Source organism: Lycium ferocissimum, chromosome 6 (assembly GCF_029784015.1).
Source record: "Lycium ferocissimum isolate CSIRO_LF1 chromosome 6, AGI_CSIRO_Lferr_CH_V1, whole genome shotgun sequence".
Lineage (NCBI taxonomy): Eukaryota > Viridiplantae > Streptophyta > Magnoliopsida > Solanales > Solanaceae > Lycium > Lycium ferocissimum.
The window spans coordinates 38,806,033-38,878,121 of NC_081347.1; the positions used below are offsets into that span (position 1 = coordinate 38,806,033).

The window sequence follows — 72,089 nt, forward strand, 5'->3', positions numbered from 1 at the left end:
TCGCCGACGGTGTTCGGGTGAGATACCTTAAGATTGAGGTCGTGAAGATTTGTCAGGCTCCACAACTCCTACGAGGTTCGTAGTTTTACGGGCTTAGCAAAGGTTATTACGGAGGTTCGTAGAAGGATTTTCTTCTATTTCGCACCACTCACGAAATTAACCCGGTAACCGCCCAAATTTCAACGGACAAATGTTTGTGAGCGTGGTTTCCAAGAGCTAAAGGATAGATTAACTTCTGCCCCAGTCCTGACACTTCCAGAAGGATCGAAAGGTTATGTTGTGTATTGTGACGCTTCGGGCATTAGGCTAGGTTGTGTGTTGATGCAACATGGTAAGGTGATTGCGTATGCTTCAAGACAGTTATGGAAACATGAAAGGAATTATCCAACCCATGACCTTGAATTGTCGCAAAGTGATTCATGCACTAAAGATGTGGAGACATTATTTGTAATGGGTGTCCATGTGGATATTTATACAGATCATAAGAGCCTTTCGAGATCTTCGTACGTAAAGAATTGAATTTGCGACAATGGTGGTGGTTGAATTATTGAAAGACTACGATGTTGACATCCCGTATCATCCCTAAAAGCAAATGTCGTGCCGATGCTCTTAGCCGTAGATCTATGGGAAGTTTATGCGATGTGCATCCAGAGAAAAGGGAATTGGCTCGTGAGCTCCAGTAGTTAGCTAGCCTAGGAGTTCGAGTAGTGGACTCAGGTAGTACGGGAGCTACCCTTCAGAATTCAGCGGTTTTGTCGTTAGTAGTGGGAGTGAAAGAGCGACAATACGAAGATCCCATGCTAATTCATTACTAGGACACACTCCCTCAGAAGGAGAAGTCGTCATTTGAGATTTCTGGAGATGGAGTTCTCTGATGCCGAGGCAGGTTGTATGTTCCCGATGTTGCAGGGCTACGCCGCCAAATATTGGAAGAGTATCATTAAGGCCTAACCATGGCATGAATCCTTCTAAATGTAGATTGTTCAAGCTTCAACGGTGAACGTTAGATGGTTGAGAAGACAAGGAGGTATGTAAGGCTAACCCTTCTTTCAATAAGGCATGGTTTCTTGGCTATATATATATATATCCTTTTATGAGTTCCATAATATCCTCCAAATGATTCTATCTCCAAAGCTACTAAAGCTTATGATCCTCGACACTTTCATGATTCCATTGCATCCTTTATACGATAGTTGATCCTCCAAGGATAGACGTAACAAAAACGATGATGGTAATGATGTTGATGATACTTATGGACCCTTATGTATACGTGTCTAAGTATGTATGACTATTACGTGACACTGAGCTTATATAGCCGGGTATGATACCTAATGCGCGCACACCACCGCACTTGGGTACGGATACCACCGAGCCTTGGCAGGCCGGGTGTATGATCACCGACCCTTGTTACGGCTTCTGCATGTGAAACACCGAACCTTCATAGTCGGGTATGGTATGGATATGAACATAATACGAACACGAATGTATATGTATGTACACGAGCACGCTTTAGAAATGGAAGGTCCCTATGAAAGATAAGTAAGTAAGTAATGATGATGATGGCTTTACTATCTCCCGATTCTCCCATCTTATGCTGCTTCTTATGTTATCTCTTGCTCCTATTATGATGTTGATTATGCTTTACATACTCGCACAATATTCGCACCGACGTCCTTTTGTTTGTGGACGCCGCGTCATGCCCGCCGTGTGGCCGAGACAGGCTTGATCCATAGCTTTCTTATTCGTGGATCGCTTAGAGGAGCCCCATTTCATCCGAGCTGCGCCTTTTGTTATTATTATTTTGTGTACATACACCGGGCACGGCGGGTCCCGTCCCGCCTATATGATGCTACCTACTCTTCTTAGAGGCTCGTAGATAGTTGTATATGGTTAGATGTCTTGAAGCCTTGTCGGCTTATATTTTAATCGGACCAATTTGGGCCAGGGTCACATTGTACGTCCAACACATCTCCAAAATAACCGGGTCAGTTGCAAGGACGAGCTTGAGCGTAAATGGATAGGTGTAAACATACAAGAAGCCTTCTCTATGATCGATAGATTCGTCGGCCCGGGCGAACACTCGCACCGGACGGTTATCCCGCTAGGGGCCGACCCGACCGGTCAAGTTTGTCCTCGGTAATAGGCACGGGTATCGCCTTACATCGAAACCCCTACCCGCGACCGAGGGGCTTCTCGACCTCAAATTCTTTGTTGTAGTTGGGTTTGGACGGCACTATGTCCAAAGCAGTAGGTTCAACGAAGGATTTTCCCTTGGGTTGTGAGGTTGGTTCGGCTCCCTGAGAAGAAATCGAGGGAACATCCTGGGAGGTAGTTTCGGTGTTGGCACACATTTGGAGAACGTGAAAGAGAAAATTTGAACGAGATGGGAGTCAAAATGCAGAAAAGAAAACAATAGAGGAAATGTAGGAAAAGATTGAAAAGGCAACAAGAATTCGAAATGACGAGTGAAAGAGGAAACAAAGGAGTACTTTCGATCAAAGAATGGCAAATGGGGAAGTTGGCAAAGTTGGCTTTCTTACGATCAAAACAAGAAAGAAATCAAGGGGTGAAAACGATCAAAACAAGCACGAAATCAAGGGGTGAAAACGATCAGAGCAAGCAAGAAAAGGAGAGATGAAAAACGATCAGGAGTAAATGAAGTAAAAGAAGTGAAGAAGTGAAAGTAGAAAAATGAAAAGGTTGAGGGCCTTATATAGGCATGGGAACTGTAGCGGTTACAGAAGGCGGCTAATCGGGTGGCGCCACGAGTCCCATAATTAATGAGACGTGATACGAGGCGACGTGCGTTACGGCGGTTCCCGAGGTCGGCCATTCGGGACGAGACACGTAGCCGTTGTCAGAGGGACGTGACATTACTGTTCCCGCCAAAATTAAAAGATAAGAACGAGCTTATGAAACCACCGCGTTTGTGACTTATCCACTTCCCGTGACTCCGGTAAAACTACAGTCCGGAAAGTGTGGGGACTATCTGTATACGGTAAAAACCGAATATATGTAAGACCGGTGAGACCGGGGGCCGAAGGTATGACCAAATGAGCACGAGTATGATCGGTCTTTCTTTCAGATCGGGGGGATCCACAAGATATGACTGATCCGAGAAAAGAGAAGTAAATCTGTTGGTCCGGTTATTCCGGACCAAACTCTGCGTTGCCGTTAGTCCATTTTCTCTAAGTCAAGTTCTCGTGGTCATTAGTCCGGTTTCTCCATGTCCGAATTGATCGTGCCTATTGGTCCGGTTAACCAGTTGCGAAATCGCCACGCGTCAAGACTGTTCTGCCATTTTGTACTGACAACCGTACAGGTGTCCGACCGTACGGTCCTACCTTATCCTTTTAGGGTTTCTTTATTCTAAAAAGGCTTTGTGTTGTATGTAAGGCCCATGAGACAAAACTATAAATAGAGGACATCTCCCTACTTTTAGGGGATTGATTTTTTGAGATCTAGAACATTATAATAGAAAATATATATTTAAGCTCACTCTCTCTCTCTATCTCTCTCTCTCTCTCTCTCTCTCTCTCTTTTAGTCTGAATCTGTGGTGTTCTTAGCTTTGCCTATTCATTCAATACAACTTAGCTTAATCGTCAACATCAACATATTTATTCAAGGCATTAACACATATACACATATATATTATAGCATACGAATCCACATATATTCCACATTCACCCAAAATAAATTAAAGTTTATTCACATATTCTATAACTCACTTATAAATTCAATTGTTACCTAAATTCGGTGTAAACAGTAGTAACTATCTCTTTTAACCATTCCCCGTTAACTTAATCAAAAGAAGAAAAAAGGAAAAGGGTACAAAATCCATTGGTGCATTTATTAGTTTTGTCAAGGTCTTGAATAACATTCATTGTAAATAATCAATAGAGATAAGGGCATACTTGTACATGCAAAAATGGACACAAAGTAAAAAGTACTAAACCAAGGTGGTAGACATACAGAACCGCGAATAGTTGATTAATTTCGATTTCCCAAGTTGTTTTTTTTTTTTAAAAAAAAGGAAATGAAATAATAAATGCGCGCATGTAGTTAGTAAAATAAAATAAATTCTAGTAGCAATAAAAATAAATAATAAATATATAAATATAATAATGAAATATGAGCGGATGCAAAAGACGAATGAAATGTGGCATAATAAGTGGGTTGAGATCCGCATACGTTCCGCTCTCTATCTCTCTCTCTCTTATCTCATCAAAAATCAAAAATCAAAAGAGATTGAAAAAATAAAAAGGAAATAAATTAAAAATCCTATTCTTGTTTCCCTCTCTTCTCTCTCTTGGTTGCCTCTTTTTTCTTTTGTCCCTTATCATCAACAACACAAACACACTCTCTCTTCCCCCTTTTCGTTTGTTTTTCTCTCTGATTCTCCGTTGAAGAATCCATCACGCAGAAGCAGAATAATAAGAACACAGCAAGAATCAAGGAAGAAGAAACCAATAGTAGTATTAGTTTTTCTTTTATTGATTTTTATTTTTGGGAAACCCTAACCCTAGTTTTTTTTTTTTTTTTTTTGGTGGTTGTGCCAAGGGGTTTGGTGCAGTTGTGGGTAATTTTAGGATCCAACAAATTTTTTGTTTTTGTGGGGTTTGGTTAGATTTTGGTCGGGGTTGTGTGATGCTTTATAGTGATAAAAGAGAAGGTAGAATAGATGCCGCCAGAGCCATTGCCGTGGGATCGGAAGGAGAGGAAGCAGCAGCAGGATCGGACAGAAGTGTTGAGTGGGCCCAGGTGGAGGGAGCCTACACCTCACCACCACTACGCATCTTCTCGCTGGCTTCCTGATTATCGCTCTAGAGCCGCCCCGACCACTGGTATGTTTTATATCTCCTTTTTTCTGCTTCCCTTTATTTAGGGTTTTCAGTATTTTCACGCCCCCCCTTTTTTTGGGTATCTTGACACCCCTTTTCGGGTATCTTGACACCCTTGTTTTGGCTATTCCAAAAATGGTCAATTTATCGTTTTTGTAACAAATTGCTCGATCTAGAAACTCGTGGGTCTTATGGTTTTTGGGGCTGAAAGTAGGTAACTAAATAACAATTTTATGGGTTCGTTGTTAGCTTCTTCATTGTTGGATCTATATTAACTTCCTCTTAAAAAGTTCTTGGGTTTCTAGGGTATATGACTTGGGGTGGGTGGGGAGGTCAGAGCTTGTATCTAGGGCTGATCTGGTGCCTAAAGCTTACTTTTGGGGGTTGATTTTTCTCTTTATACCTCTCTAGATCTGTGATTTTCTTGTTTTTATCTATCTGTCACTCTATAGTTTTTTAGAGTTTAAAAATTCATTAGAATCCGTTTTTTCTTCTAAATTCCGTTTTTATTTTATTTCTATCTGTTGGTATTTTTTGCTGCTTTTTTGGTCATCTTATTTTTTTGGGGGGTTTGAATTTTTTCTGCTGAAGGTCATGGTAAGCAGGGTAATTGGCACATGTATCCTGAAGAACCTGGACATGGGGGTTTCATGCCTTCTCGTTCGAATGAAGATGAGAGTTGTCGGCAGTCTCGTGGAGATGGTGGAAAGTACGGCAGGAATAATAGCAGCGGCAAGGAAAATAGGTCTTTTGGTCAGAGGGATTGGAGAGGCGGCGGTCACTCTTGGGAAGCTGCTGCATCCCCCAGTGCTTCTGCAAGACAGAATGATGCTACAAATGATGTTACTATGGTCCCTAACACATGTGATCAATCTCACTCTAGAGACCAGAACAATAAGAGTGCTAGTTTTAATGGAACGGCAAGCACCGGACAAAGATTTGAGAGGGAGACCTCGCTGGGGTCGATGGAATGGAGGCCACTGAAATGGGCTCGCTCTGGAAGTTTATCGTCAAGGGGATCGTTAAGTCATTCTGGTAGCTCGAAAAGCATGGGAGTGGATTCTAATGAGACAACAAAGCCCGAATTGCAGCAACTTGGAAAGTCGAAAGCTGTGCAAATAGTGGATGCAACGGCTTGTGTAACTTCTGCTGCCCCTTCTCAAGAGACAACTTCCAGGAAGAAGCCGCGCCTGGGTTGGGGAGAAGGACTGGCCAAGTATGAGAAGAAGAAAGTTGAACCTGGTCCTGAGGATAGTGGTGTTGTTAAGGGGGGAGCTTCTATCTCTGGTGATAGTGTGGAACCTGGTCATTCTCAGCCCTTGATGAACCTGCTGGATAAAAGCCCAAGACTTGCTGTTTTTCCGGATTGCCCCTCTCCTGCCACACCTTCGTCAGTTGCTTGTAGTTCTTCACCAGGTATTATTCTCAAGTTATTTTGCTGGAAATTATGCTTTATCCAAAGTAGTTGTTTGTGTTAAAGAGTCTGAACTGTCAGGAGCTGTACTTGGCATTTTCTTTGGTCTGTATGTCTTCTAGCAACTGGGGCAGTTTTTGGACTGAATTTGAATGATAAAAAATTTTGGTTATGGAAAATGCTTATGTAGTTCAATGCAAGTGTAATATCCCTATTTTCAAATTTTAATTAGCTTGGGTGAAGATCATGGATTTCTGATTTGAATCGTCGAACTTTAGCGATTGCAGGCATTATATGTAACACACTTACCTTTAGGATTCATTAAATAGCAAGTTTCACAAAATTCGCCAGTAACTGAAAAATCATATATTTATTTTACTTGATGTGATCCTATTCAACAAATTCCAGTATCTAGTGATCGACACTCTTAAGCTCTTTCTGTTCTTTTTGGCTTCTTTGCTGACCCAATACATGAAGTGGCTCAGTAACTTATATACTCCCCCCCCCCCCCCTTGTTCCATTGTATATGAGGGTGTTTGACTGGGCAGAAAGTTTAAGAAATTAAGTAAGACTTGAAATTTGTGTGGCTAGAAACCCTTTCATTAAGGGTAAAAAGGTAAACTTAATGTTGAATTGTTACTAAATATAGAAAGGTGTCATTCTTTTGGGGTCTGACAAAAAAGTAAACAATGTCATTTAAATTGGGACGGAGGGAGTAACATCTTTTTGGTGTGGGAGCATATATTTTGTATCATAGCTGCTGCATATCCCTGTCTTGAAAGTTTTGATGCTCTCTTTGTGGAGTTTTCGTAGTACTTCCAATTGTTCAAGAAAGAGATAGAGCTCTTATTGCTCCATCCTTTGGTTTGCTGAAGGAACAAGACATGTATTTGATTATCTATGTTTCCTATTTGTATTGTGGTTTTGTAGCAGAATCCTAGGAATATCTTTCCATTGACGGCATTGAGCAGAGAAAAATATTCTTCATCTTGTCAATAGACATATCGTTGCTTTTTATTTCTCGCTGTCCCTGTCTTTTCTTTTTAAGTGGGTTGGTCTGAAATTATGGGTTTGCAGTTTTAACACCCGGATAGTTAGACAATTCAACCCTTTTAGGTATAAGAGATTAAGAAAAAAAAAATCATTCACACTTTGTTTGTGCTTGGCTCAGAGGAGTAGCATCTAATTCACGTTTTTTGTCCATGCTATGTTAATAACAGGTCTTGAGGATAAACAACTAGTCAAGGCAACAAACATTGATCAGGATGTTGGTAATTTATGTGGCTCACCCAGTGTTGTCTCCCAGTATTACTCTGAGGGATCAGGTTTTAACTTAGAGAATTGGGATCTTGCTAAAATCTCCCATTTGAACTCTTCAATCAATGAATTGCTACAATCAGAGGACCCAAATTCTGTGGACTCTGGTTTTATGAGATCAACTGCAGCTAACAAGTTGCTAGTGTGGAAGAGTGATATTACTAAGGCCCTAGAAAAAACTGAAGCTGAGATTGATTCACTTGAGAATGAACTGAAGACATTGAACTCTGGACCTGAAAATACTCAGCTTGTTCCATCTGCTTCGTGTTCTCCACCAAAGGATTGCAACGCTAATTCTCATGAAGATCAAGGCACTACTTCTAATATAGCTTCTAGACCTGCTCCTTTGCTAGTTGATATACCTGACGATTTTATTGGAGAGGAAGGGGCTAATATACATGAAAATGAGCAGACTGAGGTGAAAGTTGAGGACATTGATAGCCCTGGTAGTGCAACTTCAAAGTTTGTTGAATTGCCCTCAGAGAAAGATGTGGCACCTGTTGATGCCATGATACATGGTGGAATGTTGATTTCAGATGACAGTAAGTCTAGAAGATTGAATGTCAAGATATGCAGTTTCACTGAGGAAAAAGCTAAGTCTAGAATTTCAGATGTAAGACTGTGCAGCTTCAACGAGGAAAAAGCAAGGGACACACTTGCTTGCGGGGAGACCTCCCAGCCAACTGCCAGTTATTCTCACGCCGCTTCTGATGGCAGTTTGAGTTGTGGAGAAGATGCTTTATATAATTTGATATTAGCTGCCAACAAAGATTCTGCACAGAGAGCATTTGAAGTATTTAACAACCTACTGCCTGCCAGCAAATGTAGTTTTGATTTTTCAAGAGCAATCAGGGGCTCTTCGTTGCAAGTTGATCCTGCGGTTAAGGAAAGATTTGCTAAGAGGAAGCAGTTTCAACACTTCAAAGAGAAGATAATTGCCCTAAAGTTTAGGGTACATCAGTACCTTTGGAAGGAAGATATTCGCATGCTTTCTGCACGGAAGTTACGTGCAAAAACTCAGAAAAAGTTTGACTTGAGCCTGCGGCCTGTGCATATAGGACATCAAAAACACCGTTCTACAGTTCGTTCACGGATTTCTACTGGTTAGTTATTTCCTTTATCTTCTCTGTACCATTAACCTTCGTGCTCTTTTTCCCTTCTCTTAACATAGCTCACAATTAGCTTAGTTGCTATTTTATGAGTGTGTATTGTTTGGTGTGACACTATCCTTTTATAGATTTAAATTGTGAAATACCAAAATGGAAGAAGTTTCAAGATCTGGATATTTTGGTCCTGTTCTGCAGCTTTACACTCTTCTTACCTCAAGTTGGTTCCACTATATATTGAGCTGAATTTTGTGTTTGTGATACTTCTGTTAAAGCTTTGGGTACAGTATTTAACATTGTGATCCAAAGTTTGTGAATCACAGGTGAGCGGTATATTGGTTCTGGCCCTGATGATTTGGAACGACGTGAACTCAGTTTGTTGTTCATAGCCTGTGGAGTAGTCATAGTTATAGCTCATACTAACGAGGGGGTGGGGGAGAGACTTTCGTGCCATGTCTCTGGGTTTTTTAATGTCATGGCATTGGTCCTCATGAGTTAAACTCTATTTTTATAATATAGATTGAGTTTCTGCTTCAATTTTCAGTCTCCTATATTCTGTGCATGTACCAGTTGTTGGAATTTTGTGTAGAATTTCTGACTAACATTTACTACAATTTCGTTCTTTGATTTGGAAGGTTTATTTGTCAATTGGTAATGGGGAATTTGATTTTTTTTAATATGCTTTTTTTTTTTTTTTTTTTTAATTATCTCTTTACATTTTGGAGGTCTGAACCAACCCCCCCCCCCCCCCCCTTTCAAAAACACACCACCACAAAAAACAAACACAAACACAAAAAATGTTTACTGGTTTTATTGGTAAGTCAGAGATCTTGTTTAATCCTTGGGGCTTCAATCTTCTTGGGGGTGGTTAGAGAGATTAAGTAGGCGTTTGGCCATAGATACCAAAAACAAATACACTTTTGTTGGAATTTTTGAAGTTGGAGTTGTGTTTGGCCATAGTTTTTGAAATTGTAGTTTTTGGTGAAATGTGTTGTAAAAAAGTGAAAAAAATTTGAAAAACAAGTTTTTCTTGTTTTTGGTATTCTGGAATCCAACTTCAAGTTGCATTCCGAATATTTATGGCCAAACGCCCAAAAGTAAAAAAAGTGAAAAAAATTTCCGGAAAAAAGTGAATAATTTTTATGGCCAAACGGCACCTAAATCTGGAGGGACTGGGAATTTCATCTTAATGAAATATTCTTTTGCCATGATGATTTACTTGTATATGTGATTTACAATTAAGCTTACAGAAACTTGGTCAAATTTCATCTGACAATAATTTCAGCATGTCATAGAGTCACTATATGTAAATCTAAAGCAGTCTGAACCGAGTGTACCACATTGTAGCAAGAATTAGGGTTCAATTTGTAGTTTTTTGTGCATCAAATTTAATTCTTCTTGTTCTGACATTCTTAAAACTTCAGAATTACGTAAGGGCTGTTTTATACTAAATATGGTTCGTGTAGTCTAGCTTCAATTAAAAACTAGCTTTACTTTTGCTGTAAGCCCTCTCTACTGAGAGGGAAGTTCAGCCTTGGGAGACCTTTGTTTTGTTACTCCTGGCAGTTTGCTTTTCAACGGCTTATTGAGTCCGGTCTCAGTTTGCTGACTGCTGCATGACTAATTTATACTTACTAGGGTAGAGGATGGCACATGATCACCTATGGTGTCCAAGTTGGATGGTGTCGGGTGCAACTTCCTTTGATTTGAATATACCTGTGAATTCTGTTAAATCAGAAATATCCTACTTTTAATCATGTCTAATATAAGCGAGGTACTTCTTCAATTTGATGGAGACGCTTGCAATAGATTTCGTGAAGGATGAGTTTGGAATGCATATTAATAGTGCATTTTTTCGGAATTTAGATGTCTGCAATACCCCTTTCTGGAATTTTTTTTGTTTCTTACGTTGTAGGAAGGTCAGTAGTACTAAAGAGAAGGAATGTAAGATGGTTATTTGTGTTCGTGATTATTTGTAAGTTGTTTGTTTCTAATTAAACTAGCTCTTTAATATTGGTCCCAAAGGGATGACTGGGGTAGGCTGACTGGTTGGGGTGTAGTAGTGGCAACAGGCATAGAAGTAACAACCTGAAGAATCCAGTTTTAAATCCCAACTATACACAGTGTCAGAGATCCCATATGCACCGGCTTGGATACCCTTCATTTAAAATAGTTGGTACTTCCTTGATATCTGCATCCTAACTCTGTAAATATGTGTGCTGCTGTTTTGATCCTTTTCTTCTTTGGCTTTAGCATCCCTAGTGTCTTCATTTGCCTTAATGTCGTCGTCTTTGCAATACTGATTTGGAAAAATGTTCTTTGCCAATGCAGTTGGAAACTTAAGTCTGGTACCCTCATCAGAACTATTGAACTTTGCAAGCAGGCTGCTCTCGGAACTTGGGGCAAAGGTCTACAGGAACACATTAAGGATGCCTGCTTTAATTTTAGATCAGAAGGAGAGGACGATGTCAAGGTTCATTTCAAAGAATAGTCTCGTGGAAGATCCCTGTGCCGCCGAGAAAGAAAGGAGTCTGATCAATCCATGGACATCTAAGGAGAGAGAAATTTTTATTGACAAGCTTGCTACCTTTGGGAAAGACTTCAGGAAGATAGCTTCTTTTTTTGATCATAAGACAATTGCTGATTGCATAGAGTTCTATTACAAGAATCACAAATCAGATTGTTTTGAGAGAACAAGGAGCAAACCAGATTATTCTAAACAAGCAAAAGTTTGTTCTGCAAATACTTACCTTGTTGCTTCTTCTGGGAAAAGATGGAACCGCGAGGCTAATTCTGTTTCTCTCGATATCTTAGGTGCTGCATCAGCAATTGCAGCTAATGTGGAGGATAGTATTGAAATTCAGCAAAAGGGTACGTCAAAGTACACTGTTCGAATGGTCACTGAGTATAGGACGTCCAGACTTAATGAGTTGGAGAGGTCAAACAGTCTTGATGTATGTCATAGTGAAAGAGAAACAGTGGCTGCTGATGTTTTGGCTGGTATCTGTGGTTCCTTATCATCAGAAGCTATGAGTTCTTGCATTACAAGTTCAGTTGATCCCGGAGAAGGAAACCAGGAATGGAAGCACCAGAAAGTGGGTTTGTCGACCAGATTGCCTCTGACTCCAGAGGTTATCCAGAGTGTTGATGATGAAACCTGTTCAGATGAGAGCTGCGGGGAGATGGATCCTACTGATTGGACAGATGAAGAGAAATCAACTTTCATCCAGGCTGTGTCAGCTTATGGCAAAGATTTTGTTATGGTCTCAAGACGTGTTGGAACGAGATCCCGTGATCAGTGCAAGATCTTCTTTAGCAAGGCTAGGAAGTGTCTTGGATTAGATAAGATTCTTCCTGGACCTGGCAATTTGGTGAGGCAGGATGTTAATGGTGGAAGTGATCCTGATGCTTGCGTTATGGAGACTAAGCTGTTGTGTAATGAAAAATCAAGTTTGATGTTGGAAGAGGTATCTGATTTATGTATGAAGGGGGAGATCTCAAAGCCCGATTTTACCAGCTCTGATGACAAAGATGGAGCTGGAGAACTGGATTCTGTTGATACTGAACTTATGTCAAAGAATTCAGTTCAGGTAAACTGTCCTGTAGATAATCAAGAGGTGGAAGTCATTAGGGACTGTGAGATGCAGTTTGGTGCTTGTATTGGAAATGGTCATGGGGATGAGAATATGGTTCCAGTTCCTCGGGAAGGTGTTGGCCTGTCTGACATGCCATGTCCCAGTGAAGTTTCTGCCAAGCATTTAAGGGAAGAAATCAAGGGAGTAGTCTCTTCGCCTGAACAGGATTTGAAAGATAGAAAAACAGAAATAGCTGAAGTAAGTAGGTCAAACTGCTCTTTGGAAGATAGAAAGCCCGATATGGTGTTGTCTGGGAGTAATTCTCGTCTTGCTGCTGCTAGGGAAGGGGGATTGTGTCCTCTGAATGGATCCCAGAATATGACTCTTTTGGAATCTGACTCTGAGTGTAAGCCAGGTGTCAATTACTTGGAAAGCAATATCTCAGTTCAGAGGAAACAGATGCCTCAAGCTTCTACTGCTGATAGATTATCAGAACTGGAACTTGAGAATGTTAGTGATAAGCAGTGTGAGAATGCTACTCAGTCAGCTGAACAGCCCTTGCCGAGCACTTCACGGTTAGCCCAGGTCTGCCAGATTCTTGACAGTTATTCATTGGGGGAGTCAGCTCTCACGAAGAGTGGGGATCCTGGCTGCAGAACATCAGCTGCCTTGCAAGAATTCCAGAAGGTGGTGGGTAGGAATCTACAATTAGATAAGTTTTCTGCAACTGGTTGCTTTCTCCAGAAGTGCAATGGTACAAATCGTGGTGGTGGTTCTGTTTCTGATCCTCTGATTCCTAACCGAGAACAGACAGGAGGTAGTTCATCAAATGTGAAGAAACCTTGTAGGAATGGTGATGTGAAATTGTTCGGACAGATTCTCAGTAAACCATGCCCTCAAGCAAATCCCAGTTCCAATGCACAGCAGAGTGATGGTAGCAATCAGCAGTTGAAAGTTGGTAGCAATTCCTTTAGTGCAAGTCATAGTTTAGATGGGAATTCAGCCACTTCCAAATTTGAACGAAATAACTTCCTGGGTTCAGAGAATCATCCAGTGAGAAGTTTTGGTTTTTGGGACGGGAATAGAATACAGACAGGGTTTTCTGCGTTGCCCGACTCTGCTATCCTGTTGGCAAAATATCCTGCTGCATTTGGTAATTATGCAATACCTTCCACCAAAATAGAGCAGCCTACTTTGCATGGGGTTGTGAAGAGCGCCGAACGGAGTTTGAACGGTGTCCCTGTGTTTCCAACAAGAGATGTAAGTAATGGAGTAGCAGCAGCAGATTATCAAGTGTACAGAAATCGAGATGTGCAGCCTTTTACTATAGAGATGAAACAGAGGCAAGAGGCGTTCTCTGAGATGCAAAGAAGAAATGGGTTCGATGTGGTGGCTGGTATGCCGCAACAAGCGAGGGGGGTGGTTGTTGGAAGAGGAGGGGTTCTGCAGTGTACTGGTGTCTCAGATCCGGTGGCTGCCATCAAAATGCATTATGCGAAAGCTGAACAATTTAGTGGGCAGGCGGCAAGCATCATCAGAGAGGATGATTCTTGGAGAAGTAAAGGGGACGTCAGCAGGTAGTTGATCGCAAGGGAGGCCACAGTGGATGGCCTCCTTGGCAATTCTCTTTTTGCCACCATGTACAATAGTTTTTGTAAGTTTAATCCAGGAAACCATAGGGCAGTAGATGGTTACAGTTGTTACCGTCTTTTTGGTTACAGGATTCTAGGTGTCTGTAATATTTATTTGCCAGTAGCTTTGTATTTGTTGTATTTGATGGAAAATGCAGCAATAATTTATCAAGAGTTTGGGAGGTGGAAGAAGTTCATTACCATTTCGCATTTTGATCTTTTCCATGTTTCTGCCCCCTTGTTTTTCTTTGCAGTTTCTTCTGATTTTTTCATATTATTAGTGCTTGTTAATTTTGTTATGTGGCTCGTTTGGTGTGGTTATATTTCTAAATGCAAGGAGTTACAAGGTAGGATTTGGTCTGGATATCTGTTTGATAAGCATACGTAGTGGACCCTTTTCACTTCCAATGATCATGTGCATTTGGATAGATATCAGTTATTGACAGCTGGCCTCTTTAACAATTGATTAGAATAAAATACGGGGGCCCAGGTCCCACCTCACCTCTAACTTCTAAAGTGACTTTTATTTCTGGGTTGGCCCGTAATGACTGATGTGATGGTCATAATCGTTCTCACAGGCCGCCCATAAAATATCTGCCCCAGGATATGCCGTAAAGATTGCCACTAAGTTTTTTCTGTTCCTGTTTATATATTAAAATCACCATCTCTTCTTTTTTCCAGAATTTTTTGACCAAGAAAAAGAAAACGAGCTTATAAGTTACATAATACCAACAAAGAAAGTTGAGACAATGTACCATAACTTGAATCATTAAATAATGCTTCTACTTCGTCGGAAATCAGCCGTCCCGGAAGTAGTATGAGCTTGACTACCTAGCTGACGGCACAAGCTGAGGCATTGAATATTCTTCTTCTAGCTGGAGTTTGGCTGGTTTGCCTTGCGTTCTTCTTGTGTTTGAAGGAAAGCAGGAAGAGGTGCTGTAATTTTGATAAGCTGCAAGATGAAGAGCTACTGTCAACAAGTTTACTTTGAATTGAGATGTCTAGGAAAGCAGCCTTGTTTTAATGTTTAAAAAAACAATGCAATTGTCAGAGATGATCCTCTTTGTCTATTAGCCAAAACTGAAGATGTCCCAGCCCAAATCTGAAGCATTGAAAGCCCGGCTTTTTCAACCCAATATTCAATCAATCTAGTTCCACAGTCAGACCAAAGGAATTGATGAGTACATGCTTAAGGTTTGTGGAGTTAAGACCCATCCAGCCTTAAACATCACACTCAAGGTAGTAAGATCCCATTTGGCAAAGTCAGTGCTGCTACCTGATAAAAGTATGGAGTCATAATAGCGATAAAGTAATCTAACAGTTTACACTGTTGGCAAGACTGTTCCATCAAAACAAGCATCTCAGTTAAATATTCCTCTTGATTCAGCGATGTAAAACGCAAATGATTAAAGATAGAATTGCTTGGCATGTAAAATATGCAAATGTAGCGTTGAAATTACTGATTTTTCTTTGATCGGTAACATCAAAATTACTGGCTTCTAAAACAATATTAGAAAAACAACTAACCTCGTTTATGATGGGGTGAATAAGAACTATTTGATGCGCATGCAAGTTATATCCACAGTCCCCAGGAACCGGATTCTCAGGTCTTTGATAGCCGCTAATAAGAAAGTAAAGCCAACTAAAATCAGATCATGCTATTGGCAGCAGAAAAAGCTAATTGTTCTTGTTTAAAGTGATTAGATAGAATAAACATTCAGCTACTTTCTGTTTCAATTTTAAGCGATATGAATATCTTCGCAATTAACATGAAGGATAAGCTTTATTTAGTCCAAGATAGGCAGCATGTATAAACAATTAAGGAATCTGTGAACTTGTTGCCTATAATTGTCATGAAAGAGGTACCAAAGCTGTCGAAGCAGGTTAATCTAGATAGCAAACTAACCAGTTACTATGGAAACAAAAGATGTCTGGCCGAGGGGCCATCTAATTAAAACGAATACCAGGCAAATAAAAGTCCAGTTTCATACCCATCTTTCTCAAAACTTTCACCCATTAATTCAGGATGAAAGCACTTTGGTTGCCCGCCAGATACATAAAGAGGATCACCTGGTAAGATATACAATTTCTTATAAATCATAAAAGGAACTAACAGAAGAGCTGCTGGGCAATAGAAGTCTGTAATACTACATAACAAAAATTAATCAATTGTGGTTGCTTAGTTTGATAAGGTATACACATCATATCCAGAACCAATCTCTTTCAACAGACCCTGCAGGTCTATTGAAGGCCAGTAGGATTGTTACCTAGAAGTTCAGCTTGAACAAATTAACTCAGGGATAACAATTCTTAGCCTTGGATTGATCACATAGTACAGGGGAGCATACTCGGTAACAAAACCTGAACACTAGATGTTTGGTGAGGAAATTACATAATGGATGATACAGTAAGGAAAACTAACTGCTCCTTTTTCTACTTGCAAGTGTTTGTCAATGGAACAAGTGTCTAAACCTGCATTTAGATATCAATATTTGATAACTAAAATCATTTTTGATTGGCTATAACCTAGAGGAGGCAACACATTCCAATGCTCCACAGTTCCAATAACATATTTATGTCGTAGAGGGCCTCATATCGACTTCATCGGAGAGGTCATTGACGTTTCTGTAACAAAGCAGATGCATAGTCCACAGGCTCAGACTCAGGCACTTAGGTAGATACTTACTGATATGGTTTCATAGAAGTAAGAACGACAAATGTTTGCAATGCACCATCCAATGTCGATGTGCTGTTCAATATATGGCTGGTCGTCTGAAGTTGATGAACTTCGTGTTTCTTTTTTCTTTCGTGAGTGTTTCTTTTAGAAGACCCAAACTGATATGTCTACTTCTATGCTTAAATTTGTTCTTTTATAAGGGGGGAGGATGGATTATAAAATTTCATATTTACCAATTAGCGGATGTCCAATGAAAGAGAGGTGGATGCGGATTTGGTGTGGCCTTCCAGATTGAATTTCAACCTGTTAACAATTTACAAAATTAAGGAAAGAAAATACAGGTTCCTTCTCCTGCTTAAGGGTAGGGCAAGGAAGGTGTCTATAACATTAAATTTCTTATGTCTTTGACATCAAATACCTGAACCAATGTGCAGTTGTTCTCCAAATCTCTATCAAGAACGCGAACGCTGCTCAGAGCTGGCTTCCCTATAAAAAAGGATCAGATAATTAAGCCAACAATAGTGTCCTTTGAAGCACTGCATGAATGAAAACAACTGAAGGAATCTTTTAAAAAAATTAATCCAGGAAATGTTTGCCTAAAATAAATAATTTGAAAACCTGAAGGAGAAGCAACATACAGCCCTTTAGCAACTCCAGGGTATTTAATTGTACCAATTGGTTGCTTGATGACAACCTATCAGTCAAAGTTACTTTTAAATTCCAGTAACCTGATGGATTGACTGCCGTAGAATACACTCCAACAGAAAAGTTGAAACCAAACAGAGGTGGGAACATGCATAGGAGGAAAAAGGGGGGACAATGAGAGGGAGAATAATGCTATGATATTACCTCATCCATAGCCATCACACCACTTACTAGCGCTCGATATATCTTGCAAATCTTCCTCATTGTATTGCACTCTGAGTTGGTGTATCTATACAAGTAAAGTTCAACCATCGTTAACAAAATGATCCACATGAATTTTTTACAAGACAAAATATGTGTTATAGCAGAAAAGTACAGGAAGGGGCACAACTTTCAAGAAGTAAGTGATGTTTCTGAATTTTCCTCAAGGCTTTAGTAGGAGTTCCACAAGTGCCATTCCAAAAAAGTGTTAAAATAGAGTTCACCCTCTTCAGATTAGGATTTCGTTTTTCTTTAATAACTGCATTTCTTCAGAAGATTAAAATATCAAAAGTTAAGAAGCTATTGTACAGGATGAATGCAACAGAACGTGAAGTTTGGACCTAACGCCTGACTTTTTGTCTTTTACTAACCAACCATCAGCTATCTTCATTGTATGACATAATAAGTCAATAAGCATGTAAATGTAAAGGTGAACTGCAAGTGGGATATAGGAAAAAGAAAGTCTTCCTACATTGGTAAAACAAATAAAGTCCTTCATACTGGTCTCACTGCTCTTAATCTGTAAGAACTTGGTTTTCCCTCCTTTTGGGGGTTTATAAATGGACCGGGCATGATTTAGTAAGGATGGGAAACTGCGTAATCATAGAACTTAATGTTTAGATTGTAGTGAATTTGACTTCAGAATTTCAAGCTTCCATAAGTGGATACCATGTAACTTGTAAGGGGACATACTAGCACCCAACTTGATTGCATTCTAGAAAGTATCAAGAAAAACTAAAATAGAGAGGAAGATATTTAAGGGGACCAGATGACCTATAATATCCTATGCATTGAACAAGTTCATACTTTTCAGAGACTTCTCTAATAGCCTCAACAGTGTGTTCTATGAAGTGATGTTGATGGGTAAGAGAGTTACCAGGATAAAATAGAGAATACTTAGTCAAAACGTAAGAGTTGAAGATTCGATCGAAACCCAAAATCATTTGTTTCTATCACCTTTACAAAGTCTGGTAAAGGTTGAAAGACAATCTTGTTCTCACCTGACAGCAAATCAAGTCTACTAAAAAGGTTCAAATTTTCATTTGGAAGGAAAGAAATGACAGAATTTTTAAAGGCAGAGAAAGTTCATTGCAGAAGATCCAATGGAAGGTCTTTACTTCATTAAGTTTTTGGTGTAAAGAACAATATGTAGAAGAGGAAGTTCAGTTAGTGGACTTTTTAGGATTACTGTAAGTATTTCTCTTTCAGTAAAATGTAAATTTTTGGAGGTGGCCAGCATACCCTTAATGCTGAGGAATACAAAATTACCAGTTTCAAAAAAAAAAAGGTTCAAATTTCAGAGAACGGATATATTGTTGTAAACAGAACAAACTGAAGAGCTTAACTGACTTTGAGGTGAGAGCTCTCCAACCATTGGTGTGATTGGGACTGATTGAGTGGGTAACATAAGTTGCTGCTTGTGAGAACTAAGTCTGGAATATTTTATACCCACATATTTATGTAGAAAGTTTGGATGTTTAAATTACCAACTTCCTATTTAAATTTTACATATGGAAGGATGTATGGATGAATGAAGCTAGTAAGAGTTCCAAACAAATAAAGAACGCATTGTAATCTGCATCAGGAAGGAATATAGTAATCTTACTTCAACGAGGCATCTTTCTATTTATTAATATATCTTTTCTTACTCCATCACTTACAACTGCTCTCAAAGACCTGAGTTACCTTCTTAAATACTCCGTCCATCCCAATTTAAGTGTCTCACTTTCCTTTTTGGTCTGTTCCAAAAAGAGTGCCTCTTTCTATCTATATTTAATAAATTGACAATTCAAACATCCTACATGACAAGTTTATAACCACAAGATTCAAAGGACACTTTAGTACATTATACACATCTTTAATATAGGACCACAAGATTCAAAAGCCTCTATTTATTTCTTAAACTCCGTGCCTAGTCAAACTAAGACACTTATATTGGGAAGGAGGGAGTAGTAGATATTGAGCTAATCATCCCCAAAGAAAGAAAAAAAGGAAACGAAACAGCATAATCATAGCTAGAGTAAATTGGGAAAGGAAAAAAAGAAGAAGATATTTTATCATTATCTACTGCAGAAATGCTTAATTAATATAGAAACCTTTCAGTTGTAAAAATTTAGTGCAGAAAATTCTCAAAAACTTCTTTTTTGAATTTTGGATATCGTTCTCATTGTGTTCTTTATTCATATAACACAATCTTTACATCTAGAAGTTTTAATTGACAAATCTCTTTACACATCGCTAGAATAGTCAAACTGAAATTTAAAGCAAAAAGCATTTTGGCCTACACAATATTGTCCAAATAAAAGAAAATAAAGAAACAAATTAACCTCAGTATGTTGGAAACAATTAATGGAAGTATAAGGTTGATAAGTGAATGGTACTGATAAGAAACAGTGAATGGTAGAACTAAAACACCAAGATACTCAAACACTTAATCACTAAACAATTGACCCTTGTATTAGTATAGAGTAAGCTGAGTTTTCTCTCTAGAACTCCAATTAGGGAGACAATTCCCGAACTGCTATAGGCCTTTAAACAAGGGCTTGTCTCTGAAGCCTAATGACAAACCGAAGAATTTGGACAATCGGATGTTTAGCAATGTTGCAGCATGTCCGAATTTAACTTCTGATAAAGAAATGGACTGTGGACCCATGAACAAAGTGTTCCGCTTGACCAAACAAAGCTGCAAATGTTGTAATGAAGAATGCAACTGATAGAGGTGCCAGAGAAGATGAAGTCAATGGAAACTAGCTGATTGAGGAAGCTTGAAAAGATGATGTCGGGTTTACCATCCTAGACAATGTTTTAGTATTCGCCCAGTTAAAGCCTCAAATGTCTGTAATGCACGAGGCTAACGGAAAGACGGTGGAGATGGTAGAGAAGACATCCTACACTAGCCAGTCAAGGAAGATTGAAAATGTTGCTTTTGATGTCGAATCTTGAGGAAATCATAACTAGCGGGGTTGAATAGGAGAGAAAACAAGGGGTGTCATATATATGTGTGTTCATGTATATGTATACATGAATGTATGTGTGTATATAGATATAGGGTTTTGCTAATCTACTACATGAAGGTAGTTGGTCAGCAATCTCCCCATTTTTTTTTTTGAGAAGGTAACAGTTGTATGTATAGACTAAACCAGCACATGGGTTGTCCTGAAAACCATATTTACATCAGGCAAAAGAAAACAACTGATCCAACATTCTAACAAGATCCTAGAATATCTACAATGGACTCAGTATCCTCTGGATATATCTGCTTACACCAAAAACAAAAAAGTCTAATGCAGTTCAGTTTGATCTTTTGTGCTTCATTACTGATGTCCTCAAAACACCTTGAATTCCTCTCTTTCCAAATTGTCCACCATAGCCACCAATTTCCCCATTTTTTTATTTCTTTAAATACTCTTACTTGTGGGATTACACTGGGTATGTTGTTGCTGTTGTTTAAATACCCATACTATTTCTTATCAACACATTAAATACAGGGACTGTTTTGTCATTTGACCAAAAAGCCCTCATTCATTTTCCTCTTCCTAGTATCACCCAAAGTTTCCTTCACTGGTACCTGCAGGAAAAGAGATCAAGCAGGCAGCCAGTTCTTCTCCAGCATTCCATGTTTTTTGTTCGTATTTTTTCTCTTTTTCTAATATTGACTATTTTAGTATCTATCATTATCAAATTTACAGTGTAGATTTCAACCTTTTTATGTACAGAAAAAACATTTTCTCCCTTTTGGCATGCTCAGTCGTTGCTATGTGTCCTTGGTTGAATACGAAGAACTTAAGCTTCAACGTTGAAAATGGTAATGCTATTTGCTTTGTTTATATGCATTATTAATTCATAAGTGCTATTGGTATGTCGAGTCAAGTGGTTTGTTATATTTTGCTCTGTTCATATACATGATTAGTATTGGAAATCAAGAGAGAGAATGAGAAGTGGGGATAGATTGAAGCTCCAATTGTTAAGGAGGGTGTGTGTGTGTGTGTGTGTGTATATATAAAAGTGTAACAAAACTAGTTTTTAGGCCAAGTTTTTCCCTTTGTAAAACTAATTATATTAACAAATTATATTACTCACTTTATGAGGATGAAGTTTAGAATAGTGGGAAGATGGAGGTTGCTAAAGAAGGAAGACGACAGTAGCAGTTGCTTAGCTATGCCAACAACTATGGGCTACAGTGAGCAAAACCCAAAATCCTTTGTATAAGGACAAATAGGCAATGGTGTTGCTACCGCATGATCAATGCAACAACATTAGGGGAACCATAACTCAATTAAGGAACGTTGTTCGGGGAAAAGGAGAAATGTATCAGCCATGAGGGAGAGGAGGGGATAGGGGATACTTTGAGACTTCGGAGACAAAAGTAAGTGAAAAGAGGGAGTTAGATGAGTGGTAAAGGAGGACAAGAATGAGTGGGAGGGAAACAATTATTAGAGTTCTACAAAACTTCGCAGGTATCACAAGGGTTTAAAGGGAGGCAATACATTTATTTAATGATATCGACCAAGAATGGAGGATGCAAGCAACAAGAAGAGGAGTAGGTTCAGAAGGTCGAATGCAAAAAATGTGACGAGATAAAAGACCCTCAAAAGCTCTTTAATTCACACCTGAAGAAGAAAAAAGAGTAGGGGGAGGAGGGTGTATTTCACATGGAGATCAAGATCACTCATAGAATATGAGAGGATGAGTATTCCAGGTTAAAGGGACATCACTAAGATGGGCTTGATTATGGCTAGGCGGAAGGCTGTGATTTTAATACAATGAGAAGAGAGAACGTTAGAAATTCAAGGCGTGAAAAAGAGGAATTTTTCTATTACCACAACATTTAATAGCAGGGGAAGCGTTTAACGCTGAGGGGGCCTCTGTGGAGGTGTTAACATCCAGTTGGGGATAGGTCAAAGAAGAAGTTGCAGAAGGATCTTTCCGGGATGATGTTAGATTATTGCATGTTATTTGTACATATGCATCTTTTTCTATGACGATTTTCTGCCTTTTGGCATACATACATCTTATATGCAGGAACTTTCAATGCCAAACAAAAATTATATTACTTCTTAAAAGTTTTAGTAGACTACAATGCACAATTTACAACTCCTAAATCTTTCATCACCTTTTTGTTTTTTGATAAGTCTAAATCTTTCATCACCTAAAAGAGCCAAAACTTGCAGGACCTAGGTAGACTAGGATTTTATGTCATAATTCAACAGATAGTAAGTTTTTCAGTATAGCTAAGATTGTCCATAACCTTTGAGATTCTATACTTTGCATCTCGAAGGTTAGTAAGTTTTTCAGTAAAGCCGGGATTGTCCATACTCTTCGAGATTCTATTCTTTGCATCTCGAAGGTTTTATGCAAAGGAAATCATCGGTCTCGTTGATAAAATACAAACAAAATGACTTACTACCCATAGTATATTTTGACACAACCTACATTCTCAAAGAAAAAGAACTTATGACATCCCATCATACTTCTACATAATGACTAACAAGTGTTTTAGAAGTTGGGGTGCGTTACCTTTTAAATATCCACTCCTCATCTATGGAAAAAAAAAACATACTATCATCTTGAGATTGGAAAGTGTTACATGTAGATAGCATATAATTCCACAATTTTCTCCAATCAAGAGAGAATTTTACACACCTTCCCGCTCCTCAAAAAGAGAGGATTTTGCACACTAAATTAGCAAACCTTTTTCAGAAAATTAATATCATTAACAAGATGACGCATCAGTGTCTGACACTCGAACACAGCCAGTAAGCTGCTAATATTGTATTATCATAGTGATGCTCTTAATGATTTCTGGAAAGATAAACAGTTGGAAGGCTCCATTATGTTAGATTTTCCTAGCCTCTATCAGACAGCCCAAAATCAAGACTCCACTATCTCTCAGTATTGGCAAGACACTAGCTGGCTCATTCTATTCAGGAGGCACATGCAGGACTGGGAGTTTCCAGAGCTTCTAACTCTACTTGCCAAATTACAACGCTTCTCTGTAATGGAAAATATAGCTGACAGTATAAGGTGGGGAAACTCCAAAAATGGTCTCTATTCTGTAAAAGCAGCTTATACTCATCTTCTTTTGGTATACGGCTTGTATACGGGGATGTCCCCATTTGTTAATAAAATACTTACCTTATCAAAAGAAAAAAAACTCATCTATGCTCAACAAATGAAATCATTGACAGATGGCCTTGGAAAGTTATATAGAAGACTAAACTGCCTACAAAGGTTTCCTGTTTCAGTTGCATAGCCCTGAATGAACCATGCTTAACCCAAGAAAAGCTCAATAGAAGAAAGTTTCAGCTGGCCAACAGATGTTATATGTGTCTACTATATTCTGAATCTAAACAAGCACCTTTTTCTTCAATGCCCCATTGCAACAGACATTTGGTGTAGGTTTTTTGCTATCTTTGGTCTAAGTTGGGTCATGCCACACAGCATCAAGGATGCTTTTTAAAGCTGGTCTCTTTGGCAAGTTGACAGCCCATCAGTAAAGTCTGGCAAATGATCCCCTCATGCATGAGGAATCCAAGATGTTTTGATGGGCTATCAACTCCTACTTCTATCCTCAAAGCTAGATGTCTTTTTTCGTTATATAGTTGGCCGAATTTAGCACCTATCAACTGCCCTGTAAATCTTTTGGACTTCGTCAGCTCTTTAATTTTAGCCAACTTTTTGTTTAGTTTGTATAGCTGACTTTTGTCCTCTGAGCTCACTCTTTTCTACATCTGCATCTTCTTGATGCTTTTAATGAAATCATCTTACTTCATAAAAAAAAAAAATAGCAACATAAGTATGTACTGAAAATTATGGCATGTCTAAGTGGTGAAGCAAATTCAACATACTTGTCTTCAACAACTGACGTCCCCTCAGCAAAATATGCTGCAAGGCGAGATTTACCAGGCTTTGTTTTTGCACAGAGCAGTATTCCTGGAACATTCCACAAAAGATTCAAGAATGTTCTTTATTGCTTGATTTCAGAAGAACAAAAAAAGGAACAAAAGACTGTTACAAGAATGTTTTTAGTGTTACAAAGTGTCAATAGTTCAAATAAAAATTCTGTTGCATGACGACTCGACTTTGTACGGTTACTAGATCTCGGAAATAACATCATGATTAGACTACTGTCAGATCCTAATAAGAAAAGGGATGATAAAATTCACATTTATTGAAAAGTAAAATGGTGAAACAGATTTTTGCTGATTACGACTGGTGAAACAGATTTTTGCTGATTACGACTAAAACTAGGCAAGAATAATGGGTTTCCCTGACAGCACGATTAAAGCTCCACCTGTTGGGAATTTATATGCAGAATACCATGAAAAGTTTTTTCTAAGATGGACTGGAATACTAATTTTCAGATATGTAAAAATAGAAGAGTGCAGTTGATAATTCAACAATCATGAAACAAATTGTCACATTGAACGAACATTTAAGGAAAAAAAAAAAAAACAATTACACAAACCTACCGGCATTCTCTTGTTGCTGGAAATCAATATATTCATACTTATTCATCAAAATATTACAATAACCATATCATTATCACTTCAATTCAATGTTGTCCAGGATTGGTTGTGTTTCTGTTTTCTTTGCAGGATGGAGGTGAAAGATAGCTGCAGTTTTAAATTTTATTATACTTACATGTAGTAATTTTGTTTACTAATTCAAATTAAAAAATCTCTACTACAATTTATGACAGGTTTATGTAATTCTGTTCTTTCTAAATAAAGGACATGACATTAAATGAAAGATTACCCATCTTTCATATTGTACTCAGAGCACAAATTCATTCCTTGTTCTATCAGTGTACTTGGAGCAAAAACTCATGTACAGACGTGCCCTTGATAACTCACCTGATGTACCCCTTCCTAGACGATGAACTGGGACTGGATGTGCTTTTTGACAACCTGATGAAGTGGTTGTCAGCTTGCACGCATGCCACTGGAGTTGTGTCAAGACGGTCCGCTGCTGGTACGACCCTCCAGGAAGAACTTGCAAACCGGAAGGTTTATTTACGACAATCTGAAAAGTGAGAATACATAATATGAATGTACCTTTGGCCCATATAGGATAGTGTGAAAAATTCTCTACTAGCTATGCTACATTATGCTCTTTCTTTCACTTGTATATATATATATATATATATATATAGATGCATACATATAAACACTCCATTCTCTTTATGTATCCACTCATAAGGTTTCCAACTGCATGGCTTCTTTATTTTAACTTCTTAAAATTTTCATTCAATATCAGAATTGGGCCTGTAGAAAGATCTATGAGTTTACGACAACTATGCCTCAATTCCTAACAAGTAGTGTCACTGTATAGATCCTTTATATCCATTCCATTCATTTGGGCCTATTTTATTCCCCTACTGGAATTTGTCTATAGAGAAATTAGGAACACTCAACCTACAGATTCTCTAAATCTCACATTTATCTTTACACTGACACACAAATCTCTAACCAAACTAAAAGGATTCCAGGTGAACACTGATCTTAATGTAAGTGTAACAACGACGACTAAGCCTTTATTTCCAAACAGTTTGTATTTCATATGGGTACTTTGCTTCCATTTTGTTGTTTTTCCTTGTTAAGTCCAAATGGATGTGAAGGGATTGTAGGTCTATTAAGAGAATGTCCCTCTGTTTGATTTTAGGTCTACCTTGTTTCATTTTAACACTTTTGGTCGTCTTAGTGTATAGTATATGAACTTATATATTTGGAGGTCTACGTAGGATATATAACCAAAGGCTTGAGCTACTTGCACCTTCTGTTGGACATAATTATTTGTAATTTTTTCTAATGCTGTATGATCGCGTATCCATCTTAACATTTGCATTTCTACGATACTCATCTTATGGATATGTTAGACTTGAGACACCCCACATTCACTCCCATATAACACTGTTGTCTCACGGTCGTCCTATAGCTTACATTCCCCTAAAAGGCTAAACCTAGACTTCTGAATTGTTTGCATGTAGACGCCGTAATCCCATCTAATTTCAGATAAACTTCATTCTTCTTATACCAAAAACCTAGAGGTGCATATATTCTAACTTCTACTTATCCTAAAACTCTTGCTATCTAGAATGTTTCTCCATAAATCATAATTCAAACTTTTGATTGACCCTTTCATTCGTTTCAAATATTGTTTGTGAATAGTGAGCACTACAGACATCCATCTTATATACCATTGGTTAGCTTATCTATAACTAGGATAAACAAGTTTAGACGCAAAGTAGATCACCGGTGTAAACATAAGGTTATGATAACATCTTGACTAGTTTTATGCTAGTCGACCACCTACCTATGAGTTTATAACTTCTCCCAAAGAAGCAAAGTAAGGTAATGTGAGACATAAACTTCCAAAGCTCAGTGATAAATTCCCCTTTAGTCAAGTGATCACATCACTTAACAAGATTTTGCAGAAGATAAAAAGAATAGCAATAAAGTTTGAGAACCACAGAATCTACCAATGTGGTTTCTTTAAGTTTTGCCTGTTAAACCAAGTTTTCTTAGAAAACCTCTTGACAATATGGTTAGCTAGCAGGTATTTTATCACAAATACAAGGAAACTGGCTTTATCTTATCTTATTTATTATTATTTATTTATTTATTTATTTTGGGAAGGATGGAGCTAGTACAGAGATTTCAATCTTTTACTTTTGGGTATAAATGTCATCATTTTTGCACCCAAGGGTGTGGCTTAGTGGTCAATGAAGTGGATTGAGAACCACCAGGTCTGAGGACCAAACCCAACAAAGACAAAAACATTAGGTCATTTCTTCCCATTTGTCTGGCCTTGGTGGACATAATTACCAGATACCTGTTGCTGGTGGGAGGTGGCAGGTATCCTGTGGATCTAGTCGAGGTGCGCACAAGCTAGCCCGGACACCATGCGGTGTCAAAAAAAAAAAGTCATCATTTCTTTTTCATGTAGGCATTTGAATTGCTCAAGCCCAATATCCATCTAGGTATCTTTAATTTTTCCATTGATCGATCACCTGTGTACGCAAGTCTAGTCCTCTCTAAGACATCATCAAGATGTGTAGACATTGATTTTTCCTCTTTAATTTCCCAGTTTTCCTCTATCACATTAATAAGTCATACAACAAAAGATAACTTCCAATTTAATTTACCAAGTGGTCATCTTCAAATAGTACTTGTAACAAGTAAGGTGCATCAGGTTCTCTCCAAGGAAGGCGATGGTATACTAATTCAGCACCTGCCCTGCACATCCAAAAACTACACTTCACATATTGAATCACACAACATTTGCAGGCTAAATCTTGCAAAAACAAAAAAATTACAAAATTGACCTGAGTTCAGTATCTGGTAAGGTAACAACTTTACCATCAACTGTTATCTGCAACAATTAAACATGACCAAGCTTCATAATCTCAAAATACTCCCATGTGCATTAAACCATTTCCTGGATGAAGTAACCTGCTTATTTTGAATTCTCTGCAACCAACTGCTCAACAGTTAATTAATATCTGAATCTTCAAAAAAAAAAAAAAAAAAAAAAAAAAAAGATTTGCACAAAAGTTGATAAGCTTACCCTAGTAAAGGAGCTGAATTTTTGTACTTTCTAAAGTAGAATTTTATCAGTGTAAGACCTATAAATTTTTCAAAAAGTCTACAATTAACAAAAAAAAAAAGAGTGTGTGGAGAAAAATGAGTTTAATTTATGTAAATAGAGACCAGCATCGGTGGGTCGGACAATATCATGGTAGGTTAATCCGTCATTAAGTGTTGGCCATGGCACTCCAAAATAGGCCGCAACTTCTGCTTTTTTCGACATTCCTAACCGGGGTTAATTTCCCCAAACACCGATTGTTAACAAATTATCATATCGTTAACAAATTAACAAATTACCCGTTTGGCCCGTGCTTAATATTAAAAATTAAATTTGCAATTGCTTTTAAAAAGTATTCAATACTTGTCATATTGTTTTTGTTGCATCATGTTATTCAAAAGCAGTTTAATGTTTTCTAAAGACTTCTAACATGTTATATGTACAAAAGTACTTGAAAGTTAAAAAAAAAACATTTTCTTATTATAGACTTTCTTTTTATTTTCAAATGTATATATAGCATAAAAGCTCTCGCTGTTTTCATTTTACAGAAAGTTTTTGAGAATATCATGTTTCAATAGCCAAATTTATATGTACACACTTCATATGAGGCTTATACCTATTAAACGATCTAATATCATTTAATGCGTATTTATTAAATTTCTTATGAATAACCTATAAGAAAAATATATCACGTGAACTTCACACGCTGTGGTATGACTAAACAATGAATGATGACATGTTTAATCTAACCGTTTTGTCCTAAACTTATTTAAGATGTAGAGTAACATATTACATGCACAAATACTTCAATCTTTCAAAAAAAAAGTTGAAAAATTCACTTCCCTTTACACTTTGTTCAGTGTTTTACTATTCACATAGTTAAATTGTATTATCTTTTAACTGCAATGTTTTCCAAATAATGTTAACTATAAAAATTGTAAGGCTTTGTGGCTCTGCTTCTAATATCGTCTTTTAATAGGTAAATTTATGTAAGAATATCAAGAAATTCATATTTGAATTCACACCAAAATTATGATAAAGTACATCAAATGAAAATTCAGACTTTATTTAAACTTTTAAGGGTTTTTAAAGGTAGCTTTAGTTCTTTTCATACCATTAAGAAAAATAAAAATACAAAATATAATTTACTGAGTTATCCTTATTTATTAGATATTTTTTGAGAATTGAGCAATTTTAAAACGAATTACTTTTTTTTTTTTTTTAATTTTAATAATATGATTGACAACAATTATCAACTTTAATCTTGAATTCCTAAATTACAATTATTTTGAGACAATTCGGAGGGAAAAATTGATATCACAGCACTTATACCTCTTTGGGTATTTTAAAACTAAAAAGTCCTCAAATTGGCACTGCACTCAACTACTTCTCTTGCTGTCTCTATAAACCTATATTTGTCACATAAATGTCTCTTCCCTTGGCATTTATTTTGCTGAATTGGAATTCTGTGTCACCACTCCTATCAGAAAGAAGAACAAGGAGGGGGTGGGGGGTGGGGGGGGGGGTCATGATTCAAGCTGGGAATTAAGAAGAAGAAGAAGCAGCAGCAGCATATCTGAGGATGGGGAATGGGGTTGGGGCATTATTTTTCCTTTTCTTTTCATTGTTATTTCTTCCCTTTAATTTCAATATGTTTTTAATTAAAATTATCGTCTTCACTCGCTTCTAAATGAGTGTAATCACGCATTGCATCTGATTCATCAAAATAAATGCCACATATGCTTGGTCAACTGTCAGAGGGGTTTAAAATACCTGATTTGAACATGTTTAGGGGTTTGGATGAAACATCGTGAAGTACAAACACCGGCCTGACAAAACTGGACAAGTACAGGGGCCTACCAAGCTATTCCACCAATATTTTACTATGTAACTTTATATATTGAAAATAAAAAAGAATACGTTTGTAATTTTCTATTTGATTAGAATTTGCATTTACTTAAGTGTCCCCACAACACTTCCCACACCCAAGATGCATGATTTACTGGGGAGTGGGGGAGGAGGACAGTTGGTAGGGCTGTCAATTGTACGGTTCAGACGGTTATTTTATAAAATTTAGACCATATTAGTTTTTTGGTTTCTTTATTTTTCATAACCAAAATTAGACTTTTTAAAACAGTCCCATCATCTCGTTTCTTTTCGGTATCGGTACGATTTGGTTAATTTTTGGTATTTTTTTAAAATGTCATGTAAAAGCACAAGAAAAAGTTAGGAAACGATATCATGCATACTTCTATAGGACTTCGACAAAAATTCTTTAGACATCGTTATCATTTAAAGGGTGATGAATCAAGAGAACATGAAAGACGACATGAATAAATATCCGTCCTACAATTTTACAGTAGTGTAAATCAATCAACATGGAACTCAAGAACTAAGTCTGCTAAGATTAAGTATCTAATAAGAGAAATTTAAAGCATACAAGAGAAAAGATATCTAATACCTTGTGACTCGCTACTTAAGATTGCTGAAATACCTTGTAGTTTACCAGTTACTATTCGAGATGCTAGAATTAATTTAGTATCAATACAAAAAAGAAAAAAAGGCTTCGGAGTTGAGACTTTGGGTGTTAATTGACTTGAAGTTGTTTCCGTCACCCCAGGCCCAAGGTGGAAATCTGAATCTTTCATTATTTTAAAACTTAATATAAAACATATTTTACACATAAATTTATTCGTATGGTTCGGTATTTTTTTGGTTTGTTTTTATAAAATTAAAAACCTACCTAATTATTCGCTACGGTTATAAATTTATATAAAAATCTTCGGTTTTATTAAAAGAAACCTAAAATCCGTTCGGGTACGGTCAGTAATGTCGGTTTTCAAAAAAACATTGACACCCCTAACAGTTGGGAAAATCCTTACTATTTAAGGTATATTCAAAGTTTATAAATTTACATAAGCTTTTTTCACTTTAGAAGCAATTTCAGATATATTACACAATTTCAAAATTAATTTCAGACATATGCGATTGAAGCATAAAAAGTCCGCATATGAAGTTATAGTTTTTATTTGAATTTGATATATTACTTGTGCAAACAAACTTCAAGCATAAATGTTTGAACGTCAGAGAGATGTGCTACTGAAGTTTGGATCGCTAAAGCCAACATAAGCTTTGATCATTGGCATACCCACCTTGACACGCCTCTCTCTCCGAAAGGTAATCTTTATATTTGTTTGGGAAAATGTTCAAATTTGTCAGTTTCTAATGGTCCTAATTTGTCCTTCATTAATAGTTGGGTCAAATATATTCTTATCTTTATAAGATTGGTTCAAATATGCTCTTATTAACTAATAACAAAAAATTTGCAACGAATTAGACTTTTTATAAGGACAAACAATCAAATTTGCCCTTAAATTATGTGAATGATAAAAATTTATCCCTGAACTTTACAAAATTATGCATATTTTACTTTTCCAGTCATCATCTACCATCCATCATCCACCATTGCTCTAAATCAATCACCATTATAATAACTGATTTATGCACTCTTAAAACCACTTGTTGAATATCATTGTTACTTCAACACCACTTCACCCCGACAACACTTGTAGAAAGAACACATAAAAAATTCAGACAAAACTACCACATTTAAACGAACTCTCACACGTTCGTCTTTACAACTTTTCTGTGTCACCATTTTACCTCTGCCATAAGACTACAAGCCCAAGTCCCAATCCTTATAATCCCACCCTGACCACTATGATATTGCTGCAAGTGATTTAGTAGCTAAATATTGTGTACCTCAGTTTGTTTTAGCATTAGAGGGTTGATGTGGAGCTCTAGCATTACTATTAGTGATCTTAGGAGGACTTGTGATGGAGTTGTATCGATGAAGTTTGAGGTGGAAATTTAACATGGTAGTGTAATTGTTCATTGTTGGAATTCTATTTGGGGTGATTTGAGGTATGAGGATCGTTAATTTGAGCTTGGCGGATAGAGACCTTGCTCGAAAGGTTTGAGCATTAAAAGACGATGTTGTTGTCACTAGAGCAGTGACCCTCTTCTTCAAAGTTCAAGGGCAAATCAGGACCATTTTGCATAGTATAAGGGCAATTTGACCTTTATCATTGTTAAGAAGGCTCATGTGTTGGAAAGATTATGCAGTTAATCAATAAGGGCATATTTGGACTAATCTTGTAATGACAATAGTATATTTGACCCTAACTATTAAAGGAAAAATAATTTGGATCCTTTTGCAAAGTTTAAGGGAAACTTTGCACCTTTTCCCTAATTGTTTTCCTATTTCCTTTGAGCTTATCTAATATTGGCATCGGGTTGTGTTCTAGCTATGAAATCGATATGGATATAGACTAATTGTTGGTTTTTATTGGGCGAGTGCGCAAACAACCATTTCGTGGGCTGCTGATATTACCCAAATTACACCTTTTAAATGATGTAAAGCGGTCGTTGTCAAATATATAACCCAACTAGGTTGGGGTCGAATCCCATAGAGAATACGATGAGAAACACATATGTAACACCTCGTGCCTTCAGGCTATGGTTTGACTCGTAAGATAGGAATACAATGGAACCAAGATGGAAAGTGTAGGAAGTGTTTTGAAACCTATAAAAGGTATAAGAAGGTCTTTGGGCAAATTAAAGTTGGAAGCTACGCAACGAACCGTGGTTTCAAGTGAATTTTCGCAAGGCCTCACTTCAAGCAGGTATAAACCCGTTATTTGTTAGGAATTTGGGAAATCTTACTTAATGAAAGTTGTATCACTTTGAAACACCTTTCTATCCATATAATAACGGGCCAAATGGAGCTCTGTACAAAACGTTATGCCGATTTTACTAAAAGCTGTGCTCGGCACCCCCGCGCCGCATGTGTGGCGCACGCCAGCACCCTCTCTGAATGATTTTTGTTCTTGTGCGGCATCTATGCGATGCACGAGTGGTGTACGTGTAAAGATTCTTCAAACTTCGTATTTTATTAAGTATTTAAGGTCGGGGTTTATTTCCCTAACTTTCCCAAGTCCAAAAAACGTTCTAGAGAGAGGTAAAACTCGTCTAAGGCACCAACAACCCTTCAAGGTGAGTTTTAATAGTGTTTTAATGTTGATTACAACTCACTAATACTCTAATTAACAAGATTAAATCTTGGGAATTCATAGATTGTCACTTGAATCTTCACCTTGGACAAGAAACCCTAGAATCCGAAATTCAAGATTTGGATATCAAAAGGTAAGGCCTTCATCCTACACTCGAATATGGTTATCTATTTGGTATTTAGAGACTATAAGTTCTTGAATTATAACTGGTGAATATGATATCGAATCATGAATGATTATATGATTAGAATGTTGGTTAAAGGTTGTTGTTGATCTCATGGGTGACGAGGGATGATGGTATTTGTTACGGTTCACTTTTACGTGAGGCATAAAAGCTACTTCGAGCTTGTGGACTCTATTTGGATTTTTTATATTTTTAGAGTCGCCACCTAATTTATAAGATAATTTAGGAAAGCGAAGTTAAAAGGGTTTATCAAACAAGAGATAAAACTTTTTAAAAAATAAAAAATAAAAATCAGAGATCGAGGTAAGGGTTCTGGTGATCCCCTAGGGAAGGTTTTAAGTACCCTAGTATTAAGGATCCGTAGAATACGGTTGACCTTCGAGCTGCAATGTGTGATTATTGTAATTATTTGCTTAAAAATGGTTTAATCTCTTGTACAACTCGTCATGTCATATCACAAATCATTTTGGCAAAGTTTCATTTATTTGAAGATAAAAGAGTTGAATTTTCCTTGAAAAAAAGTATATAAAGTTTAAAGTCATTTCATTTTTGGACCAAAACACACCTAAGATTTCTCTTAAGTAGAGTTCAACTAATTTAGTCCAATGTTATGCTTTTAATCCTTATATATTTTGTTGAAAAATGGGTTTTGAATATATTTCCTTTATAAATATGCCATGGATTTATACAAGTATAAAGAACTTTTTCATTTTTGTTTTTCTTTTGTCTGATTTTAAGGCCAACCGTACTCTACTTTTAAACCTTTACCCCAAACTGAAGTTCAAATGGATTTCTCCTTGTTTAAATGACTTAAGTCTTTGGCTTGGGCCCAAAAGGTTTGAAATAACCTTAAGTTTGAATGTTTTGGAAATCATTTTTTTGTAACACTTCACAATGTTTTGGAAATCGGTTTCTGTTTTCCTCTATGTTCAAAATCGGTCCCATATCCGTTTTTAACAAATACAAACCCAAAACAGTTTTTCTCTTCTTTTATACTCGGAATCTACAACCTGTATATATATATGCTATATCATTTCCGATTCTTTTTTTTTCAAAAGACATTGTCAAAATTATGTACCAATTTCATGCGTCATTTATCTTTTGTTAATGTCATGTTGAAAAATCAATTGAAAGCCTTGCTAAGTATTTCTACGTGATTTAATCGATTCTAACCTTTCGGGTTTCAATATTTACATATCATTCATTTACATAGATGTACATACAAACATAAAAAATGAAATAGTTGAGTAAGGCTGGTGGGCCTACCGAGCCCACCAGTTGCCATTTTCACCTGGTTGGGCCTTTAAGCAGTTCATACTCGATAAAGGAATGAATGAGCTGTTAGGTCTTGGCCCAACAACTTAGCTGATGCAGTTGGGACCAAATGGCCTTGACGGTGTATACCATGCGAAGAGTAGGGGAGGGGGGAGAGAGGGGGGGGGAGAAAATGGCGGTCAGAAGGCATCTATACTTAGCAAATTATGCAAGAAAAGAATAAATTATCCACACATAATCACACACGCAAAGTCATATTTTCAGTTAATATATCCGTGTGTATCACAATGTATAATACTAAAACAGGCGCAAATAAATTCAACGGAAACAAGAAGGCATGACAGAAAGTCCATAAAGCTTAAAGAAACAAATAGAGGCCTATGTGAGAGAGATAGGAAAGGCAAGGCCCAAGTCAATTATTATTCATGAGTGCAACATGATATACCTAGGTATACACGATATTCAATTCCAATATATACTGGGGTATATATGTAGAGCATATACATTGTATACTCGGTATATTTGTTCACAAACATCAAAAGAGAAGAGAAGGGAAGAGGAGAAACAGTGGGAAACAAGCACGACACAACATTCATTTTTTGAGTAGACTTAACATAGATGCCTATGCACATATACAAGGGATATCTACCAACATATATACTGCTCATTCACTACTTAGAGAAACTAATAATGCTTATGAAGGAGGAATGACAAACAACAAACTGATCAATTTAGAGGAAGAAAAGGGCATTCATATCAGCAAGGCAAATGTACATAAGCATGAGATCATTTCTTTCAAAATAAAATCAGTTTACATATCATTCAACATGTTTAGAAGCTTTAGACAAGAAATGGGGAAAGGGGAGAAGGGTGACCATTCTAACTTTCATATTTAAAACCTTTGATAGATTTTTGAATGGCTATGAGGAGCCTCTTGCAAACATGAACATAACTCAATAAGATAGGACTTTGATTAGGCTACCACAAAGAGAGAACAACACCAAAGACTCCTAAATCATAGTATGGGACAACCTAGATAGGATGCAGGATCATCATATTGCACAGTTAGACCTAATGCACTTCAAACAGATTTTAAACTTTATTTACACATCATTTTTACATAGTTTTCCTCTTTTTAAACTTTCAAGGACTAAAAAGGGTCCCATGGCATTGTAAATGCATAAGCAGGAACCCCAGCAGCCTAGGATAGGTAGTACTAGACTGAGTGGGAACTCAAAGTCTTTCCTGAACCCTCCTTAGCCCTAGGTAAGTCACTGCTCATGTCTTTAAAAACCAAGTAACAACCTCTTAAGCCCCTTTTACATGTTAAGTGATCAGACATTTTTTCATTTCTCTCTAAGTGAGCTTTACTAACCCAATCTATCATGCACAAGTCCAATTTATCTTCCATTATATCTTAAGCATTTCAAACTACTAGCTTCATTCCAACAAACAGGACAATGCAATCTAGTCATACCAAACAACTTCTTGAGTCTAAATGCTTATTTGAATCAGATAGAGATGGGAATTCAACTATTGGTCAGCAAAATACAGCCATCAAATGATGATTAAATGGCTCCAACACATAGTCATTTTTTAACAAAAAAAAGGGCAAAAGCATTCATGAATAGGCATATCACAACCAGACATAGGATAATACAGGTAATGGATTTCAGACTCAAAACAGACTCCTTAACAAAGCTTATGTCATCAAATTCATGGAAAGATCATTCTCAAAGATAAGTAAACACTTTGAAAGACATAATATGGTTACATTTAGCACTTCATTGCTCTGTATTAACTAAATCTTCAAACATTTAGACCATTTATATAGAACATCCCTCATCGGGTTAGATTTCAGTGACATACACATTAAAACAGCAAGTAAACTCAACATAACTCAGAATTTACTTGACAAAAGCATGGGAATGTTAATTTAGTTTCATTACAAGATATGCTATTTTTTAAACAAGATTGGTCTAACCAAACAAATCACGTACAGACATGGGGGTTCAATTTGACCTTTATATATCACAATTAACTAATATAGTTTGAACTAAACATGTCTAAACCAGGCAACTGAACATGCCATCATACTGATTTCAATCTTAATGAGTATAGAGAGATATCAAGTCAAAACACTTAGGCTAATCCACATCTAAACTAATAGGCATGTTGGTAAGTATCAATAGCAGTATCTAAACAAATACTCAGTATTTTTGCAAATCAAAGCTTAACAGTATTAATGACTAATCTATCAGTAGCTTAAACAAGCAATCATGCTAAAACTACCATTAACTAACAACAAATATGCTTAAACAAAAACCTTCATAATGACTAAACTAAACAAAGAAACACTAATAACCCTACACTAATCACATAAGAACAGGAACACATAAGTAATTACAACTAACTAAAATGATTAAAAACGACTGAAAGGAGAGACATTTACCTTTTTCAACTGCAACCTTGATCGAGATTTGGAGTTGAGATCCTTGCTCTTCCTCGAAACTCAGCCACAAACAAGAAATGAATTAAAATTTTAGACTTAAACCTAATTGATTAAAGGTTTCAACAAAATTGCTAAATCCCGAGTTAAATTAGGTATTTTTTGCTCATATTTGAGACTTGTGTGGTGTATATATCAATGAATCTGCTGAAACAGTGAGATATGGGGTTCTCTATATAGAACCCCAAATCTGAAGACTTGAACCCTAATCTTTGATGTGGGACTAAGGGTTTGAGGGGAATTCTCCTTAAACTAGTAGAAACCAATGAAAATCAAGTATTCAAATTCGTATACAAACAAAACTCATGAAGAGATCGTACTCGTTTTGAACTTAAATCGTAGAAAAGTAAAGGAAAAAAGAAAGGTTGTACCTTGTTTGGTTGTCGCATGGTGGAGAGAGAGAGGCAAGCATTATATGCTTGCCCCAAACGGTTGAACCACAGCTGCATAAAGCGATTGTAGGCTGTGGCCTTGCCATTTTTGGCACCTAAGATGACGAAGAGAGAGAAAAACTCCTCCTGGCGACTAGGGTTTGGAGAGGAAACCCTCCTCTTCAACAAATGAAGAGAGATAGGGTCCGTTTGGTGTGATCTGTTTGTGTATGTTTGTCTAGAGAGGTGGTTGGGCCGGTTCAAGTCCATTTGGACTGGGCCCGGTCGTTTAAAAGGAGAAAAAGAAGGGGCCGTTTTATATATATGTATACATGGTATATATATTAATGTCTACATATGTATATGGAAGGGCAAAATATGCAAATTTAATCAAAAGGCCGAAAATAAAAAAAGTGACAAAATAAACAATTAAATTATGGCCACATTAGAACTAATTAACCAATTAATTCTTTAAAACACAGCCACAACTAATTATTGCAATTATAACTTTAATTGACTTTAATCAGGCAATTGGCTATTTCAAACGTAGCCATAATCAACACACAACAATTAATTGTCTATTTCAATTATAACCACAATTAACTAAATGTAGTCAATTTTGAAAATAAATGCAAATTTAGTCATGCGAATTGTAAAATTGAGATATAAATTTATTATCTTATCTAATTAGCCAATTTTCTTAAATTAACGGTGTAAATTACTTGTCAATTTGATATTTAATAATTTAAATAATTAATTGAATAATTATTTTGAATTATTTTGGATTAATTTTGACAAATGCCTTTAATATTTATGGAAAATATTTAAAATTACCTACAATATCTATTTGAAACTACTTCTCCAAATGAAATGGCAAAATGCTATCGAAATAATTTTGTAAAAATCATTTTTATTTGTAAAACACATATTTTGCTCCGTTTGAGATTCAAGAACTCCGAATAATTAAATGAAATTATTGGAGGGCCAAAATTAGGTGTCAACAATTGCCCCTTCACTATTCGGGGATGGAAAGCCCATCCCTAATCATCAAAATTTGACAAAGCTGGTTTTTGACGTCCAATTTCAAAACACTTCTCTTTTTTTCATGCAATTTTCAAATTTATGGCCGGACCCTGGTCTCTGGGTTTTCTACATATCTTGTAGTTTGACTTAATTAGACTTCTAAATGCGAATTTTCAAACAAATCTCGAACCTTCCAGTGTCAAAACTGAGAAGCCCGTAGTGGTTTGTTGGAGTGTGACTGACTCTCTGGCATTGAGTCCGCCTACATATCCCACTGATCTTGGGAATAAATTCACCTGTAGTTTGACTCAATCAGAAGAAAAGGGTATCCCTTATGCGGGAATGCCTTTATGTCTTCCGGTGTGAGCCCAATCGGATGAGGGAATTTTGAAAAGAAAGCAAATAAAGCATATAATCAAGTTTGTGTGGCTGAGCACAAGAGCGATCTTTCAATTCCTGTCCAGAGAGCTTGACTCTCATGGGCACCCTATCTCGACTGGTTACTTAAGAAAAAGTTCCACGTTTTCCCCGCATGCATCGGGGTCCGGTTCGATCAGCCTGCTCCTCTTCTTGGAGACTGCTAACCTACTTCCATCTGTTAGGTAACATTATGGTTGACCTCTCGGTCTTTGTTTTATTTTACCACCCTTGCGTGGTTTAGGTTGCACTTTCTTGGTTTTGCCTTTGTGAGGTGCCCTCCTTGGCAACATTTAAATTAAATGACCATCTTGCCCTTGTGTCTCTGTTTTACCATCCCTGCGTGGTTCTTGATGTCATGGCCCTCTTTGCTGTTTTGATTTCGTGTGACCTCCTTTGATTATTGTTTGCATTCAACGGCCCTCTCAGCGTTCATTTGGTTCGTTTGACCTCCTCTAGTCATTTGTTTGCATGAAATGGCCCTCTTGGCTTGTTTGTAGGAATGACCCTCTCAGCAGTTTATATGAATGGCCCTCTCGGCAGTTTGTATAAATGGCCCACTCAGCAGTTTGTATGAATGGCCCTCTCGACAATTTATTTGAATGGCCCGCTGAGCATTTTGTATGAATGGCCTTCTCATTAGTTCCTATGAATGGCCCTCTCGGCAGTTTATATGAATGGCCCTCTCGGCAGTTTGTATGAATGACCCTCTTGGAGGTTTATATGAATGGCCTCCTGGGCGATTTGTATGAATGGCCCTCTCGACAGTTTATATGAATGGCCCTCTCGGCAGTTTGTATGAATGGCCCTCTCGGCAGTTTATATGAATGAAATGGCCTTCTTGGCCTATTTGTATGAATGACTCTCTCGACTGTTTGTATGAATGGCCGTCTCGACAGTTTCTATGAATGGCTGTCTTGGCAGTTTATATGAATGAAATGGCCCTCTTGGCATGCAAATGTTTGAAGGAAATGGCCTCTTGGCAGGCAAATGATAGATATGGCCCCTTTGGCTAGATCATTTTTCTTTAATTCTATAAACCGATTGTGACCCTCTTGGTCAGACGTGCCATTTGGTTCTTTCATGACCCTCTTGGCCTGATTGTTTCCCTTATGGCATTTGTCATTTGTAGCCCTCTTTGGCTAGATATTTTCCCTTGTGGCATTTTTATCCTTTGGTAGCCCTCTTTGGCTAGTTATATTTGCCTTTGTGGGATTTTGTCCTTTGTAGAGCCCTCTTTGGCTAGTTGGGTCACTATTGCAATGTTTTTATTTTAATCTTTCTGTAGCTTCCCTGGCTTAATCAGGCCACCGTTGCGGCGCTTATGTCTTTGTGTGGACTCTCGGACTCAACTCGTTTCTTTTGGCGATTTGCTTTCACCTGCTTTATTATCATAAAGAAACTATGTTAGCAATAAATGGCCGTCCTCCTGACGACACTGGACCTACATCCAGAAAAATGTTAGTTTCCTATAAGGTTGATCCACGTTGTTGTCTTCTGTTGCGTCTTTGCTTTGCCGACTCGGTTGCTTTCCTAGATCCGATCATCTTGCATTCAGTAGTTTTGAAAGATGAATTTATCTTAAATAAAATATTTTCGCGATTGTTGATCATAAATTTTTTCAAACTTTGTTTGTCAAAATTGAATTTTTGAAAAATGTTTGAATTAGTTGTCATGACAGGTGCATTTGAATGAGGAATCTTCTGCCTTCTGATGTATCCTATGGTTGAAATTTCAGATTCTTTGAGTGGAAATTTTGAGACCCTCTAAAATATTCTGCCCCAGTTTAAAGTCTTGTTTTGGCGAACTCTCGTGCCGATCTTGAATTTCTGCCCCAGTTTGAGGTTCTAGACCGGCTAGCTCTCGGGCCGGACCCGTTGAAGGAATTTTTGAGATCCTCTAAAAAATTCTACCCCAGTTGGGTATGTGTGGCAAACTCTCATGGCAATTCCGAGTTCTTCTTGAAGTCTTATCTCTGTGGCTTCCTAGGGGTTTCTAGGGTTTTTCATTTGGTACAACCGAGCTTAAAGAGCACCTACGTATCCTATCGTAGCAGGAATCTGGTCGAGCGTAGTTCGAAATAAAGTAACTGAGTTTTGTTTTTTACTAATAATGCGACCTGGTCCCAAATGTACTGCTTACGTATCCCACTATGGGGAAGTCAGGTCATTGCGTTGTTCATATTACAAGGAAATCATTTGGTTTTGTCACGCCCCAAAACCCACCCTGGACGTAACCGGCATCCGACGTTGTGAACAACATCGGAAGAACCTAAAAGATGCAATAATAACACTCGAACCCGCCAGGTTCAATACTCGCCTCCAACAGTTTATAAAATAAATGTAACATCAAGTTCCTTTTTAATAATCTTTCCTTATTAAATTAAACTAAGTTATAAGTAACGCATATATGAGGATCACAATTAAGGAATAAAATCGAAGTCTAATATAAGTAAATAGTCATAAACGTGGCGAACACCCATTAAGTCACACGAGACTTTGACAATCTACTCACAATTCTGACAACTATCTATGGAGCTTCTAAGAGACACAACAATCATCTAACTTCGGGACGCAGCCCAAAAATCTAGAATAATAAATGAAACAGGAAGTGTCCCACGAACAAGGATATGGGCTCACCAAATCAACAGCAGTAGCAAGTTCTCCTAAGCGTCGAGGGTATCACGAACCTGCTCTTCTCCGTTACCTAACATACCATAAAAAACAACAATTGTATGCCTGAGTACTTTTGTACTCAGTGAGTGCCTCGGGGACAACAAGTAATATAAAAATAAAATATAATAATACATACATAAATCAATTCTGAAAAGATAGTATAAAAACAGTCATTCCACTTTATGATTCTTAATATCATTTGTTAAACAGTTTATAAAGCCATTTCAAAATCCCAGTTTTAATTATGCTTTAAATCAATCAGGCATAAATACCAGTTCCATAATAAAGATGGATATCACAATCGCCCATATAGGCCCAACTCAGTATCAACAACACTGCGCAATACACCGGAATATGGATTCACTCCCGAATAGCAAGGCACACAGTGCAATACACCGGAATATGGATTCATGGTGGCTACTCTTCCTCCCGAATAGCAAGGCAATTAATACACTCCAGGTAGCGAACCCGAAAGTGGCCACTCTCCCCCCCGAATGGCAAGGAAATTAATACACTAGGATCCATAGTGGCTACTCTTCCTCCCGAATAGTAAGGCAAACACAACAACAAAGTCCATGGCATGGAAGCCGATTCACAATTTGTCTCAAAGTAGTCACACCATCAATAACATTAAAGTTCATTATGCCATATCGAAAAAATAAGTCATTCCAATCAATGTTTTGAAAATGTATAACTTCTTTACAAAAGATTTCCATGTCCCAATTCATCAATTAGAATGTCATTACCAACTCTTAACCATCATTATTAAGCATCTCTCATAGAGGAAAACATTCATAATATCTTATACATATATAGGGTTTGTTACAATCTAGATTTAATGTGGGTTTGTTTCCTCACACACATTAACCACCATTTAGACATGAATTAGCGTTTAAGAAACATGAAAAGATTACTTTTCCTTTCATTCATTAAAGAATCTTGAATAAAATTTCTACTTCCAATAATAGTTTCAAAAAGTGATTTTCATTCAGAATAAGTTTTCAAAAGAGAGACATACAAATCACCTTTATAGTAAAAAATGATTTTAAAAGAGACATACCTTAAAACCCGTTAAAATATTCCAAACGTAAGCTCCATATTTCAAAGAATCATTCTACATCTAATTGAGGTTTGTATGACCAGTAAACTATAGATATTCACCAAATTCGCAGCTACTGTTCATAGCTGGAAACGCACAGCTACAGACCTTGAAATCCGATCTTCACCGTTCACATTTAATACCTATATGTTGGGACCACTCAGTTAAAATTTGGGCTCGATCCAACGATTAGATAAGCGGGAAATGTCAATTTAATATGGCTGGTCGGAGGAAATTTTACAGCAAAAATACTAGGATTTTGTTTTTAACAAAGTGCATCTAAATCAATCCTATTTCATGATTCTACCAACTATCCCATGTCTAAAACATAATAATAATTCCATATATCCATAAAAGTGTCAGGGTGTTACCTTTCTGAAGAAATCCCAAAGCTTCATCCCATATTTGACCTTAAATTAAGTTTCCACAATCTAACGATTTCATGTAATGATTTGGTGTTAATCTAGTGATTTGTTAAGGTAATTAACTTAGGGATTTGAGTAAAAAAATCACCTTAGAGAGATGATATATGGCTCTGGTGGAAAAACCCTCTCCTTGGACGTTTTTGGGTTGTATTTATAGGTTATTATAAAGGCTTGGGCTTTAAAACCTAATCCTACACGAATCGGGATTTCCATTTTATACAGCTTCAGTAAATCGGTAATAACTTTTCGTACAAACCTTCTTTTGACCTCCATAATATATGGTTGGAAAGGTATTTCAAATACCTACAACTTTCATGTTTTGAGTTTTCCCAAATTCTCAACAAAAATACTCAAAAACTGAGCATAACTGAAACTATCTCAGACTTAGACGAATTTCAGGATTTTTTAATGAACTTCCTTATCTCATTTGACCCCAAAAATATTATTTAACACCATTATCCATCCCAAAGGAATCCAAAAGGTTAAAATGACATCTAAACCCCAATTGTTTCACATTGACACCTAACTCGGATTTACGGGATGTTACAGGTTTTTTCTATCTATTACAAAACGATTACAAGCAAATAAATAACTATTACAAATTGAAAAACGTGTCTTCACGCGTAGTACCGCTTGATTGCGTCTGAGTTGATCTCTTTGGGCCACTTTTGGCCATTCATTTATGCTAGTATCACCGCTCCTCCGGAAAGTACCTTGCGAACCACGTATGGACCTTGCCAATTGGGTGCAAATTTTCCTTTTTACTCGTCTTGGTGTGGAAACACTCACTTGAGTATCATTTGTCCTATTTGGAAAAGTCGAGCTCTGACTTGCTTGTTGAAGGCACGCGCCATTCTTTCCTGGTATAATTGGCCGTGACATACGATAATCATCCTCTTTTCATCGATTAGAGGTAGTTGCTTGTATTGGTTTCGGACCCATTCGGCATTGTCCAACTCTATCTCTTGAATAATCCTTAGTGATGGTATTTCTACTTTGCCAGGTATGACTGCTTCAGTGCCATAGATAAGCAAATATGGAGTTGCTCCTGTTGAAGTCCGAGTTGTTGTCCTGTATCCACAATGCATAAGGCAACTGTTCGTGCCAACCTTTGTAGTTGTCTGTCATTTTCCTTAATATCCTCTTGATATTTTTGTTGGCTGCCTCTACAAATCCATTCATTTGTGGCTGATAGGCGGTGGAATTCCGGTGGATTATTCAGAATTGTTCACATGTGTCCTTCATCAAGTGACTATTCAGATTTGCTCCATTGTCCGTTCTGATGGACTCTGTTATGCCAAAACTGCATATGATGCTGTTTCGCACGAAATCGGCTACCACCTTTTTCGTCAGTGATTTTTGCAATGTAGTTTCTACCCATTTGGTGAAGTAATCTATAGCGACCAAGATGAACCGGTGTCTGTTTGATGCAGTGGGCTTAATGGTTCCGATGACGTCCATGCCCCAGGCGACAAACCGCAAAGGTGAGCTCAAAACATTTAGCTCGCTCGGTGGGACTTTGATCAGATCTCCCTGAATTTGGCAGTGATGGCATCTTTGCACGAATTTGCAACAGTCATTTTCCATTGTCATCTAATAATAACATGCTCGGAGGATTTTCTTAGCTAGAACGAACCCGTTCATGTGAGGTCCACAGGTTTCGGCATGCACCTCTTTAAGTAATTCTGTGGCCTCGGCGGCATCCACGCATCGGAGTAATCCCAAATCTGGTGTCTTTTTGTAGAGGATTTCCTTGTTTAGGAAGAATCCATTGGCCATTCTCAGGATGGCTTTCCTCTGGTTACTCATAGTATTCTCCAGATATATCTTTACGTCAATATAGCATGGCTTGCCATCGGTCTCTGCTTCCACACGGGGACAATAGGCATGTTCTTCCCTAAGACTTATTTCTAGTGGGTCAATGTGACTGCTTTCGGGATGTCGTATCATGGATGCTGTAGGAGTCAGAGCATCGGCGAACTCGTTCTGAGCCCTTGGCATATGTTTGAAGTCAATCCTCTTGAACTTCTTGCACAATCTTTGTGCGAGGTTCACATATGGCAAGATTTTAGCATTTTTCGTGGTGCATTCGCCTTGTACTTGATGGATCAACAGATCTAAATCACCTATGCCTAATAACTTGTGGATGTCCATATCCAAAGCCATTCTGAGGCCTAGAATGCAGGCCTCGTTATCTGCCATATTATTGGTGCATCGAAACTTGAGTTTTACGGCCATCAAATAATGTTGTCTAGTTCCTAATACTAAGATTGCTCCGATTCCTGAACCCTTATAATTGATTGCGCCATCGAAGAATAGCCTCCACCTTGAATAGGGCTCGGCTATGTCCTCTTTTACTGTCAATACTTCTTCGTCTGGAAAGTAAGTCCGAAGTGGCTCAAAATCCTCATCAATTGGACTCTCTGTTAGTAGGTCGGCCAATTCTTGTCCCTTGACGACCTTTTGTGCTATATACGTGATGTCAAATTCGCTCAAAAACATTTGCCACTTGGCCAATTTACTTATTGGCATGGGTTTTGCGAAAGATATACTTCAATGGATCCATCTTGGAAATGAGATGAGTGGTGTATGAAGACAAGTAATTCCTCAGTTTTTGGGCTGCTCATGTCAAAGCACAACATGTCTTTTCCACCAGCGTATATCTTGTTTCACAGGCGGTGAATTTCTTGTTCAGATAGTAGATTGCTGGTTCCTTTTTGCCGGTTTTGTCGTGTTTTCCTAACACACATCCAAAGGCATTATCTGATATCGACAGGTATAACAATAGCGGGCTCCCAAGCCTAGGAGGTACCAAGACTGGTGGGTTGGACAAATATTTCTTGATAGTGTCAAATGCTTTCTGACACTCCTCAGTCCATTTTGTTGGGGCACCTTTCTTCAACACCTTAAGTATTGGTTCCACAATGATGGTAGATTGGGCTATGAATCGCCCAATGTAATTTAGTCTTCCCAGGAAACTCATGACCTCTTTCTTAGTCTTTGGAGGTGGTAGCTCTTGGATGGCTTTGATTTTTGATGGGTCTAGCTCTATGCCCCCTTGGCTGACTATGAATCCCAACAGTTTTTCGACAGGTACTCTAAATGCACACTTGGCCGGGTTTAGCTTCAGATTGAACTTCCATAAGTGTGTAGTATGTTCTGAGCTTTCTCTTGATTTGATAATGACTTCGTCTAAGTATACTTCGATTTCCTAATGGATCATATCATGAAGATGGTGGTCATAACCCTCATGTAAGTGGAGCCGGTATTCTTGAGGCCGAATGGCATTACTCTGTAGGGATACACTCCCCATGGAATGATAAAAGATATTTTTTTCAGCATCTTCTTCGCTCATCAAGATTTGATGGTACCCTGCGAAGCAATCCACGAATGATTGCAACTCATGTTTTGCGCAGTTATCAATGCGTATGTGAATGTTTGGAAGTGAGAAGTTGTCCTTGGGACTAGCTCGATTAAGATCGCGATATTCCACACAAATTCGAATCTTTCCGTCCTTCTTTGGTACCAGCACTATAGTGGCCAAGCATGTCGAGTACAAAGTTACTCCGGACTTATTCTGTTTCTCCACTTCATCCTTGATGCAGATACTAAGATCTGGCTTGAATTTGACAACTCGCATTGATGGGTAATCTGTGGGCCACTATGTCGGTGCTTAACCCAGGCATGTTGGCCTATGACCATGCGAAAATATCCACGTATTCTCTCAGCAGATTTATTAACTCTTCCTTTTAAGGCGCTTCCAAATGTGCGCTTATCCTGGTTTCTTTGACTATTTCCTCTTCTCCTAGATTAATTATTTCCGTTTCATCTAGGTTAGGCTTATATTCATTCTCAAACTTCTCTACCTCTTCCACGAAATCCTCAGGTAACATTATGTCCTCATCATACTTTTCGTATCCTCATTGTCTATGTCACTTGACTCACTCGTTTTGCGACATGTCATGACACTTAAAGTTGTTTTATCATTTTTATTACTGAAAAAGCAAGGCAATGCAAGGTTAGTCTAAAACATGTGTGTAAGTAAATAAAAGAGTTATTTTTTCTCATTAGTCGAGGCTTCATTAATTTCAATAAAAGAAGTACTGACTATGGCCTTGACTCGGATCAACATCAAGTCATTTCCATTTTTTGAAAACATTACGAGGTAATTTAAAAGTGCAAATGGTGAGTAATCAGGCCTATACTGATTCTCACCTAATTTAAAGCATAAATTCATCATTTCTCTATCGAAGAGCCAAGAGCGGGGTAAAGGTCCAATTGGATAGTTGCTCGCCCGGATTAGCATCGCGGATGGTGGGCGCTTCAGTGCATTCCTCCAATATCACCAAGCAGTCTTCCTCTTGGAATAGCATCCCTAACCCTTCTTCGATGCTTCCGTCATCAGGCATGGGCATTCGCACTGGGAATGACTGGTACAGATTCGGGATTGGCTTGCGTAGCTTCGCAGAGCCTTTATTCTTTCTGTTGGCTTTAGAGATCTCGTCATCATTGGGAACATACCCCAAACCGAAGCGAAAATTGTCTTGAGAAATTGGGACTCGCTCTGTGATGCCATGTAGGTCCCTTCCTAGACCTCGCCCGGGCTCAAACCCGTTCTGGAACATGGTTGAGGCAATCATTTTGTAGTCTGCAGGCATGGGTACTTGTATGGAATCTTCTTTTTGGGCAGCCCCCACTAGTTCCACCATGTAGAAATCTGCTCCCTTTGGAGTTTCTTCGATGACCGGCACCGAGTTTTTTGGGTAGTTGTGAATACTGCCTTCTCCATGAATTATGACCTTATGACCTTCCCACACGAACTTCACAGCTTGATGGAGAGAAGATGGTACAACTCATACCATGTGAATCCACGGTCTTCCCAATAATAAGTTGTAGTTAGCAGCTATCTCCATGACTTGGAACTCGGTGGTGAACTCAGCGGGCCCCATTTGGACACAAAGGTTCACTTCTCTAACAGGATCACATTGGGCCCTATCAAATGCCCTTACATTTGTACGGCTTTGGCGAATCTTCCCAAGGTCGTAGCCTAGTTGGCTAAGGGTAGATTCGCGGAAAATGCTGAGGCCTGCCCTATTATCAATTAATACTCGGGTTACAACCTTATCTCGGCACATAATGGTGACATACAATGCCTTGTTGTGTGTTGTGCCTTCCTTGGGCAGTTCTTTCTTAATGAAAGAGATTTGATGTTCGCCCATGACATGTGCAACCATGTCAGTAAGGTTTTCACTACTCGTGCCTGCGGGGATATGCGCTTCGTCTAGCACCTTCATCAAGGCCAAGCGGTGCTGGGTTGAACTCAACAATAATGCCAATACGGATATCTGGTCCGGTGTTTTCTTTAGATGCTCCACAATGGAGTATTCTTTCGGCTGCATTCGCCGCCAGAAGTCTTCGGCCTCACCTTCAGTAATAGGCTTTCTTTAATTTCCCTCCTTTCTTGGTGCTCTTTGGGCCAATTTTTTGGGAGTGTAGCACCTCCCAGACCGAGTCATTTCATGGGCAACCGCTGCCTGGACAATGGATTCTTTCCTTGGTGCTATTACCACTTCTTGGGATACTGGCGCTATAATGGCGCAGGGATTAGTACTTTAAATTGTGGGCACTCTTGAATTGTGAGCGAGGCCACTGTTTGTTCGCGTGCTTTGACTGGATCTCTTATCACAGGCTCGCACACAGCTAAGTCTTCTTTTCTTTCAATTATGTGAATCGTATTGTTGCCATGATTAGGCAGAGAATTGGTGTTAACATTTGGTATGGCAGTTTGAAAAACGATCTCCTTTTTATTAATCAGATCTTGAATCTTGTGCTTCAGATTGATGCACTCTTCAGTGCTGTGCCCGTTTCCATTAGAGTGGTAAGCCCATATTTTCTCAGGCCGAAAGAATAAGTTTTCGGGATTAACAGCCTTTGGTGGGACCGCTTGGATTAATCCAGTAGTACTCAACCTTTCAAACAAATGGGTTCGCGTCTCCATCAATAGAGTGAATACGCGAGCGGGCTTTTTCTCGAAATTGGGATGTGGTAAGTTATATGCATTTGGGGCTGGCTGATTTTTTAAATTTATGGGTGTGTTGTTTTGTGGGGCTTTATAGGCTGGTGTCGGAGCTTGGTAGTTTTTCTGGGGAGCTTGGTAATTTAGGAAATTAGTTTGTGGAGCTCGGTAGCTTGGTGGTGGTGTTTGGAAATTAGTCTTTGGAGTTTGGTAATTTGGCGTTAGTGTTTGGAAATTAGGTTGCGCGTAAAAGACAGGCACGGGGCTGTAGGGTGTGGGTAAGTAAGAACTTCGATCGACCTCTTTGATCTTGGCTCGAACCAACTTGGTCTTTCCCTCTAGCCTACGGATCTTCCTACAAAGTGTTCCCTCGTCTTCGCTAGCAGCATTGACCATGGATGTAGTGTTACTTTGGTTCTTTTCCCCGTCCATGATAGCAAATCAATCTTTAAAGATGTGCAAAGGGTTAGTTTTTTGAAGTTCACGCTTTTTGGCTATTTGGCATTTCTTTGGGATAGTGATCGGAACATAGGATCAATTAATCATTTAAACGAAATATGTGAAGCACACAAGCATGTAATCATATAGTCATGTAATAATTTATGCTACTCGCGTTTCTAAAGCAAAGGCATCCTAATCGATTTGAAACATGAATGTGCCATTTGCATTAAACCATTGCCCCATAAATCATAGTTTTCATTAATAATACTTTCCCGTAAGGGATTACAAAAGATAATAAGCATAAAGTAAAATCAATAGAAATGTCCTCCAGTGGATGATGATGAAGGTCTCTCAGTCCTCGCCTTCTTGGCCCTTCGAAGGACGGTCTGGATCTAGAGATGAGTCGACGACAGCATGGGATCCATCAAGAACCCTTTCTCTGTGAAGGTCATAGGTACAGTGTCATCCATTGTTTTCTTCACTCGATCGTCAAGCTCCAACAAGCAATCATGTGTGAACTCCAACATGTGTCAAGCTAGCTATGATGGCTTGATCATACATAATTTTCTCTAAATGTTTGGCATCCATATTATCGGCTAGCCTTTGGGTCAAGCAGGCTTTGATCTCGGCTTTCGAAGACTTATATTGGATACGACATAAAGGATAGGACCAGGGGCAACGGTGCGTTGCAAGTGGGTCCTCAACCAATCTCTATACTCTTCGTCACACCCAGGATGAAACCTATCATGAGCTAAAAGTGTTCGGACCCCAACTGATACGGCTATTCCATTTTCGGACTATGTCTCCACCCTTTTGGATTTAGCTTCCTCATAGTCAATTATGAAAACTCTCCCATGTTCCCCACTTGGGGTATGATTTGAGTCCTACCAAATTGTCTCAAAACTCTAGCAGGCACATAAGGGCGAATCCCTCGAATTCCCATAAGTGGCAAGAATGAACATTTTCACCCCTTGACTACAACCGAGTCAGATATGAAATCGGTGAACATCCATTGTATGCTATCTTCCCTAAGCCTAGAAAAGATGAATTCCCAACCCTTTTTAGTTTGTAGTCCGAAGTCTGGGCAGTGAGCATACATGTTGTCTTTTCCGCTTGCTTACTTAAGTATCGGGAACCCTCGACTTTGTTCAAATGCTTACTAATCCACCATTGTAAGAATAGGTTGCACCCTTGGAAATAGTTATAGTGGTTTCGGCATAAGCTTAGCGCTCAATACATATCAGCAAGGATGATGGGGATTAGGTCGAAGTATTTGGTTTCTCCATTTGTGGTTATGCCATGAAAGATAACATGGGTGGCCGAAATGGCTCGGGTGTCTATGGCTTGGTATCTATCTTTTAGGAACACCATGAGTCCTAGTAGGAAAATGGCAAAGGCCAAAGGTCGGGTAGCTTCCCACTCAAAGAAAGGTTTTGAATTCTGTATAGTGTTCTAGAAATGCTTTTTGGGTTCCAAATCTGTACGCATCCCTAAAGGCTACAGTTGGACCAAATATCCAATTGGCATGAGATAGGGATAGCATTTTTAGTATTTGGTTGGGGGTAAGCTTATGTGGGATTAGAAGGTTTTGGTCAGGTTTCTTCCTCTTTCTTAGGCAAGTCCCAATATTATCTACTATATCACGAAGTTCCTCCAAAGTCGGGGCCATCTTTATGTCATCTCCAAACCTAAACACCATTCTATCTTGGTCCCAGTATCCGGCAATCACCTTGACTAACTCACTACAACCCTTCATAGTCAACAAAGAGGGTAAATTTCCTAAGCAACTCGTGACTTTCTTTTGTTCATTCCCGGTCATCCAACCCCACCAAATCTTTAGCATATCGGGTGCCTCGAGAACCATGTCAAATTTCAAGTTGGTATGCATCTACAAAACAAAACACAGTTAATGCCCCCCCCCCCCCCCCCATGGACAATGGTTTAGCACTAGGCATATAAAATGTTTCCAATTAGCACATCGTGAGATGCGGTGTCTTTCGGGTCATAGATCGTCTCGACAAAAGGTAGTGTTCTTAATGGGCTTTAGCTACGCCTCAAATATTTAAAATCCGTCTAAGTAAGCATGCGCTAGTCCATTGGGATTTGTCTTCGCTCTATCCTAGGCAATTCTAGAGTGGGCTTTTCGAATAATTGGGACTCGAGCGGACTACACGAGTGAACCGTTGTCGGCTGTTGGACGACTGCGTACCGACTCCGTGTTCAACGTGTTCCAAAGAAATGTTTTGGAATTTTTAGTGAAGGCTAGACTGCGAGCTTGCATGTCCCATTTGAAGCCATGCAATTGTTTAGCGGTGGTGGCAGAGTTTATGATATGCATGCAATGACAATTATATATACAAGAAAGTAAATAATTAAGCAAATAGTCACAATGAAAATCACATTATATTGAAACTCTTTTGGTTAGAACCTATTAAATATCCCCAGCGGAGTCGCCATCTGTTACGGTTTACTTTTACGCGAGGCATAAAAGCTACTTCAAGGTTGTGGACTCTATTTGGATTTTTTGTATTTTTAGAGTCACCACATAATTTATAAGGAAAATTAGGAAAACCAAGTTAGAAGGGTTTATCAAACAAGAGAAAAATCTTTTTTTTTTTTTTAAATCATAGTTCGAGTTAAAGATTCTTGTGATTCCCTAGGGAAGGTTTTAAGCACCCTAGTATTAAGGATCCGTAGAATAGGGTTGACCTTCGAGCTTCAATGTACGATTATTGTAATTGTTTGCTTAAAATGGTTTAATCTCTTGTACAACTTGTCATGACATATCACAAATCATTTTGGCAAAGTTTCATTTATTTGAAGATAAAAGAGTTGAATTTTCCTTGAAAAAATGTATATAAAGTTTAAAGTCATTTCATTCTTCAAAACACACCTAAGATATCTCTTAAGTAGAGTTCAACTAATTTGGTCCAATGTTATGCTTTTAATCCTTATATGTTTTATTGAAAAAAAGGTTTTGAGTATATTTCCTTTATAAATATGCCATGGATTTATACAAGTATAAAGAAATTTTTCATTTTTTTTTCTTTTGTCTGATTTTAGGCCAACCGTACTCTACTTTTAAACCTTTACCCCAAACTGAAGTTCAAATGGATTTCCCTTTGTTTAAATGACTTAAGGCTTGGGCTTGGGCCCAAAAGGTTTGAAATAACCTTAAGTTTGAATGTTTTGGAAATCAATTTTTCGTAACACTTCACATTTTCTGGAAATCAGTTTATGTTTTTCTCTATGTTCAAAATCGGTCCCATATCCGTTTTTTAACAAATACAAACTCAAAACAGTTTTTCTCTTCTTTTATACTCATAGTCTACAACCTGTATACATATATGCTATATCATTTTCGATTCTTTTTTTTTTCAAAAGACATTGTCAAAATTATTTACCTATTTCATGCGTCATTTATCTTTTGTTAATGTCAAGTTGAAAAATCATTTGAAAGCCTTCCTAAGTAACTCTACGTGATTTAATCGATTCTAACCTTTTGGGTTTCAATATTTACATAGCATTCATTTACATAGATTTACATACATACATAAAAAATGAAAGAGGAGAATAAGGCTGGTGGGCCTACCGAGCCCACCAGTTGCCATTTTCACCCATGATTGGGCCTTCAAGCAGTTCCGACTCAATAAAGGAATGAATAAACTGTTGGGTCATGGCCCAACAAGTTAGCTGATGCAGTTTGGCCCAAATGGCCTCGACGGTGTATACCAGGTGGGGGGGGGGGGGGGAGAAAATGGTGGTTAGAAGGCATCTATACTTAGCAAATTATGCAAGAAAGGAATAAATTATCCACACATAATCAGACACGCAAAGTCATATTATCAGTTAATATATCCGTATGTATCATAATGTATATTACTAAAACAGGCCTAAATAAATTCAATGGAAATAAGAAGGCATAACAGAAAGTCCATAAAGCTTAAAGAAACGAATAAAGGCCCATGTGAGAGAGATAGGCAAGGCAAGACCCAAGTCAATTATTATTCATGAGTGCAACATGATATACCTAGGTATATGCGATATTCAATTCCAATATATACTGGGGTATATATGTAGAGCATATACATTGTATACCCGGTATATTTGTTCACAAACATCAAAAGAGAAGAGAAGGGAAGAGGAGAAACAGTGGGAAAATAGCAGGGCACAATATTCATTTTTTGTGTAGACTTAGCACAAATGCCTATGCACATATACAAGGAATATCTACCAACATATATACTTCACATTCACTACTTAAAGAAACTAATAGTGCTTATGTAGGAGGAATGACAAACAACAAACTGATCAATTTAGAGGAAGAAAAGGGCATTCATAGCAGAAAGGCAAATGTACATAAGCATGAGATCATTTCTTTCAAAATAAAACTAGTTTACATATCATTCAACACGTTTAGAAACTTTAGACAAGAAATGGGGAAAGACGAGAAAGGGTGACCAATCTAACTTTCATATTTAAAACCTTTGACAGATTTTTGAATGGCTATGAGGAGCCTCTTGCAAACATGAACATAATACAATAAGATAGGACTTTGATTAGGCTACCACAAAGAGAGAAAAGCACCAAAGACTCCTAAATCATAATATGGAACAACCTAGATAGGATGCAGGATCATTATATTGCACACTTAGACCGAATGCACTTCAAACAAATTTCCAACTTCATTTACACATCATTTTTACATAGTTTTCCTCTTTTTAAACTTTCAAGGACCAAAAAGGGTCCCATGGCATTGTAAATGCATAAGCAGGAACCTAAGCAACCTAGGATAGGTAGTACTAGATTGAGTGGGAACTCAAAGTCTATCCTGAACCCTCCTTAGCCCTAGGTAAGTCACTCTTCATGTCTTTACAAACCAAGTAACAACCTCTTAAGCCCCTTTTACATGTTAAGTGATCAGGAATCATTTCATTTCTCTCTAAAATAGTTATACCTTCTTTGGTTGTCGCATGGTGGAAATTTGATGTCAACAACTGACTGCCTTTTTGCTGTTCAGGGATGGCAAGCCCATCCCTGATCATCGAAATTTGATAAAACTTGATTTTGGCCGTCCAATTTCAAAACACTTCTTTTTTCCCATTAAATTTTCAAATTTATGGCCGGATCCTGGTCTCTTGTTTTCCTACATATAGTAGGCTATATGAGAATTTAGGCCATTTGTTGTTCGACTCAATTAGACTTCTAAATGCAAATTTTCAAACAAATACTGAACCTTCTAGTGTCAAAATTGAGAAGCTCGGTGTGGTTTGTTGGAGTGAGACTGACTCTCTGGCATTGAGTCCGCCTACATATCCCTGGTCTTAGGAATTAAGTCACTTGTAGTTTGACTTAATCGGAAGAAAAGTGTATCCCTTATGCCGGAATGCCTTTGTGTCTTCCGATGTGCGCCCGATCGGTTGCGGGAATTTTGAAAAGAAAGCAAATAATCAAGTGGTGCGGCTAACCACGAGGTGGAGCGATCTTCCAATTCTTGGCCGAAGATCTTGACTCTCGTGGGCACCCTACTGGCTGCGTAAGAAAAATTTTAATATTTGCTCTGCATGCATCCGGGTCTGGTTCGATCAACCTGCTCCTCTCCTTGGCGAGTGCTAACCTGCTTCCATCTGCCTGGTAATATTACAGTTAACCTCTCGATCTTTGTTTTGTTTTTACCACCTTTGCGTGGTTTTGGTTGCACCTTCTTGGTTTTGCCTTTGTGAGGTGCCCTTATTGGCACCATTTAAATTAAATGACCATCTTGGCCTTGTGTCTTTGTTTTACCAACCCTGTGTGGTTCTTGATGTCATGGTCCTCTTTGCGATTTTGATTTCGTGTGACCTCCTCTGGTGCATGCAACGACCCTCTCGGCGTTCGTTTGGTTCGTTTGACCTCCTTCGGTCATTTATTTGCATGAGATCCCTCTCGGCAGTTTTTATGAATAGCCCTCGTGGCGATTTGTATCAATGGCCCTCTAGGAAGTTTATATGAATGGAACTCTCGGCAGTTTGTATGAATGGCCCTGTTGGCAGTTTATATGAATGAAATGGCCTTTTTGGCCCTATTTGTATGCATGGCCCTGTCGACAACTTGTATGAATGGCCCTCTCAACAGTTTATATGAATGAAATGGCCCTCTTAGCATGCAAATGTTTGAATGAAATGTCCCTTTTGGCATGCAAATGATAGATATGGCCCTTTTTCCTAGATCGTTTTTCTTTCGTCCTTTATGTCTGCTGTGATCCTCTTGGTTAGACGTGCCGTTTGATTCTTTCGTGACCCTCTTTGCATGATTGTCACCCTTATGACATTTGTCATTTTTAGCCCTCTTTGGTTAGATATTGCCCTTGTGCCATTTTTGTCCTTTGGTAACTCTCTTTGGCTAGTTATATTCGCCCTTGTGGCATTTTGTCCTTTGTATAGCCCTCCTTGGCTAGTTGGGTCACTATTGCGGCATTTTTATCTTTCTTTAACCTCCCTAGCTTAATCGGGCCACCATTGCGGCACTTCTGTCTTTGTGTGGACTCTCGGACTCAACTCGTTTCTCTTGGCGATTTGCTTTCACTCGCTCTATTATCATGAACAAGCTATGTTAGCAATAAATGGTCGTCCTCCTGACGACACTGGAGACCTGCTTCCAGAAAATATTAGTTTCCTATAAGGTTGATCCACATTGTTGTCTTCTGTTACGTCTTTTCTTTGCCGACTCGGCTGCTTTCATGGATTCGATCCTCTTGGATTCAGTAGTTTTGAAAGATGAATTTATCTTAAAATGAAATATTTTCGCGATTGTTGATCATAAAATTTTTTCAACCTTTGTTTGTAAAAAATGTAATCTTTGAAAAATGTTTGAATTAGTTGTCATGACATATGCATTTGAATGAGGAACCTTCCGCCTTCTGATGCATCCTATGGTTGAAACTTCAGCTTCTTTGAGTGGAATTTTTTAGACCCTCTCAAAAATTCTACCCAAGTTTAAAGTCTTGTTTTGGCGAACTCTCGTGCTGAATCTTGAATTTCTACCCCATTTTGAGGTTCTGGACCGACTTGCTCTCAGGCCAGACTCGTTGAAGGAATTTTTGAGATCCTTTTAAAATTCTGCCCTAGTTGGGTATGTGTGGCAAACTCTCGTGCCAATTCCGAGCTCTTCTTGAAGTCTTATCTCTGTGTCTTCCTAGGGTTTCTAAGGTTTTTCATTAGGTACGATCGAGCTCAAAGAGCGCCTACGTATCCTGTCACAGTAGGAATCAGATCAAATGTAGTTCGGAATAAAGTAGCTGAGTTTTAGTTTTTACTAATAATGCGACCGAGTCCCAAATGGATTGCCTACGTATCCCACTGTAGGGAAGTCAGGTCATTACGTAGTTCATATTATAAGGAAATCATTTGTTTTTTCTATCTATTACAAAACTATTACCAGCAAATAAATAACTATTAGAAACTTAAAAATGTGTCTCACGCATAAGTACCACTTGATTGCGTCTGAGTTGATCGCTTTGGGCCACTCTTGGCCATCCATTTCTACTGTATCACCACTTTTCCAGAGAGTACCTTGCAGACCACGTATGGACCTTGCTTTGTTGGGTGTAAATTTTTCTTTGTACTCGTCTTGGTGTGGAAACACTCGCTTGAGTACCATTCGTCCTATTTAGAAAAGTCGAGCTCTGACTCGCTTATTGAAGGCACGCGCCATTCTTTGTTGGTATAATTAGCCATGACATACATCAATCATTTGGCATTGTCCAACTCTGCCTCTTGAATGATCCTTTGTGATGGTATTACTAATTTGACAGGTATGACTACTTCAGTACCATAGATAAGCAAATTTGGAGTTGCTCCTGTTGAAGTCCGATTTGTTGTCCGGTATCTTAGCAATGCATAAGGCAACTGTTCATGCCAACCTTTGTAATTGTCTGTCATTTTCCTTAATATCCTCTTGATATTTTTGTTGGCTGCCTCTACAGCTCCATTCATTTGTGGCCGATAGCCGGTGGAATTCCGATGGGTTATTTAGAATTGTTCATCAAGTGACTATTCATATTAGCTCCATTTTCCGTTATGATGGATTTTGGCATGCCAAAACGGCATATGATGTTGTTTCGCACGAAATTGGCTACAACCTTTTTCGTCACAGATTTGTACGATGTAGCTTCCACCCATTTGAAGTAATCTATGGCGACCAAGATGAATCGGTGTCTATTTGATGCAGCGGGCCCAATGGGTCCGATGACTTCTATGCCCCAGGCGACAAACGGCCAAGGTGAGCTCATAACATTTAGCTCGCTCGGTGGGACTTAGATCAGATCTCCCTAAATTTAGCATTGATGGCATCTTTGCACGAATTTGCAATAATCATTTTCCATTGTCATCCAATAATAACTTGCTCGGAGGATTTTCTTAGCTAGAACGAACCCATTCACGAGAGGTCAACAGGCTCCGGCATGCACCTCTTCAAGTCACAACTCTACGATGCTGCATTAAAACACATCCGAGACCAATTCCCGAAGCATCACAATATACTACGAACCCTTGGGTTCCTTCTGGTAGTGTCAAAACTAGAGCAGAAGTCAATCACTTCCTCAATCTTTTCTTCAACTCTTCGAAAATTCTGTTCGCATGTATCAAACCACTAAAACTTAACCTTTTTTTGGGTCAACTTCGTCAACGGAGGGCGAGATAGAGGAAAATCCCTCCACGACCCTCCTGTAATAGCCTGCCAAACCCAAGAAACTTCTGATATCTGATGCTAAGGTGGGTCTGGGCCAATTCTTAATAGCGTCAATTTTCTGAAAATCAACTTTAACACCTTCGCCTGAAATCACATGGCCTAAGAACGCCACTGCCTTGAGCCAAAACTCACACTTGGAGAATTTAGCAAAAGGTTCGTGTTCCTTAAGTGTCTGCAACACTATTCTGAGATGCTCTGCATGGTCAGCCTCACTACAAAAATATATACCAGAATATCATCAATAAACACAATGACGAATAAATTGAGATACGGCTTGAAGACCCTGTTCATAAGATCCATGAAAGCTGCTGGTGCGTTCGTCAATCCAAAAGACATGACATGAAATTATAAATGGCCATAACGGGCGGTCTTCAGAATATCAACTTCCTTAACCTTTAGCTGATGGTAGCTTGATCTGAGGTCAATCTTGGAATAACACTGACCACCATGAAGTTGATCGAATAGATCATCAATTATGGGAAGAGGGTACTTATTCTTTATAGTGACCTTGTTTAACTAGTGATAATCTATACACATACGCAAGGATCCATCCTTCTTTCGGACAAACAAGACTGGTGCGCCCCAAGGTGAGACACTTGGCCTTATAAATCCCTTGTCAAGAAGACCTTTCAACTGAACTTTTAACTCTTTCAATTTTGCTGGGGTCATTCTGTACAACGGAATAGATATCGGCTTAGTGCCGGGAAGTTGGTCAATCTCAAAGTCAATTTCCCTATCGGGAGGAACTCCGGGTAGGTCATCTGGAAAGACTTCTGGAAACTCGCTGACAACTGGTGCTGACTGGAGAGTCAGTGGCTGGGCATCTGTATTCCTGACTCGAACTAAGTGGTAGATATACCCCTTAGAAATCATCTTTCTGGCTCTAAGATAGGAAATAAATCTACCCGTAGGTACTGCCGAATTACCCTTCCATTTTATAAGTTCATTGGGAAAATCAAAGGTTACTGTAACGTTATACAACCCACTGAGGCATAACAGGACTCTAACCAATCCATAACCATGATTACATCAAAATCTATCATCTGTAATTCTACTAAGTCTGCTATGGTACTGCGGTGGTAGATTAACACTGGACAACCCCTATAGATACGTCTAGCTATAACTGATTCCCTAACTGGTATGGCTACTTCAAAGGGTTCACGCAACTGTTCGGGTTCTATCCTAAATTTTTGGCAATATAAGGGTTTACATAAAATAGAGTGGATCCTGGGTACATAAGAGCAAAAACATCAAAGGTGAAGACTGTTAGCATACTTGTGAAAACATCGCCACGAGTCTCTGTATCTCGACGTCTTGACAGTGCATACAGACGGTTCTAATCACCGCCCGTATTTCCAGACTTTGCTGCCCCACGCCCCTGCTGGGCTTGAGAATTTTGAGGAGCTGCTGAATTGGTGGACTGAGCTACATTACCTCCGGTATTCTGTCTTGCTGACGGACAATCCCACAGAAAGTGACCTGGCTGACCACACCCAAAACAACCATCCATGCCCGAATGACATACCCCTGAGTTCTTCTTACCACAACTGTTACAAATAGGGTGTTAGAAACCATGATCGGTCACGCTAGCCTGTGATTGTGAGCCTGCTGTTCCGAAGTTTCGGCCTTTCTGATTAAACTTGGACCTGCGAGATGGAGCACCGATCGTAAAGGGAGTAGATCCCGATGACCTATTCTTAAAGAATCGGAGTTTCCACCTCACGAGATCCTCCCTGACTGAAATTACCAGCAGACTTGGCTCTTTTGTTGAATTCCCTATCTTTCTATTTCTGCAAGGCTTCTTCTTCCTTCAACCTAGTCTCGTTACCTTGTACAAATGCCAGTATCTTGGAAATAGTCATCTTGTAATTCTGAGTGTACCGTATTAGCATCCCTATACAATTTGGGTTTAAGCCCAAGCACAAACCTTCTCACCACGACCCTCATATCAGGAACCATGTGAGGGGCATGTTTGGACAATGACACGAACTTGAGATAGTAGTCCTAAACAGTCATGTCATTCTGCCTTAGATTCTCAAACTCAGTAGCCTTTTCTTCCCTGACTTCGATTGGTATGAAGTGCTCAATGAAAGCGTCTCCAAATTCATCCCAAGTAGCAGGAAGTGCATCCTCCCCTCGGGACTTTTTCCCATGTCTCATACCAAATATGGGCCACATCTTGCAGCTGGAAAGCTCCAAATTCTGCTGCCTCTGTATTAGTAGCATGCATCACATGAAATACTTTTTGGAGTCCATCAATGAAATTCTGCGGGTCCTTATCCTTCTTAGACCCTGTGAACACTGGCGGCTTCATCCGCATAAACTCCAGAGTCCTAGAACTATTCGACCCACTACTAGCACCTGGAGTAGGGGCTGTTTCTTGTTGCTGGGCCTGGTTTGCCAAAATCTGAGTGAGCAGCTGAATAGCTCCTCTAACATCCGCATCCAAAGAATTGGGAAGTGTAGCAGTAGCATTAATTGGGGCAGCCATCTGAGCCTGAGTGTTCTCTTCTGTAGCTGCATCAGCGGTAGCCCTCTGGCTAGTAGCTGTGTTCCTCTTGTTTTACTTCCTTTTCGGAGCCATTTCTGAAATACGAAATTTGCACGAGTTAGAAGAATTCCTAAAAGTACTGCTCTAACTGCACGAACTGGAGTATGAAAGAAGTGAAACAAATCCTGAATATCTTGATGGTCAACTGTTTATATATGTGGAGCCCTCACACATATAAAGGCAACCCCACTAGACACCGCTTCATAGACTCCCTAAGACACTTGAACCTAGGGCTCTGATACCAAGCTTTGTCACATCTCAAACTGTGGCCTAGGCGTAACACGTCACTCGGTGCCTAACTGCATGTGGCGAGTGAACCGATAGGCTGGGTGAATCAACATGTGATATCAAAGCATGCTAAAATAAGGAAATAAGACTAACACATGCTGATCTACTAAAATGTCTGGCTAGAATATATTAAAAACGGAAATACTGTTTAAGTCTAAAACATCTGAAATAAATTCCATCACGGCTAACACATCAAAGTCGCTAATATCGACTAATCGGACTATGTCTATGAAGCCTCTAAAGAATACGAAAAGATAAACGCGTCTAAAAGCGGAAAGATTGAAAGCAAGGATAATGCCCCCCCCCCCCCCCCCTGGAATCGGGGCTCACCAAGCAAGCGATACGAGCAGTCCTAGCTAGCTGGATTGTCAACCTGTCTATCGTTGCCTGCATCGCGAGATGTAGGCCCCCAAGTAATAAAAAGGTACATCAGCACATTTGAATTGTACTGGTATGTAAAGCAACTAAAAGAAGAAATATAAGTATTGAAACTGAAACTGAAACTGAACTAAACAGGAAGGTAAGGATCTGAAGTACTCCCTGTTCTGAATGAAGAATCACTTGTATAACTGCAAATATAAACTGTGGCCTAGGGCCTAAATAAATGTGTACAAAACTATGGCCTCAGGCCCAAGAAATACGTATGCACAAATTGTGGCCTAGGGCCCAAAAATACAGATACAGGTGTTCAACATTAAGCAATTTACAAGACTGGGACTGAGCTATAGCTGATAGCATGATAATTGTTTCTGATTATGGAACTTAAGCCAATTACTGATTATAAACTGACTGAGACTCATGTGATGTCAATACAGAAGTCTTTAATGATTACGTACTGAGTTCATGATGTTCAAAATGATAACCATGAACAAATTATGAAACAATAACCCTAGAAGATAGCAGTTCCACAACTATTCAAGAAACTAGGGCTAAACTGTATTCTGAGTCAAATTACTGATAAGCATGTAGAATGAGGCGTAGGGAGAATTATAAACCTTCCTAATGTAGATAGTTATCCTCACATACTTGTATATGCTCCAAAATTTTCAAGAAAGGTCTGAACTTTGAGAAGAATCCCAAAAGCCTAAGTCTTGAACCCTTATATGGGTTTTCTTGAAAACCCTAGGTTAAGAACAATGAATTCTTGCTTAATGCTCATAAATATATGTTAGAATCCATTTGGAATAGTTTAGGGTTGCTTACCTTAGTGTTCTTAGTAATGGAGAAGGAGAGCAGGTCGTTCTAGGGTTTAGGAACTTGAAAATAAGAAAATACGGCTGAGTCTGCGTATTTATACTGTTCACCGAAGCGGACGAAGTACGGGCGCCAAGTACGTCCCGTACTTTGAAGTACGGGTCGCATCTTGTGACCCGTACATGGAATGTCAAATTCCAATGAGTAACTAATTTTCCTGGTGAAGTACGGGCACCAGGTACGTCCCGTACTTTGAAGTACGGGTCGTACTTGCAGCCCGTGCTTGGATGTCACTTTCCAGTGTTCTCTACTTTCTTCCCCTTAATGTATGCCTTCAATGTACGTCCCGTCCTTCCAAGTTCACCCCGCACTTGGATCCCATACTTTGAAGTACGGCCCACACTTTACCTGAAATTTCTAATTTCCAGCTCCAACACCTCTGTCTCATTTTTCTAAGTCTAGAATCAAGGTCAAAGCTTAAGTTAAAGATCTTAGGTATTACAATGGGTCTAGCTCTATGCGCTTTCGACTGACTATGAATCCCAACAGTTTTTCGGCAGGTAATCTAAACGCACACCTAGCCGGTTTTAGCTTCAGATTGAACTTTCGTAAGTGTGTAGTATGTTCTGAGCTTTCTCTTGATTTGATAATGACGTCGTCCATATATACTTAGATTTTCTTGTGGATCATATCATGAAAGATGGTGATCGTAGCGCTCATGTAAGTGGCGCTGGCGTTCTTGAGGCCGAACAACATTACTCTGTAGTGATACACTCCCCATGGAGTGATAAAGGCTATTTTTTCAGCATCCTCTTCGCTCATCAAGATTTGATGGTACCCTGTGAAGCAATCCACGAACGATTGCAACTCGTGTTTTGCGCAGTTATCAATGAGTATGTGAACGTTTGGAAGTAGGAAGTTGTCCTTAGGACTAGCTCGATCAAGATCGCAGTAGTCCATACAAATTCATATCTTTCTATCCTTCTTTGGTACTGGCACTATGTTGGCCAACCATGTCGAGTACAAAGTTACTTCCGCTACTCTGGACTTAATCTGTTTCTCCACTTCATCCTTGATGTGGATACTAAGATCTGGTTTAAACTGCCAGATATTTTGTTTGACCGGGGCAAAACCTGTATTGATGGGTAACCTATGGGTCACTATGTTGGTATTTAAACCAGGCATGTCGGCATATGACCATGCGAAAATATCTACGTATTCTCTCTTCCAAATGTGCGCTTATCCTGGTTTCTTTGACTGTTTCCTCGTCTCCTAGATTAATTATTTCTGTTTCATCTAGGTTAGGTTTCTGTTCATTCTCAAACTGCTCTACCTCTTCCACGAGACCCTCAGGTAACATTGTGTCCTCATCGTACTCTTCGTATCAGACAGAATTAGAGTAGTAATAATATCTAGCTGAGCTGGTGCTGGTACCAACTCCTCCTCCTCAAAGACCTCATCATGATGATCCACCTGTGGCTTGGGAGACATGGATCTAGCACGGGCCTGACCAGCCACGGGAGCCCTGCCCCTAGCTGGTGCTGCCCCTCTGCCACGTCTACGGCCTTTAGCTAGGCCCCTACCATGTGTCGGGGCCCTGGCAGCCGGCACTGGTACCTCATCAACCGTAGCTCTAGCACGAGTACTCACCATCTCTGAGAGAATAAAAGAAGAAATCAGATACCAATTTGAACCAACTAGATACCAATTTGAACAAAGAAGCATGAAAGGAATGAACGAATGGATTTTTTCTAGTGTCCCATAGCCTCTCGAAGATAAGTACAGACGTCTCCGTACCGATCCGCAAGACTCTACTAGACTTGTTCTTTTACTTGTGAGATCGGTGAACCTAGGGCTCTGTTGCCAACTTGTCACGACCCAAATCATGGGTCATGATGACACCCACACTAACCCCTTTGGTGGGTGAACCATCCCCTTAATTCATTTACTTAAAAAAAATTTAAGAATTAACATAATTAATACGAACAATCAATAATAAATCTAAGTCATATCATAAATGCTGAATGTGCGGAATATACTAAGTCATATTACATATCCTCAGAAATGAAGTCACAGTACAAGAACAACTATCCAAATCATGTCTAGGAATAATACATCAGTCTGAATACATAAGAAACACTGTCTAGTGGAATAAGTAATAGACAATAAAAGATAGACTCCAGGGCTGCAAACTGGCAGGTAGCTCACCCTCAGCATCTCAGCAGAATAGCCTCAAGGCTAGAATCGTGGTCTCGACGAGGATCCAGGCTCAACTCTGCACTCAGGAAAAGAGCAGCAAGAGTAGTATCAATACACATATTTATCGGTAAGCATCATAGGCCGACTAAAATTAGTTCAGGCATATGAAAACACAAAATCAACAAGTTAACAGATAGGCAACAATAACCATCAAGAGTTACAAAACATCACGAAACCAAGTCATAGCTTAAGGTTAAGCTTCTATACCACAAGTTTGCCAAGTCTTCAATAATTGCTCATAGTAGAATACAACATAAATACATACCAACGAATCTAATGAATCAATGTATGATGTGATAATGAGGAGTGCAATGCAATGAGATAGGATGCCGTGCAATGCAATGGCCAATACTCAAACCTTTACACACATGCCAAGGATGGAAATCTCAACGTTAAGGATGGAAATCTCAACGTCTCAATATTTATGACCCATGGGAGAACCGCGGAGTCCATGTATCAGTCACTCCGCACAAAGCCCAGAGGTGACATACCACAATACTAGCCACTCAAAGACAAAGCCCAGAGGTGACTTTCATCTTTTAATTTTCTTTTTTCCATAAACTATTTCCACAATTCTTTTATCAAACTCTTTTCCACAACATTTCCATCATGTATGAATGCAAGAATCAGAAATTAATGCAATCAATGCTAATGAATATGCTATGGATATCACAAAGCACCATAAGCCAAATCAATTCTTGCATGAATCATCTACCATCATGGAAACATATCAAATATTAAGTTCCAATTACTACAAATAAGTCTATCACATCCCACAACACCAAAATCACGTAGTCAAATACACCACATGTCAATCAATGCATAAATAATGGCAACAAGCCCATATAATTAGAAATCATACCAACCTAATTGGATCACAACTCCACACCATGTCCGAAGATCTATAATGCTTTCCTCGTCAATACTATGTAACACATGTGAATCGCTAATCAAAGTCTAATAAGATACACCATAACTTACATCAACTGCCGAACACGCACCTCAAACCGTCAAATCTGAGCCTTCCCATTCTGAAGCGCCTCAGAACACTCAAAGTCTAACATTTAAACGACCTACATTAGACTTCAAATCCAACGATATAAATATTATTATTCAGTTAGAAAACCCCAAATTAACCCTAAAAGGTGACTATGGCTTTACAAGGGTAAGATGAGAATTTATAAGTTGGAAAAGGTCAATCCGAAGTTTAATAAGTCCAATTACTCATTAACATCACCAATTAGTCCCCAGTTAGCCCTAATTTCATCAATAAAAGAAAACCCCCAAATTCCATATATTCAAACCTTAGAAATTAAGAAGAGATTCAACTCCAAAAGCTAATTCCCAAATGATTAGAAGCTTAGAATCTAAGAAACCCTCCCATAAAACTTATTAGAATTGAAAAGAAATCATAAAAGCAAAATAGGGTTCCTAACCCATCTTCCCCAACCTAAAACATGAAACTAGCATGAAATCTAACCTTAAACCATAATTAAATAACAAGAGATGGTAGAGGAACTTACCCCAAGATGATTTCACCCAAAACTCTTTAGAATCGCCCACAATACTCCTTAGGGTTAAGATTTTAGTGAATGGAAGGAATGATTTGGAGTTGGGAAATAAAAAGGATTTTTTTTGATTCAGCGATCTCTGCTTATGTGGAGGGATGTCTGCCTATGCATTCCTGCCTTGGCGGATAAACTTCCGCTAAGGCGGAATTCATTAATGACACAGCATCTCCGCCGATGCAGAGGCTGTTTGCATGCTCGATACCTCGCCTACGGAAGAAACCTCGCAGGTGCGGGGAATTTCCAACTCACCTGAGGCACTCATCTGTGGACCAAGCCTTGCCTAGTTGGGCCTGCAAATGCAACCAAGTAGTCGCGGAAGCGACACATCAAAAACCAGAGAAATCTGGTTTCACCAAGTTCAACCCAAAAATCTCGACATCTATCCGAGACCTCCCAGATACAACCCAAACATGCAGACACAAGTAAAAATATGCTAAGAACTCAACCGTGGCCTCGGAATTTCCAACGTAGGTAACCCTGACCCGATCAACGCCCAAGCGACTCAAATCAAGTTTCCAACCAAAGGTATAAAACGCCCGCGAAAGCCTCGGGAACTGAACCAAATACCTCACCAAGTCATAAACGACCTTCCAGACCTTATGGAATTGGCAAAATTTTGAAAAAGATCCGTTTACCCAAAAGTCAACTATTGGTCAAACATTTTTCACTTTAAGGTTCTAAATTTCTCAAATCTTACTACAACTTGCCCGATGACCTCGGGAACAGTGTCGCCCATGCCCGCTGGTCAGAAGCACTCTAACGAGGCTAGGGAAAGGCTCAATGGGGTAAAATGGTTAAAACGCAGATAACGACCAAACGGGTTGTTACACAAGTGAAATGTGTGTGTCGTGTGTGAGATGAATGAATTGGCTAAATAAGGTTGAATGTTTTGAGAAAATAGACAAATATGACATGCAATAATTGATTAAAAAATAATTAAAATACTAACTGTATACTCCTAGTTTAAGAAAAATGTAAGAAAATCAAATAACTAAATGCAAGCCGCCAGTATTTAACTTATAAGTATATTTTGTATTAATATATAGCCATATGCAGAATTTCACATTATTACCAATTTATTTATGTTTTTCTTATTGATCAGGACATTAAAAGAAATAGGTTTATTTTTCATGTTCTAACTTTTATAGAATATTTTTGCAATGCAAACAATATGTGAGCCGGCAAGACATCACTCTTGATACATTTCATGTATGCAACTTCATCCATTGATCATTAGGATTTTACAACTCCCAAATATAGTATGAGATTCTAGTTAGAATGCTGAATTTTTGAAGCACTTTAAGAAAATATTTAATTCTTTCAAATTCAAAATTTTCTAATAAATTTATAACCAAATTTGGATCAAATTATCTAGATTTACTCAAAATTATTTTCCCTTAAGGTATAAAAAACTCCCATTATTCATCTATATACACATTTCAATGCTCCTCTTCTGTCTCACTATTAGGTATTCATTCATCTATTTTGCTCCGAAAGAAAGTGCTATTTTTTTTTGTGTGTTACTAAACATGACTAGGAATTCAGATGAAAGTCAAAGAAAATTCAGAAGAATAGCTAGTTTGTCCAAACAAGCAGAAGACTTTGTTTACCCCTTAAAAAGGTAATAATTAAATTTGCATGTGGTTTAAAGGCTATGAGATTTGATTCGTTTATAGAGTAAAGGAATAACAACAATGAATAAAGATTAATGACAATAAAGTAAAGAGATAGCCTCAATGGATTTGAAGGACAGCGCAACGATTGGTCCGAACTAGGGCTTAAGCGCTTCGAACCCCAGCCAATTTTTATTAAATTCTGTTTCCTTTGATGCTTAAAGAGCTTAAGAATTAGGGTTTTCATATTAGTATGTAAAAGAGAGTAAAAAATGAGATGCCTCTTTATGAGGGTTTACCTCCCCATTTATAGTACAAGTATTGTGTTTTATATGGTAACTAAATCAATCATGGGGATAATGATTCCCTGAATCTCGAGCTCAGCAACTATGTGGCGTGTCGTGCAGAGAGAAATTCGCAACGGGCCAGATTTCTCGGACTCTTATTAATGTGAAACATAACTCTTCAGATCCTGCTGCGTCCGAATGACTGAGTCCGAAGCGTCCCTATCCGACCAGTTGAGCTTATACTGACCTATAGCTCTTCATTCTTGCTCCGAACCTTCGACCATTGGGTTGAGACCTTAGACCCCAATTTTTACCATATACAGATAGTCCCTCTATTTCCCGGAGAAAAGTATTTACTCTAGGAAGTGGATCCAAATAAGGCCGAGACCAACGTTGAGCAGTCCACACTTCGCTGCCTTTGAAAAGACATTTCATCAATTCTGCACTCTGCCCGATACTGACACTTCATTATTACCACGCCGCCTAATCAGTCTTGGAAAACCGTCCTTGTCAGAACTTTAACATTCTAACTTCTTACCTTTTCCATTATATAAGGCTCACATAGTTATCGTACGTTGCCATGCACTCTAAAACCCTAAATCCTGAATTTTAAGTAATTCTTTTTAGAAACAGATTGTCTCCAAAACCCTTCTCTAATAATGACTTCCATTTTATTGCTCACGCAAAGTGCGGCCCATTCTTTATCGCCGCCACATTCCCTACCTTTATTTGCGACTGGGGCTTCCAGTCTCGAAAAGGAACTAGAGTTCCTTGCCGCTGATATTTTGCCTGTTGGTTTCAAATCTGGGAACGACTGCAAGGTTTCCCATCACCTTGAATCCTTTATTGATGCCGCCATTGTTTCCACAGTTCGGAACGATTGTAGCTTGGGTGCGAATATTGACATCGTTCCTGTTAATCAGGGGGCGAGGATCAATCACCACGTTATAGGTTATTCACTAGTCTACACTTATCCATTTGCTATCGGGTTTTCTTTTCCCATTCCCCAAGTGATAGAGGATTTCTGCTGCCGATGTCGGGTTTGTCTCAGGAAAATCGCTCTGCAAGTTTGGAGGCTCGTGTATTGTATTGAGATTTTGGCCAACATATCCGGGGTTTCTTTTACTCTTGATCACTTAATCCATATTTACGTTCCTCGAGTGATCCGGGGTGGTATAGTTCATTTATACCCTCGTTGGGCTCGAGGGCTTATTGATCCTAAAGATGATTTCAATAGGGGATGGTTACATCGGTTCGTTATGATCCGCATGGATCAACTTCACCGTCCTTTGTCCATACCTTTCCCCGAAGCGTGGAACCCTGCTCCGATTTCGGTTAAACCTAAACTTATATTTACCATCTTCGAATGGGTGGTTGCTCTGTTAGGTGCTTCTCGCGGCCTGGGCCGCTCCTGGAGGGTTATGACACCCGAGGGGTGAAGAGGCAAAAATCACAGTAAGTTACAATCTACTCGTGAAATTTCTTATTCTTTTCCCATAGTGTAACCTAAGCCCAAACTCTTGGTTTTCAGGGCTCCTTACGAAGAGGACTTCTTCGAAGGGAAAAAGCATTGAAGAAGTGGATACCGAGATTTCTGCTGAAGAAGAGGATACTGAGGCCGCTACTGCTTCAATTAAGGCCGTGAGACGTAGAGCTGCTCTGAGCATTTCAGCTACCTTTTCGGGGATAGGCTCTCGGGTCAGGTTACGTCATATTTCTCGAGCTCGAAAGGAGACTCCTTGTGGTGGGCCAACCCCGGTGGTAATTCTTGATGAAGATGAGCCACCAGTCGAGGCCAATGTTGCCATGCAGGATAGTCCTGGTGGTGGCTTGACCGTGCTGAAGTATGACCCTAAAGCCACTTAGCCGAAGAATGGATCCGCTAGAGCATCCGAGGACATGACTCGAAGTTCTCAACCTTCGAGTCATCGGACTGGCCCTCTTTTTTTTTTTAATTTTTTTTATTTTTTAATTCAGCACTATATGTTTAGTCAAATTTTGTGCGGTTAGTATAATCGAGCTAGATGTATATCTGTTAATGTATAGAAGCTTTTATTTGAATCGAACAAGACTCTTTTTCGGATTATGAATGCTTTCGTCCACCCACAATTTCATCTAAACTGAATTGGGTGTTTCTTTATGCATGGATTTTTCTTTTGTTCGAATCTCCGTTATGAAGTGAAACGTCGGGCTTAGTGGTATCTTCTCCTGTAAGTTTTAAAATAGGCGGAAAACCCAATCATCTTTTCACATCAACCATCTTTTCGCGTTATGTCCACATGACTTCGTACATGTGTAACTTTCCCATTGGATGCCCCTTCGGTTATCTGATCAATGGATTCCTTCATAATGACTCTTCGCCTATAAATAGTTCATCTCTTTTCATTTTCATTATTTACAGCCTTCGAAGAGTTACTCCTCAATTTCTATCCTTGTTTTCACCTTTATTTGAAAAGCCAAAATCTTCGTCGGAATCTTCAAATCTTTCGCCAGAATCTTCATCCTGTTCTTCACATTTTTCCCAGATCTTCAAACCTTCATATAATTTTCTATCATTTTTCTCCCTTCTTTAAATCTTTAACAAAAAAGGTTTCGAGTCCAAGATCTTCTTCTCATGAGGCCTCTCCGGTTAGATCCCCTCGGTCGACCAGTGCTACTGTCGAACCCGAGGTAAAACCCCATACAAACCCCATTTCGACTCCGAGTTTATGATTGAAAATCCTCCGAAGGGTGGTAAAGACGATCGGGGTTACGACGTCAGGCGCTACCCGTCCGCAATTGATGATACCATCATCCCCAAGGTTCATTCAGATTGTGGTTCAAAGGACATCCCCCCCGAGATCATAATCTCGGGCCTTGACGATGACAGCACTACCTATGCGGAGGGGTACTCGAGTGTTTACACTTACCCCTTCACCTTCAATTTAGAGCCGTCGATCGTCGAGGTGATCCTGGATATGTGTAAGACATATAAATTATATCTTGTGCAAATTGGGCCGAATGTCTGGCGCATCATCACATACATCCGCTTCTTGGCAAACAATGTCAGGGCCCATTCACGCCGTACCACTTGATCCGACTTTACTCTCCTCGGATCTTTCGTGGTGGGATCATGAAACTTACAAAGCGTGGCAAGTACCCGATCCTTTCCAGCGTGGACGAAAATAAGGATTGAGGTTGGCTAGAACGCTTCGTTCGAGTCAAGACCGAGGAGATCATTCCTCGAGGATACCTCCCTTTTCCCGTGCAGTGGAATAATTGTCATACCCTCGCCGGGAGGCGTGACGGGGCACCCGACCTCATGGCCAGAATGCCGGCTGAGCTAACATGAACTAGGTAATATATTCATAATGGACTTGGAATAACTTAGCATAAAGCCTTAGCGACACCTGCATTCAGCAAAACCCAAACCGAACAGTAGACAACATCACCTACATATACATATAATCACAGTACGCGTGCCAACGAGGCTGCCACTAAACAATATCATAAGTTAGTCGGCCCATTTAACAAAACATAATTCTCACGACCAACACCAACATACTACACAGGGTCTACGAGCCTCTAAGAGTAGAAAATATCATCATCATAAAAGGTCGGGACTATACGTCCACCGACGTATCCATAAACATATACAGTAACGATGCAGTCATAATCATCTACCAAAACAGGCAAGTCCGGATGAATGGCACTTATTTTAATTCCATTGACGATGCTCCTATCACGCGCGTCTTCGCAAAACTCCGTCCCCGACCACGGCAGAGAGACGCAGTCCCAAAATGGAACGATCGGTACGAAAATATATCCGAGTATGTAAGGCAAGATGAAATATGGTAATGAAACAAGACATAACCATAAGATAAGAAAAACGAAGGACATAATCTGAAAGCAGCTAATATGCAATGCATGATAAAACCATTTTTCATATGCAATACAGTGTGTGTGTATGTATATATATATATAACGTACCCAGCCTAGTGGGACTCGGTGAGATATCATACCCGGCCCTTTTGGGACTTGGTAATAAGCATCATCAT

General features: G+C 38.8%; 2 protein-coding genes across 5 annotated transcripts; one reads left to right on the top strand and one right to left on the bottom strand.

Moving 5' to 3' along the window:
* Positions 1 to 4,238: 4,238 nt before the first annotated feature.
* On the top strand, positions 4,239 to 14,088 carry LOC132059659 (uncharacterized). The gene is made up of 4 exons (XM_059452346.1): positions 4,239 to 4,845; positions 5,434 to 6,258; positions 7,477 to 8,676; positions 11,011 to 14,088. The coding sequence occupies exons 1-4, from the start codon at positions 4,683 to 4,685 to the stop codon at positions 13,833 to 13,835; spliced, it is 5,013 nt and encodes a 1,670-aa protein (XP_059308329.1). The 5' UTR covers positions 4,239 to 4,682; the 3' UTR covers positions 13,836 to 14,088.
* A 415-nt stretch (positions 14,089 to 14,503) lies between these two features.
* Positions 14,504 to 28,436, bottom strand: LOC132059660 (RNA pseudouridine synthase 5). Of its 4 annotated transcripts, none has more exons than XM_059452347.1 (14): positions 28,181 to 28,429; positions 28,038 to 28,095; positions 27,923 to 27,950; positions 27,796 to 27,842; positions 27,616 to 27,706; positions 25,325 to 25,493; positions 24,317 to 24,401; positions 17,412 to 17,496; positions 17,181 to 17,256; positions 16,981 to 17,048; positions 16,796 to 16,865; positions 15,877 to 15,955; positions 15,413 to 15,506; positions 14,504 to 14,837 (listed from the first exon to the last, which is right to left on the bottom strand). In XM_059452347.1, the coding sequence occupies exons 1-14, from the start codon at positions 28,278 to 28,280 to the stop codon at positions 14,757 to 14,759; spliced, it is 1,131 nt and encodes a 376-aa protein (XP_059308330.1). In that variant the 5' UTR covers positions 28,281 to 28,429; the 3' UTR covers positions 14,504 to 14,756. The 4 variants fall into 4 exon arrangements, with proteins under 4 accessions (XP_059308330.1, XP_059308332.1, XP_059308331.1 ...); XM_059452348.1 differs by having other exon boundaries at positions 14,787 to 15,161; positions 28,181 to 28,434; XM_059452349.1 differs by lacking the exon at positions 15,877 to 15,955 and having other exon boundaries at positions 28,181 to 28,434.
* Between the last annotated feature and the right edge of the window lie 43,653 nt (positions 28,437 to 72,089).

Bases quoted from the DNA above. Each gene is read 5' to 3' on its own strand.
- LOC132059659 (XM_059452346.1), top strand. From the start codon at position 4,683: ATGCCGCCAGAGCCATTGCCGTGGGATCGGAAGGAGAGGAAGCAGCAG. The intron at 4,846-5,433 runs GTATGTTTTATA...TTTCTGCTGAAG, and splicing joins TAGAGCCGCCCCGACCACTG to GTCATGGTAAGCAGGGTAAT. The intron at 6,259-7,476 runs GTATTATTCTCA...TGTTAATAACAG, and splicing joins TGCTTGTAGTTCTTCACCAG to GTCTTGAGGATAAACAACTA.
- LOC132059660 (XM_059452347.1), bottom strand. From the start codon at position 28,280: ATGTCGAAAAAAGCAGAAGTTGCGGCCTATTTTGGAGTGCCATGGCCA. The intron at 27,843-27,922 runs GTTACTTCATCC...TAATTGTTGCAG, and splicing joins AGAGAATTCAAAATAAGCAG to ATAACAGTTGATGGTAAAGT. The intron at 17,049-17,180 runs GTTTTCAAATTA...CCTTTTTTATAG, and splicing joins GTATGTTGCTTCTCCTTCAG to GGAAGCCAGCTCTGAGCAGC.